The following is a 71,474-nucleotide window of genomic DNA, read 5'->3' on the forward strand; positions in this document are numbered from 1 at the left end:
GATTAGAAAGGCATTCGCCATCCACATAACACAAATGTCACAGCCTCGCTAGCATAACAGTGACAGGGCAGAGCCACCCAGCCGCGCTAATGGAGAGCATTTTTCTAGTAAGTGAAGCTGTCGCCTCTGCGGGCCTGTCAATGTCAGAGCTGCATGGATCGCATCATTTCCTGTGCCAGCAGGGTGAGCTGGCTGGGGACACCACAAGTATCGATCTGTCTGTAATCACAGCAGCAGTTTGGGCCTCAGAAAAACTTCATCCTGAAGTGCTTAGCTCTGAGGGCAGGATCCAATTTCTTTGCAGCGTGCAGGAGGACTGCAAGAAGGAGGGAGGAGATTCTGTGTCAGTGATCTTTACTACAAGCTTGAAACAGAGGAGCAGACAGATATCGATGGCATGATGTCTATCATCAGAGCTGGAGGCCTGACTCTGCCCCTGAATGCCCCACTGGAAACACTTTGTGAGACCTCAACACCACTGAATCCTTTAGCACATCATCCAAAAGCCTGTCCTGCAGTTTTCTGCTCTCAGTTTAGTTTGGTTCGATCAGTAAAGTGCAGGAATAGTACCTGCTGCCAGGATACGTCAGGGCTTTTTCCAAAAGAGCATCAGAAAGCGAGCAGACCAGAGATAGATAAAAACCAAGTGAGGAATGGGACGCCATATTCCTGACATTCTAGGTCTCCTGTTTTCAAAGAATGCTCTCTAAATGTGCACTCGAGCATTTCTATTAGAAATGATCAGCACGGCTGGATGGTTTTGACAAATGTGAAATTCTGTGAAAAGTAAAGCAAGAGGAAAAAAAAAAAAACATCGACAGGCTTTCAGCTGATGTGAATTTGAATAATTGTCTACTTTGGGAGCAGAAGAGGTGGTTTTGACAAACAACCAACGGGTGAATGATCACACCTGCGTCTTCAGATGAAGACGGACAGAAAAAGGACCGAGCTAGCGAGAGCGAGGAAACAGGTGAAGAGGAGGTGTGAACTATAGCATTCTCCCAGTAGGAGTGTGATCATTTCTGCCTCTCATCTCACTCCTCTTTGATGTTTTCACATGAAAGTATCGCCAACGCAAACTCAAGATGGCCAAACTGAGGTTCAGATGCAAGAAATCTGATTGGGCCATATGAGGGACTTAGTTACTTTGTACTTGTACAGCACTAGACCCATTTAGTGTTAAAAGTATGTTGATTTAGGAAAGATATGCAGCAGAAAACCCTTGTGTAAGCATCAAACAAATATTTCAGGAGTACTGTTTGACATAAACTTGGTCATAGCCTTTCTTATTTATTATGATTTGCGTTTTCCTCTGGTGCACGTAGAAAAACTGGGAAACAAAGTGAGACTCAATCTTCAAAAGAAACCCTCGTAATGTGATTTTGATTGAAAATTTAGTCCACTTCCTCGACATATTGGTTCATGGTGGTGTAGCAGACATGAGGAAGGCTATTGGTTAACACACAACCTGACTGAGAGAGAGAGAGAGAGAGAGACAGAGATGTCTGGCTGCTATCAAACAGCACACCATGGCTTCCTCCAGCTTCCAGCCCCCTACCTGCATACATCCCCCCCAGTTACCATGGTAATAGAGGCTGGCGTAAGTAGTGACGGGCCAACCACAGACATCAGAGAGCGACTCTTAAGCAGAAACATCAGACGGCTGCTGGTGGAGGTGATTTATTAAGCGCGTGTTCAAAGTCCATCTGAACCATAACAAGCCTATAAGCATGCAGCGGATGGAATACATTAAACTGGCTGAGAGAGCCCTCTCCCTCTTCATTACAGCGCTCATATTACATTCCAGCATGCATGAAAGGCTGAATGAAAGCAGGAACAATAATCTGAATCAAAACATGTGGAGTGTGCAGAGAATGAAGCGCACCGTCTTATTTGGAGCATATGATATTATGCACAGAGCGAGCCTTGATTTGCTGCTAAATAATTGACTTTCTGAAATGTTAAGATCTCAGGAGAGCCTTTCAGTTTATTCATTGGATGGCCTTTGCAGCATGCGCGGCGTATTAGCCTTTCAGAGACGTCTTGTCAGGCCCGCCACCAGCCTGTACACACCGACTCCTCTCCTCCACGCCTTTCCCTGAATAATAACCTTCAACTAACCTTTAAACCACAGTGAATAATTTCAGCCCCATTTTCATATCAATGGCTAAGTCAAGTCAGGCAATTATCTTTTATCCGTACTCTTTGCTGTCAGCGGAGAGAATAATAAAGTTTTCCCCTGTGAGGAGCTGGAGTAGGGAGGAGTGAGAGGAGAGCCAAAAAAGCCAAGCAAGATGCTGGAGATGCTATCTAAAGACATGAATGCGCTGATGAATTATTCAGTAATGACTACAAGATCTGTCATAAAAAAAGCTCTGCTAACATCTGCAGAGTGTTCTGAGGGGGCTGAGCAGAGCAGGGCACTGACGCCAGAACGCCTCTGAAGATAAACATGACAAATTGGCGGATTATCTGTTCAATTAGGGAAAGCAGAGCAGGTGTGCCGGTATGGCGCCCGTGCCACTGGATGACACAGTTACCACACCGAACCAAAGGCATGATGGGAAATACCTTGTTTGTGTGACAGTGATTTAGAGCAATGCACCAGAAGGATACCCCAAGAAAAAAAAATAGGATATTCCCCTCGGTACTCATTAAAATTCGACTGCAGACGGCACTCCCCCCCCCATCATCGCTTCATCCTTCTGCTTTTGGCTCCTCAGCTGCCTGACTGGACCTTCCAGGATCATTTCTTATTAATCCATAAAACATACCGCGCTGGTGATTGGAATGAAGGGAGCAGTGGAGCAGCAAAACATGAGATATGGAAAAATATCACACATTTCAGCAGGCTAGCAGGCAGGAGGTGAGGTTTAGGGAGTGTGTGAGTGTGTGTGTGTGTATGTGTGGAGTGTGTGTATGTGGGGGTGGGGGGGTGAGGAGAATAAGTGGTGAACAGGGAATGGGCTGTGTGTGAGAGATGATGTAGAGGAGGGGGGAGATGGGGGGAGAGAATTATGGGGCAGGGGCAGGGGGGGGGGGGGGGGGGGGGGGCAAGAAACATGTTTTGAAATATTAATGCCGGGTTCTGGCCGTGGGCTGGAGCACAGAGATGAAAAAAAAAAAAAAGCAGGGGAACCTTTGAAGCAGGGGAATGTTGGCTGCATTCGTGAGGCAGGCGCTGCACAGACAGCCATGTTGGTGGAGAACAACTGGGGCAGGTGCAACGTTTCTCCCTCATATGTGAGAGCCCCTGTCTCCACATCCCCCCCATTACAGCTTGCTGGTGCAGCAGCAGCAGCAGCAGTGTGTATTTAGAGTGCTTCCTTTTCCCAGTCATGACACAAATGAGACGAGGGTGGTACGGTCTCTTAATCCCCTGTGCCTTGTAAAGCCTTTGAAAGGAATACTTACTGCGGCATAAACTATCGTCTTAAAGCAAGCTCTGAGGGAAGGCCAACTTCCTGCACGCAGCCTTCCTCTAGCTGTAGCATCATCAGATTTAGGTGGAGAGGAAAAGTGTCTAACAGGATATCACAGGATCTTATTGAACCTTAATGACCTGCTGAAGCCCTGCTGAGGGACTAATGGATTCAGCACTCTGTTGTGACTGCCCTGTGTGCCAGATATAACCATGGCCTGCTTACTCAAAGCTCTGTGAGGCTGAGCCGGTCAGTCGCTGATCTCTCAGTGCCGTCACACCATCACTCCTTGTTCTAGACACACGCACAAGCACACACAATCAGAGTGACATGAAGATGTCGGCAAAAAGCAGAGAAGGCTCATTAAACAAGAGAGACAAAACTCATTTAGGTGGATAACTTAATATGCACTCCTTGAATTTAGCACAGCAAACACATCCGCTATGAAGACAATGCATTAAAACACTTTGAAAAATCACATTGGGAAAAGTCATCATCATTAAAGCGTACTCAGGCTAAGTATCTTAGATGAATTATGCTCCCTGAATCAAAAGGCGGCAGGCATAACATTGAGAGTGTGTCCTTTCTCTCTTCCATTCTGTGGCAGCACCCTGCTGGGAAACTTGAAATTACCCTCTGTCTGGCTATTCTCCACTAATAATAATGATAAAGTTTTTTCTCCCTAATTATGCAAAGAACTCTCAATTAGCATAACTCGTCCTCTGTGTCAGTACAAACAGTAGAACACCCCGTGGGCCCATGATGCTTTCATTCTCAGTCTGCCCCGTTTCATTTTTTTTTATTTCTTTCTTTTTTTTTTCCTGCCATCCTCTCGTGAGTTAATGAAGATGTATGTTAATGAAGCTAGCTGTGGAGGTTGGTGGAGTGCTGGTGCAGGTGTGGCGACGATGCTGTGTTTAGTATGCCGCCCTCTGCAGGCTCCCCACGGGGACAGCAGTGCCTTGGATGCTTAGGCCTGAAGCCTCCTGAGCAGAAGAGGCAGCGAGCGACACACACTCCCTCTCACACAGCCTGCAGCGAAGATTAAAGATGTATGTTTAGGGCGGATCAAATAGAATGCAAGAATCCACAAGCCCACAGAGGGAAAACAACACATTAAAAAAGATCTTAAATAAAACCATACGTAGAGTGTGCTGGGGGGGCTTTTGTCTGAGCCTGCTGTTGTGGTGGCTGATAACGTCCATCAAGGCTGCTATCATCAAAAGAAACAGGCATCTGGAAAAAAAGCAGAGCTACTGGTTGTGATTTGTGCATTTTAAGGACAATGTCGTCCTGAGGGGAAAGCATTAAAGAAACTGGGAACAAATGACGGCGGCTGTATGGAAGCTGTTTATAAAAATGCGTTGCTGCTAAGAGATGGCAATCAGTGCTTCGACTTAAAATGTCACTTTTTTATTTTTACATCCAGAAGAAAATAAGTCATTTAAAGCAGAAGACTACAGACGGGGAAGTGTGTACTATGTTCTACTTAATGCTGATGAAAGTGCTGAAAGTCCTTAAGGGCCTGGCAGTAAACACTGCAAACAGACAATCCCTAGAGAGGCCTACACCTCCCCCTCCTCCTCCTCTTCTTCTTTCTCTTCCTCCAAGAAGTTCCCTTTTTTGAGACCACACAGAAGCTGAAGACAGCAATTCCTGTTCTTCTTCTTTAAAAAAGCTGAACCCGATGCCAGTAATCTTTGAATAGATCCACAGGTCCTGCTGACTTGTGCTCTCTCAAGTATCCTCAAGTCTGGAAAAAGTCACAGCTGAAGGTGTGAAGTGGACATCCAGCCACCACATGACACAGCGATACCCAATCAGCGAACAACGTTTTGACACCTCAGCAGCCTCCAGAGGGGGGCTGTGTCGACTCAAGTGACCACATTCCTGCTCGGTGGGCGCTTTGCCCGTGGCCTCAGTCACACACACACACACACCTAAAGTGACACAGGCCTGTACACTGTGCAGGGTGGAGCAATGCTTCCTGTGAGAAGTGGAGATGAAAGGTCACATTATGGTGTCAGATTAGACATGGCTTTGAGTCCAGCCTTTGGTCAGACACATTAGAGGGGACATGTTTTCCCATCGCTTCATTTGAGGTGTGCTTGTGCACCTCAAATGAGTCTCGTGAAATCCTCTTCTCTCCTTACATCCCACTTCCACCGCCTCAGGCTGTCACAGGGAACGAGAGGCGAGATTGAGGAAGAAAGAGAGAATGTGTGTGTGTGTGTCTGAGTGTGTGTGTGTGTGTGTGGAGAGAGGATTTCACGAATGCCTTCATCATTTAAACGGCTGTGCTGTCGCTGGAGCGCAGCATGAATAATTCAGTGAGACTGCTCCTTCTTCAAACAGACAAATAGAACAGGATTACGCCTCCACAAAGCAAACGGTAAACACCACAATCAAAACAACAGAATTAATTAGGTAATTAGGGAGACAAAATAAATGTGAAATAATGATAAACTCTTCTGAGACCACAGCTGCAACTCTGTTACAGTATGCAAATATGCAGATTCAAGAGTTCAGAATACATTTGCAGGCTCAGAGGATTGTTGGGAATGAATGGCATCAGCATCCTTTAAAAAAAAAAAAAATGATGGGACTCAATACATAATCCACATCCAAACTCACCACTGAGGAGGAATTTTAAATGTGGATTTGCAAGACACACATCTATAGGAAATCATTCTGCAGAGATGAATATTCAAAGCTTTTTTGTGAAATCATCAGCAGAACATGCATTGCGTACTCTATGTTTGCAAAATGGACTCTTATTAATGCTTTAATCAGTAAGTTTAAAGAGATTATAAATCTTCTCTGGCGGGAATATATTTGTATATACACACTGAAAGTGTTGAGAAGGCAATAAAACAGATGGGGGCTTACATAATTGAGGAATGAACAGCAATCCAGCTCAAGGATTTGTAGTTCATTTGCAGTCTCGAGTAAAGGCATTTATCTCCTTCTCATTCCAGCTGGAGTATTTCACCGCTCTACAGCCGATTAAAAGTGTAAGCAAAGAGAATCCTTCTCATCTCAGAGAAATCCGACCATGAAGAACAAGTGACAAAAAGCGTGCCGAGCGAGTAGCGGGCCTATAGAGAATTTTGTTTGCCTTGTGATCTGGAAAGGTCAGGGCTAAACCTTCTGGTAGCTGCAATTAATGTCTCCCACGCACCGTGCAGGAAGTGCAGTCGTCATCAGCCGACATCCCTCAGTTTTCATCACATGACAGCGCCTGGCGCCGGGGGAGGAGAGCTTAGGTGAATATGAGCGATCCATTTCAAGAAATATTTAAATCACATTTCCAATTTGCAGCCCTTGAACAGCAGTTATGAGCAGAATGAGGAGGTTGAGGCATAATGACAGCTTCTCTGGGGGGAGGGGGTTATTGAAAGTGATGAATGCTTAGAAGAGGGGATTGCTCCATGTGAATTCATGAATTCGAGAGAGATTATTTAAGCAGAGATCAATTTGAAAGTCCTATAGTGTGCAATGTTTCAAGGGCACAAAAACTACTGAGCACAACCAAGTGAGGAAAAAAGGATCCCTTCAACGGCCTGAAAAGCTTTTTGCCGCTGGAACAAATTAGCTCTCTAAATCTGATAATACCTCCATCCAGAGCAGTTTCATCAGCAAAGGCAGGGAGAGGGGGGGCTTACATGATCACAGATACTACGTGTACATGCAGCAGCTGCATGTAATGATGCATGAGTATGAGGATGAAAAACAGGCCCTGATGTCCACCAAAGCAGCAGGGGTCAGAGAAATACGAAACAATCAATGGCCGCCATGCCTCTGAGTGAGCGCAAATTCACAGCCGCACTAGCTCTAAACTGCTGGGACGAACTACATCAACCATCACTGAATACAAACCCCTGAAGACAGCATTAAAAGCTCTACAAGACAGACTGGAATACAGTGCAGCTATCAAAGGATGGTGGAAACAGATCCCCTGTGTGGAAGGAAAGAAAAGAAAATACATCACTAATAAATGAACATGAGGTACAAAGGAAAGAAAGGGGAAATCTGGGACAAAAAGAATAAGGCGCACATGTTCGTGAGAGTCAAATGGAATAGTGAATGAGGAGCTGCTGCTGCTGCTGTCCTGCAGGGGCAGGGCGGCTGTTTTTCTCCAGCAGCACATCCCCGTGTCTTCCAGCACTCATTTACTGATCTCATTAATATCCCGACTCAGAGGGGGAGAGAGACGGCAGCCATGAAACAGCCTCCCCCATCTCCTCCTCCTCCCTCCCTCCCTCCCATCCTCCATGTGCCTGTTCCACTGGGTCCCCCCTCCTTCTCCTCTCATCTCCGCCTCTCTGTAGTTCAGTAATTGGGCTCAGCTCATTGTTATTCAAAACCCTGTAGAACCAATTAGCTGCAGACCTTGTGACCCTGGGTTGCTATGTAATGGTGCAAGCTAAAGACTCTAAGTGAGGAAGCCAAGAGCAAAGGTTTTAAATTCCTTTAGTTCCTGATTAATAATCCTGTCAGGGCGATCAGAGACATTAAAGAGAGACTCTGGTTCGGCTCCTGCTTTTATGGCTTCTCCCTCATTTCTAGGCTGTCCATTAAAGCTTAATGAAGCCGGGGGTCGCTCTCTCTCTTCTGTCTTGTCAGATAAATGTACAGTTAACAGGATGATGAGGAATCCTGATCCCCCAGCAATATGGGACAAAGCAGCCCCGTGACCCTGCAGGGGGGGAAAGTAGGGCAGGAGGGGAGGAGAGGAGGACAACAGAGGCGGCGGTGGTGGCGTGGAGGGTGGTGGACTGAGATGTCCGGCTGCCCTGGAGGATAGAGATGAAAGAGATGGGTGGATAAAACCTGGGGTGGAAGGCAGAGATGAGAGGGATGCAGATAACACCTCATGCAACATTGATGAGAAGACCAAAGTTAAAGAAGGAGTAGCCTGGTGGTGGTGGAGTCTGCACAGACGGCCTGATGCTACAAGTGATCTTTTTTAAGAGTGCAGATGTTCCAGTGTAAAAATAGACTGAGGATAAAATCACCAATCAGCTGTGCAGGATGATTGTTTGTTCACACCTGTTCATGTAAACTGGTATTATAGGAACATATGGTCATTCATTGATTAATTCAGCATAACAAATCAGAAAGTAAAGTGATGACCCCAAGCTCCACACAACTGGAATCAATATCTTCTCATCATAACAAAGGATCACATTTCTACTTGTATGTTAAAGAGGGCACTCATAGTGATTAACCTGGGTATACTCATCACTGCACTGTGCAGACTATTGTCACACCGAGTGAAAACAATAAAAGAGCTTGAGGTCTTGAGGTCATATAATCAAATAATCACAGTTCAAACAACTGTCTAAAAAAAATCCACAAAAACCCACCAGAGGAAAATCACAGAGAAAAACTAAGCAGGGACTGGGGAGACAAAGTAATAATAATAATAAAATACAATAATAATAACAATAATAATTATAATAAATCAGATTTATATCACAATTTTAAAGGTACTTAAAGACGCTTTACAAAACAGATAAGTTCATAACACAGATTAAAAAAAAATAAAATAAAATAATAATAAAAGAATAAAATAAAAAATAAAAATAAAAAATTAAAAAAAACAGACAAAAGAGAGATTATGATAGTAGGAGTGGAGTCTTGATAGCTGGCTTGAAAAGATGGGTTTTGGGTTGATTTGTGGAAGAGAAGAGTGAGTCTGTGTTGAGGATGTCAGGAGGAAGAGAGTTTCAGAGGGTCGGGACCAAGGGTATAATAGTTAACAAAAACGAAACTTAAAACGAAAACTAAAATTTAAAATACATTGCAGTTAACTCAAACTAATAAAAACTAGAAAAGAAAACAAAAACGATAAGTAAACTAAAACTGTATCTTGTGTTCACAAAACTAACTGAAACTAACCAAAATTAAAGACAAAATGTCCTTAGTTATAGTTTTTGACAATATTAATAGCCTTTAGGATTTAAATTAATCCGACACATTTTCCCAACCCATTTTAAGACAGTTTTTCGGCAGTTGTCAGCGCCGTACGGCACCATCACAGCAACGTACTGGGACGTGCTTGTTTACTGCACTGACTGGCTGTGCGCTGTGCTGCGACCAAACGTAGAGGAGCAATGAATCAGAGCATCTGTAATAGTTTAATTTCATGTGAGTCTGACTTTATTGTTACAGAGTCCAAGTTTCTAATTATTAAAGCTCATATTATATTGTTTTATATAATTTATGTTTTGATTTTTTTTATTTAATTCATGTTAACATTATTTTATGTAATTTATGTTTATATTTTTTATATTAAGTTTATATTCTTTTCTTGTGTTTGAGGCAGCAGCCAACATTTCAGTATCAGCATTGACTGAGCAGTGAGCACTATGTTGGACTGGAAAATAAACTGTATTACAAAATATTTACTCTGACCTTTTTGAATCCTGCACCTGGTTAATAAGGTATGAAAAAACTAAAACTAAACTAAACTAAACTAAAACTAAACTAAAACTAAACTAAAACTAAACTAAAACTAAACTAAAACTTAGCCTTGTTGCAAAAATTAAAACTAAATAAAAACTAGAATGCCTGCTCCAAAACTAATTAAAACTAAACTGTAATGGAAAAAAAATGTCAAAACTAACTAAAACTAAACTACAATGACAAATCCAGAACTATTTCAACCTCGATCGGGACAGCAGTTGAGAAAGCTCCATTATCTCCAACGATGCGGTGCATGGTGATGGAGATGGGGGTCAGGAGGTTGGTGTCCAGTGATCTAAGACGGCAGCTTGGGGAGTGATGTTGGAGGAGGTCTATAAGGTACAGGGGAGCACAGTTATCAAGAGCTTTGTAGGTGATGAGCGGGATCTTGAAGATGATTCAGAGCTGGACAGGGAGCCAGTGGAGGTTCTGGAGAATGGGTGTGATGTGTTCACGTAATTGAGCAGCTGAGTTTTGGACATACTGCAGTTTTTGAAGTAAGATACTGAAAAAGAAACCACCAAGGAGAATTCTGGGAGCATTGGGAAATAGACAAACATTAAAACACACAGACTAAACACACACAGGTCTTAGACAGGTGAAGCTTGTGAAGGTAATCCAAAGTGGATGGAAACACACAAGGCCAGGAAGAGGAAAGAAACCAGATATACCGAGAGCAGGAACTACAAAACAAAACAGGAAACCGGATGAGTACGAGAAAACACACACACATACACAACACAACGCAAGATATGGATCACTAACAAAACAACCCATGACAGCTGTATCTTTCCATTGAGCTCTTTGTTTTGGTTTTATAGATCACACATGTCTTTTAGGTTGGGTTATCCAAGAAACTCAATATCAACTAGCTGTTGGACATGTAAACATTTTTAAGCTTCAGACAGATGGTTTCATTAGAAAGTGGTGGAGACCAAAACCAGAGTCAATATTGTATTTGCATCCAGCATATGACCAAAATCTCTAAATGAATCCTGTTTTTTCTTCTTGTGGTTGTAAGTTTAAACTTTAAATGTATTTGTTCCCCGTTCAGTCAAATACTTGATTTTGATTAGACAAAACCCTGAAAACAGCCTGATCACAGACACCATTTAAATCATTCTGTTGAGGGAGTGTGATCTACAGTTTTCACAAAGCTCGCTGACTGTTTTCCCAGCCTCTAAGTTTCAGTTTTATTGAGCAAATAATCCCATCAGATCATCATGAGGCACAGAACACCCGTGTCCAAATCAGCCCATATAAGGCCACTGACTCATCGTGTTTGTGATCTGCTCTACAGGAATTTACAATTTCTGAACCCACACCTGTTTTCTGAAACCTGTTTGGAGAAGTTGTGGTGTTTGCATTCCTGGAGCTGAAGTGCTTATTTGGTTCAGTTCTCCAGGCTCGGCCAAGAGCTGCAAGAGGATTCACATGCGACGCTGTAAACACCACTGCTTCAAGCCCTCTGACACTGATGCATCGCCTCCCAGGCTGCTATAAATCCTTTTACAACAAACTCCATAAAGCTCTTTGGTGCCTAAATATTTATGGTTGCCTGAGTTTCCCTTGAGGGTTGTTTTCTGTCAAAGTACCAACCGCACTAAGTCATGTGGAGCGACTCCAGACATCTTATCTGGGAGTCGGGGTGAAGGGCCTGGTGGTCTGGCGATCTCCCCGAGAAGAAGAACACACAGGGAGGAAAGGCCATTAATGAGTGCTGCACCCCATCACTTCTCCTCCTCTGTTAGTAGACTCAATTGACCCGTCAAACAAACATACAGGCTGCCTGACCTCTGCTGACCAGACAGACAAACAAACAAACTTTTCCCTGTCAAAACTACCCAGCCTGCCTCTGTCAGGGACCACGAGGCAGTCGATACAGGACAAACATACTGCAAATATCAGTGGACAGGAGACAATAATGCACACAACAGGCTGTAACCTGGCTTGGCTGCTGAATGACTCATGGACACAGAGGTCAAACGGTGTTATCACTGCAGTACACAGCAGAGAGTAAATACAGGTGTGCTGACGGTGAATCCCATAGGTGGATGGATTCCTGAAACGTGTCATTTCGCCCGTTGCAGCCGTGCCTTTGGCTGCTAAACAAGGTGCCTCCTTGAAACAAGTGTCTCTAAAAAAGCAGCAGCGGGCTTGATGAGTCCTCAAGCATCCTCCCAGTGCTGTGATTACTGACGTTTACCCTCTTTAATATGTGTAATTCCCATTTTCTCTGATTCACGAGTAAGAGCCCTCAGGGGGACCACACCAAGTGGCAGTCTGCCAAAGCCCTCCTGCAGGAAAGGCTGCAAGTCACTTCTCCCTCTGCAGAGAGCTACAGCGTGACAGCTACAGGTTGTCTCACTTTACCTTTATTACTGTTATTTGCATCGAGAGGTACTGATGACAACTTGATTGTACACCGTCTAATGCTGTGTGCTGCAAACACAGGTGTGACATAATCATGAGAACATACCTATAAAGAGCACGGAAAAATGGGGACATGATGCTACACAAACATTACATGTACACATCCCAAATTGCTACTAATTAGAGCCAAAATAATGATCAGTGTTTAGCACAGACAGCATGACTGACCACAGAGGACATGGAGACAGCTGGTTTACTAATCCGTTATTCCAATACACTCATTCACAGAAACTCTGAGTCATGAACAAATTAAACACTCACTGCTGTCTCCTGACACATTCTGCAACATACTTGCACCAAAATTAAATATGTGATGACTGAAACCCTGATTATTTATTGAGACTTTATCAGGGAAGTGTCAATATGGATAATGGAGTATGACTAAATCTAAGTTTGTTTTCTTCCAGACTGAACAATAAAAACAAAACACTTCCTGCCTGCTCATGCACTCACAAGCTGACTCTGTTTTTCATAGTTTCTCTGGCTGCTGTTAGAGTTTCTACCGTTGACTGTATAAAACATAGATGTAGCCTCTGCAATCTCACCCACCTGTTCCTGAAAAAGTAAATTGAAGCCAATTTGGATGCAGCCACATTTGATATAATGCCGGTGTTCTGCCGAGTTGTCCTACCTCCGCGAATCGTCCTACCCGTAGGATGAAATGACAGACTTATCTGCCGAGCTGTCCTACCTCGTCAGAAAATGCTACCGTGCGATTCCCGTTTCTATTGTCTTAGTTTCTGTTTTTTCCAAAGGCCTTTTCATGTAAATAGACCACTTAACAGCAGGAAGTCAGAATGTGCTTCCACATAGATCTATGAGTACGACGCTTTAGCAGAAGAAAAAAAACAGTCAAATCACACTTCCACATAGATATTAGCAGGTAGGATGATTTGAAAGTTAAAAATAACCCATCAAATCACGCTTCCACATAGATAAATGTTGATGTATATGTCTAAACACTAAAATCTTACAGTTTTCACCGTATTCCTTAATAAACAGCTGATCAGTAGGACGATTCTGTGCTGTTGTCGTTCAGGCGATGCTGTGGACTCGTGCACATGTGCACATTATATGGACGATTGCTGCTCGATTTTGGATCTAAATATCTCCTGAAGCACTGCTTGGATCAGGAAAGCCTTCTGGGTGAGTATTTTGTTCTACTTCATTCTATAAACAATGTAAAAGCTGTATGAACCGAACTTATCCTTTAAGACCTCTTTCATGAGCTTTAAGCACATCATGATTAATATGTTACCACAGAACGTGCAGGCAGATGACAGGTTTGTGGTATTTGAGGTGATCCAATTCATTATTGATAATATTTTTCTGAAGTGTTTCAGAAAGCTTTGGTTGAATAAAGGATAAAAAAAGCTCCTCAAGTTTGTCAACAAGGGGTACAAGGAAGTCATTGCAAGAAGTCTCTTGTTATGGTCTGCTGGCTACACCCCAAGCCCTGAAAAGTCAGCTGTAGCTTTTAGGATTGTGTTTTTATGAGAATGAATCACAAACTTGTTGAGCTGCTGTCAACTTCATCTCCTGTATTTATAATTTTGGGACTTTCACCTTGAATTCACCTGATTGCCAAGCCTCATAAAGTAACTCAGAGGACTGGCAAAGATCTGCGTACGCTCAAAGATGGACACCCTGTTTTCAAAACAACAGAAATCCAGAGACAGAGCAATGAAATATTGAATTTCACCCACTTCCTGGCTTGAGGTACTCTTCAACTCCAGGGGATGTGAGAAGTAGTGTTTTCATTTAATGTCTAGTTAGTGTACTCTTTTCATGTCTGGGTTACAGAGTGTGCTGCAGGCCAAACACAGAGGGCCCACTGTTGGAAAACAGCTCCATGATGACAGACCCACCAAGAATGTTACCCTGACCACCGTATGTAATACAGCACCCCTGTTCCCTTATTAAGGAGCGAAATAATTTCCACCAAAGTGGTTGCTGGTGCTGACAGCTCAGATTAATGCTCTCTGTAAAACAGCCAGAGTAACAACTGCTTCTGCACGCATCGTGAAAACCAGTACGTTTGGCTTCGGGAAGCCTGCCAGCTCTACAAATTCATGCATATTTGGGTCTGTGAACATCTGCCAGCACAAATAATTTATGCTGTTCTCTCAGTTAAGGGGCAATGAATCCCCTCTGAAAACTTTTCTCCAACTTCTACAGTAAGCCTGTGCGGCCCCCTCCCTCCTCTCCCTGGTGTGAAGTGGTGCAGACACACGCTCCAACCACAGAATGGGCTGAATGAGGAGGATCTTGAGGCGTGTGGGAAAGTCCCAGGCACCACTTCAGTCGACCAAGAGCCAACTGTTTCCTGTCCCTCTTCAGGCCTCGGGGTTTACAGCGCGCTGTCAGGGCCATATCCATAACATCCTCCATGCTGCAGCATGAATGGAGCCCTGCCTTGGGTGGGATCTCCACAACAGCCCCAGACACAGAGCAGATATCTGCATGCACCGCCTCACCGTGCAGGCGGGCCCCTGCAGACGTGTTTCTCCACTGGAGCGCTGAATATCTTATGATGGAGGTGGATCAAAACATTGGAGCTCGCTGACACGACAGCACTTCCAAAAGTTCTGTTGTTGTGTTTCAACACAATGGTATCAGGTGATTAAACATCCGAAGGGAGTCGTGTTGATATTCAAAATGCTGCCACCAACAGATGGCATATTAATACATTAATCATTAATTGATTCCCTGCCTTTTCTGTTTGAGCTGCAGCACAAAATTCTGGGCTAATTTTGCTCCTCTATGTGCTCTCGTGTGATAACAGCTTGACTATTTATGAGCACCGAGGAAGCCTATAATTTTCATCTAGGATTATAATAATACACAGCTCTCTGCGCACCTAGTCAACACACCCAGCTGAACATGAAACCAGCTCTCATTGCATTATATCAGCTTGCAAATTAAATAACAAACCGTCAAAATATTTTAGTCATTTTACACCTGACAGCTAATTATGGTGTATAAGAAGTACCTGGGAGTAAAAAGAAAGTAGTAATTTAATAAATGAACACTTAGCCCTTTGACTCACACAAGGAGAATGTGTGAGGAAAAATACTCAGATTAACTCTGGCAAACGCGCGTGTGTGTGTGCGTACGTGTCTATCAGGCAAGGCAAAACCCGTCAAGAAACTCTCCTCCCCTCCTCATTACTCATCTCGTCTTCACCCTCTTTCTCCCAGTGCAAACTCCTCTCCTCTCCTCTCCTCTCCTCCAGCAGAGTGGCAGGAGGTCAGCATAAGGCCGATCCATGGCAGCCCCAGAAGGGAGCTGCTGTCAACAAGCTACATGGATAGTTTGAACAGTGAGGGCGCGGCTGCGGCACGCTGAGGTCAGGAGGAATCACTCAACCAAGAACTGACCAACAGCTCAGACAGAGCAGAGATGTCAGGGTTGAAGCCTCCTAATAAGATATCACTATTACATTTTTACACATCTGAACCATGCAGCAGTCTGTCCTGTTGAGAGATTCAATTCATTTTTGTTGTGTTATTAACAGTGGCTACACTGTTTACTTTATTCTAGTGTTTCATGGTAAATCTTTGATGTGTCAGTGAAAAGGTTTTTAGTATCCTGAGGACAATGCAGAAGAAATTGCTTTTAAAACACTCTAACCAACATGAATGCTGGGTAATATAACAGGCCCACTGTTCACTGTATCTTTAAATTTTAGTGTTTAATTGTAGTTTGACTGTTAAAGAAAAGTGTATAATCAACTCATAGGGAATCTCAGAGGCCATTTAATGTTGTATCAGTACTGGCAAAAGAAGGGAAACTTATCAATTGATTACTAGGGATGGGTACCGGATTAGGTAATTTTATAGGTACCGACCGAATTCTGTCAAAAGTACCGTGTATCGATTCATGTAAAACCAAGAGGTACCATGTTTAGGTACCTAAATACATTCTTGTGACTGTGAGAGACTGGAAGAGAAGGTGATTTTCCATGCTGGACATGAACACAGCATTGCAAGGTTCTATATGGAAGAATAAATTTGATAAATTGGATTTTTTTTATATTTCATTATTAAACAAATTGATATTTTTACCACATAAACACAAAAAAGTAACAAAACTTGGTACAGTTGAGTACCGGTACCGATTGCCAGGTACCGGGCATCAGTACCGTATCGTTTCAAATGTGAAAGGTTCCCATCCCTATTGATAACAGAGCATAGCTTATACAGCTCTGTGTTCTTAGTGTGACTCCTCATTCCTGGGCTAACACTGCCCTCTGCAGGTGAAAACAGGAAATCTTTAAGTCATAGCTTTAAATGTTTCTGGAAACTTTACTGAGCCACAATAACATTACAGTCTGTTACTTAAAACACTAGTTTCCCAAAAAGCACCATGACTCATAAAGACACTTTAGCTCTCTATAGCAGCCAGTAAAAAGTAAACAATACCGGATAGATAGTTATGATCAAGTTGAGAGATTCATCATAGTTAATAAAAAACCCCACTTAAAGTTTGTGTTTTTCTGTTTTCTGTTTTTTTTTTAAGTTATACTTTTGGGCTTTCATGCCACATCCAAAAAGAACAAGTTTCGTGAGCATCTCAGTCGTAAGGGGCTGCAGTGTGTTTTGATATGTGTGGTCTCATTGAGAGGTGTTAAAGGTTAAGTGACACCTCTTCTCTGCATTTATTACGTCAAGGGAGGCTTTTCAAATAACAGCTCATCAGAAATATAAATTAGCATCGAGACAAATCTGCAGCACTGAGGTGTAATTGAACCCAGCCACTCGTGCCCGGATCAAAGCTGAGAGAAGACACAGGGGAACAGCAGATGAAAGAGGAACACATTAAGCTGTTTACTAAGGTGACATGAAAAGGTGTTTTAGCTCAGTATTCAGCCTAATGAGGGTTATCGTATTAGATATTCAGAGCTGCCAGTTCTCAGCCAGATCCGCTTAGCTTCAAAAGAAAACTCCCTTTCTGAGCAGGATGCTGTCTCATAATGGTGAGGCTCTGCAGATTAAATTAACTCTTTCACTGACAGACTCAAGTGCACCTGGGTACTGTGATACTTAACACTTCACAATTGGTGGTGTGAACTGTGAGGCTAGACTTCAAGCCAAACATTCAGTGTTTCAACACGGAGTCACAACAGACAGGTGTGTGGACTATTTTTCACATAACAAAAGAAGACTAAGCAGAAAATAACTACTAATGCCAAGGTACATTTGCCATCTTCACTTTTATTTTGACACTGTTAGCTGTGTAGCTCCATGGATAGCATTAACAGTCTGTCAGTCCACAAGTTTTGGTGACGACTTGAACATCTCTACAACCATTGACCGGGTTACCACAGGCTTTGTACTCAAACCCTTAGTCTCCTGTATGAATCTGACTCACCTCTCCTCAAATACCACCATGTCAAGTTCAGACAGAAACAGCTCAACAAATATGGATTTAGAGATGAGGAGATAAGTTCCAAGAATTCACCTTTCACTTTCACATCCATCCTCCATCTTCCCAGCTTTTCCCTTTCTGGGTTGTGGGGGGGACTGGAGCCTATCTCAGCTGTCACTGGGCACAAGGAGGGGTTCAGGTGTCTAGCCTATCACAGAGCTAACATATGGAGTCAGACAACCCTCATCGAAACTATGGCCTATTTAGAGAGACTAATCAAATTGATGAGCATGTTTTGAGACTATACACAAAGAGAAACCCACTGCACATGGAGAATTCGCCAGCTCCACACAGAAAGGTACCTGCCAGGTCAGGGAATCGAACCACAAACCTTCTTGTTGTGAGGAAACAGCACTCCATGCACCTTTACATTACGCTGAATTAACAAATGTGTTATTCTGTTTCGTTTAAATATCTGAAAAACTATTTTACCCTTTACAACTCTGGGAGAAAATTGCGAACTTTATACTAACTGCTGAAAACAAACACTACTCTGTTTGCTGTGGCATTGTACACAGCCTGGGAATCAAATCTGCTTTCATTATGTACATTTCTTGTACATAATGTTTTGACATAAGAAACTTAACTACTTGTAGTTTTTCATTGAGACTTGATTGATTAATTAATTCAAAAAAAGGCTAGACAACAGAAAGTAAAACTGGATTAAATTCTGAGAAAGGTAACTCAGCTAACAGCCAATGACAGCCATGTAGCAGCAGACAACAAATTCCTTGCTAACAAAAAAGCTAAATGGTTAGCGAGTTGCTGAGACCCCCTGTTTTTTTTTTGTATTTTTTGTATGCTTGTTTCCTTTGTGATTCATAAACAGCTTCTGCATCGTTCAGGTATTTGTTGATTCAGACTGAAAAAAACTTAAACTAGCAAGCTGACATCATTCTAGCTAATAAGTCATGCCCTCCCTTTGATACTTTTGTTTTGATTTTTCGTATTGCTAACATAAAGCTGCTGAATGCTAGAGTCAAGCTAAATCTTATACATAAATTAACTTATAATGTAAAAATGAGGTTATGACCATAGACTGTTTAAAACATGGACGTAGTCTCGCTGACGTCATCCGTCTGTTTCTGAAACTGAAAATGAAGCGCATCGTCTATAGCAGCCATATTGGTAGTGGCAAGGGCTTAGCCTACAGCCATAGGGTGCCTGCCGGTCACGTGACCCTCAGCTGTGCCTCTTATTGGGGGAGCTCGCGATCTTAACATCATCCAAACGGCCGAGTTCGAAAAAAATTCACCCCCCGTACAGTGGGTGCTGATAGTAAAATCAGTGACTCAGACAGGAGACGTTTTTGGATCAGGCTGTAAATAGGTTAATTTCTGCTTTGGAAATGGCTTTTTTTGGCTTGGTGTGTTTGTGACTTCCGGTACTTCCGGAGCCGGCCTCAAGCAAACACTCGAGAAATAGCAGATTTTAGCACTTCCGCATTGTCTCATATTCCCAGATATCCCCATACCGGAGGTTGCCGCTTGGTTATGATTCATAATAAATAGCTACTCAATATCAATAACTTATATATTTCAGACAAAATGTCTAAATCAGCACAAAGTAAAATTTTCTCACTGGAGTTTTAAGCACTAAACACTCCACAAAAGTCACTTGGTTCCTGCATGAGCTAGGCAAGCAGACTCATCATACATGATAAACCCAAAGGGTAAATTGAGTAAGGGCCTCAACATGCTCTGAAGCCTCTATAATTTCAGCAGATCCTGAGCACAAAACCGCTACTACGCCACACTGAAAACAGATGGATCCAACAGTCCTCCTCCTTTTATTTGGACTTGTCCCTGTTATTGGAAAGAATTTCAGTAAGAATTACCAAATCTGGCCGCCTTTCAGGAAAACAAATGGACACAGATGTAGTTTTCCATTTTACAGGCTGTTTACGTCTCGCAAATTCCTTCACCAGAAGAGCGGGGTATGTTCTTTCATGTTTTAATGGCTTGGAGTGACCGCAGCCCTTTGTGGTAAATGCACTTTTCCAATGCTAATGACATACAGTCACACAAGGCTCTGGCAGCAGTGTGCTACTGAGGCTGCGTGCCCGCTGTGTAATTAGTCTACCACTAACTCCTAGTCTGGGGAAACATTCACAACCACATTAAACACTGATGGTTTTTCACCTCAGAGAGCCTCAAGCAGATGGATACACTCTGGATGCAGCACTACGTCTTTCATCAGCCAGTTAAACTGATATCTTTGTTGTCTAATGGTGACAAGCAGATCTCAGTGTCCTCGCTGGAGTTTGTCTGAAGCTCAGAGGCACTGACAGACGGGGAAGGACTGGATGATAATGTTTTTATATGACTGACCGTTCCTTATGGGGTCCTGTTACAGATAATAATCTTTGAAAAAGAGATGGAGCTTACACTGTCTGTAACAAAACTGAAAAATCACTACCCTTCATAAAACACCACAGTTCATTCACAACACAACTGCTCAAATATGTTACTAAAAGACGAGCAGGGCTGCCATCTGGTGGCTACAAAACAACACAACTAATAATGCTGGTAGTGGTCTTTAAAGTATTTATGTGTTCTTTAAGCAGTGATAACTAATGTTTTTCAGTGTGAATGTATCAAATGTGAAAAAATGACAACCCACAAATTTTCCACTCTGAATTTAAGAGAGGTACAGGTACAAAGCATTTTAGAAGTCCTCTCAAATGTTTTCATTTTAGCACATGAAAGGGAAAACGCTAATATTTAAAACAGAACTGGACATAAATGTTACGATATCCTGAGGAATCCAGTCAGTGATCATCCCCACAGGGCAATGAACTCAGCACAAATCCTGATCCCTGATCCAGAGCTTCCTGTCGACCTTTCTGAGGTGTCTTTTTGTTGGCGTACCCACACTGAGGACAACCTGTTGAAACCATCACCAGACAGAAACCAGCCTTATAAGTAAACTATAACTCTATCACACAAACGTGTCCCTCACCTATGGGGTAATGATACTACAAAAGCTGAGAGCTGCCAGGCTCACATGACAGCCTGAATACCAGACAAAGGTCTGATGGTGACGCTGTTAGGCGTTAACCACAGCCGTAAAGAAGCCTAGAAGCGAGCAGATGCTGGGGTGTGCCCCTGATCTGATCCGCAGAGGTCTTTTTTGTGTGTCAGTCTTCATGATAGGCTGTTAAAAGCCATCAGGGTGCTGTGATCTGAGAGCACACTTCAGTGGAAACACATATGGTTCTACTTTAAACTTGGGGAAATTGGATTAAAGAAATTCCTCCCGAAACAGCCTGAACTGTTCTTGCCAGAACAACTGCAAGCCAGTGACACAGATGAAACCACAAATCAGTCTGAAACTAATACTTGGCTTCTCTTTTCCATGTTAAGAAGTCAAAACAGAGGAGAGGGAGCTCTGCTGAATGGTTCAGATGTGAGAAGTGGAAGAGGATCTGTCCTGGTTTTAATAACCTTTTAACTTTCCTTTCTTCTACAAAATACCCTGAATGCAACATGTGCTTTCCATCAATGGGACATTACTCCCCCACTGGCTGTGTGAATCAACACCATCATCTGAGCCAACGTGATAGAAAAAAGCTCACAGGTATCTTGTAACCACAGGGCCTGATCACACTCACCACTTTACTGGAAATCATATTTAACTGAAGCAATAAAACATTTGAGGCAGAACTTCAGCTCAGAAATGTTTCCTCTAAGTGTCTGAATTGGGACCACGTGTCCAGGTCACAGAGAGTGACTCATGTGTCATCATGATTTCAAAAAGGCTGGGATCCTGGCTGCGATATCAGTGAAGACTAAGTTAAATACAGTAGGCGGCAGCTTGTGTGTGGATGCAATTAAAGAAGCAGACAGAGGGAGCATGTGTGGACCGTGTGAGACAATAATCAAAAACTTGCTGAACTCTAAAAGAGGATGAAGAAGCTAAAAGCAAGATAATGATGTGCAAAGTAAGCCAACTATTTACATAAAGGCTTATTTTCATCATTTGACAATAATTCTTTATCATTGTCCCCAATTATTTTTCTAATTAATAATTAATTAATTTAAGAGGAAATATGTGAAAAAAAAACAGCAGAGGGGAAAACTAGTGAACACACTAGCACAGCAGACAGCAACCACCTGTAGCATCGCGTTTCTACGTGGGAGAGCCTCACCTGACTTAGCATGTTAGCACAAGCTAATCATTGCGTTATTTGACACATACCTGGTTAGCAGAAAGCTAACTCGCATCTCTCTTGGTCCCAAGCTGCTCTCCAAGTGCCCAAAACGAGTATAGTTAAGCCAAGCTTCACCTTCGCTCCGAAAAAAAGCTTTATCTGACATTTCATTTCACTTTGGCTATGATTTTCCTGCTCCGCGCTAGGTCCACTATGTAACGGCTCGGGGCAGCTAGCTTCTTCCACTCGCTATCATCAACATTCAAAGTCACTTGCGCATTGGGCGCGCTGTGATTGGCTAAGCTAACCACGCGCACCCTCCACCCAGAAACGTCCCGAAACAACCAAAACATAAACATACAGGTAGAGGAGAGTTGAGGCTGACAGTAACCCACATGTATGGAGGCCTGTAGGGGGCGATTAGCAGGATTATCCCTGTAAAACGTTTAATTCTGTTTTCATTATCATTCTATTTGAGAATATCCTGCAGAATCTACCTCTAAAGGTGATCATTCTGACAGCAGTCACTTTTGCTTTTGCTCCAAAAAATAAAATTAAAGAAAACGACTTGCTTTTAATGGCAGCGCCTGCAGCCAAATAACTTGTAGCACTTTGTCGCGCTAACTAGATCTTTTCCTTCAGTCTAAATTCTTGCTTGTGTTGTACATCATTTTGGACAAAAGTGTCTGCTAAATGAAACCATAGAACTGTATCAAGAGGTATCACTCTACATTTCAGTCTGCTTTACAAACACATTCAAAGTCATCACAGGTGCTTTGAATATTTTTTGTTCTCTTTTTGGTCCTGCTTCAATATTTTTGTTGCCTCTGTGAATCACTGTTTAACCTGATTAAAAAATATGCACATTTATCAAATAAACCAAACTGAATCAGTTCCTCACTGAAAAACTGGACATTTACATCAGAATGTCCTTTTGTTTAAACCCATTCCAAAGATTTTTTTTTCACACATAAAACAAAGTATTTTGTATTCAGTATGAAGGAAAAAGGAAAACTTTTTCCTGTACCACAACAGCAACAAGGTGGATAAATTCTACATTGTTATGAGAATTGCAAATGTGACTTAAAAGAGGGCAGATCAATGATTTGAGAATTGGTGACTTTTATTAGAAAATGATGACAGCCTACAAGACAAATTTAGCCAGCATCTAAACCAAAACAGGAAACAAACATAATCAAGATGAAACTCCTTTTTCAAAAGATCCTTGTAAACAAAGGGACAAAAACAAGTACAATTCAAACTCATAAGTGGTACTCAAAAACATACCAATACAGGAAGAGTGTACTCAGCAGCTTTCCACATGAAAGAAAATGAATTTGTCCGGGGATTAGTGTGACATCTTGCTCTGATTTGTCCACAAAAAATCAACAGATCTCGCACAATCCGTCCTCCGAAGGCTTTTTGTGAAATCGCATCGTTTTGACAGGTAAGAAAAGTTGTTTCCAAACGTCAGCACTAAAAGGCTTCAGATCCCAAATTAAAATAGAAAAACTTTAAACTGCTTTTCTGTGGTACTCTGGAGGGGCGACCTCATAGTCACTGGCATTGAAGAGCGATGCAGAGTTCTTCACAAGGTACCTGGAATGAGAAGAGATTTTTTTTTTATCTCTGCAACTAATTCAGACAGATTTAAATAGAGCTTTGTGATCCTTTGTATGCCTACTTGAGGAAGTCCTGTAGATAACTGAGCAGCAGTGCAAGGCTCTTCTCATCCAGCGGAGTGTACGCCAGCATTGCTCCGATCCTCACTTCAAAAGATCAGACAGAATAAAATAGTTAACACCATGAGTTCCCTTACCTTTTCTTGATTTGTTATAACACTAAAATTCACCCAATTTCCACTTTACCAAAGAGTCTTAGAAGGTGAGGAGCGCCATAGATCTGTGACATAGATGTGTCTGGATGGTTGGCAAGGATGTCTGCATACTGTGGCCTCTCAAATTTATAGAGAAGCTGCGTCCCCAGCATGACGTTGAAATATTCCCGGATACCAGCGACCACCTCATTCACAGCAAACTCTCTGAGCAACAGAGGACAAACTGGTTTTAATTTCATCATATGTATAAAAAATAAAAATAAAAAACTCATACTTGTTTTTACATTGCCTTTGTGGCCTACAGCTGCTCAGCAAGAAAAGCTCAACACCAGAGAAAATGACACAAAGCAATGGGTTCTTACTTGCTGTCAGAGTTGCCTCTTGATTTCTTGTAGTTTGCATAATCTTCAAGGACTGCGTCCACATTCTTTTTGGCAGGAAGGTGGAAAAGCTGAAGACATCAAACAGACACCACACAAAGCACTAATAAATTACAGGGGAAATAGACAGGTGAACATACGTGTGAGTATATTAATGGTTAGAGTTGTGAAAAAGGTTAGAAATAAGTTTTGAGCCACTGGTTTCTGACCTGTTTTTGCCGTGTAATCAGGTCCCAGTCATCCACAAGCCATGGTTTTAACTCCTCTGGGATTTTTACCTTAACCTCGACTCGATTTATAAAAGTTTCCTCCTGAACAGAGAGTAGAAATATAAATAGGAATGAATCTTCAGAGACTTTTTAGGATAATGTTAACAAAGGTAATACACAGAAATCTGAGTGTTTGCAGTTGCAGTTTCAGAGAAGAAAACTTTGTATGTCTAGGATGTAAATAATCTGTATGGTTTTACATAAAGGGAAAATTGAAATAAGTCATCAAGCCAAAAAACTGAACATCACTTAAAGCTCATCTGAGCATTAACAAACTTACACTTTCAACTGTTGGGTCAACTCGTGCCCTCTTTTTCCTTGGAGGATGTGTTGGTTCTCCTCCTGAACTTGTTCCTTCTCCTGCCCCAGGTGCTGTACCAGACAGAAGCACAAATAACTGTGATTTTGTTCACAGCAGCAGCACATTTTGTTGTTATGGTAGTGGAAAATCAGCTTTACAAAAACTCTGCCCAGTTATATGTTGGTGAATTTAGGTACATGAATTTAAATAGTCTTGGTTGTGTAAATATATATAACATGGCATACTTACTCTTTTGTTTGTTCTTTTTGGTTTTCCTACAAAAGAAATTGAACATATTTAAAATGAGTGTAAAGAAATAATAAACAGGTGTCAATGTTGGGGGGCATGAAAGCAGACAGAATGATGACAATGAGCACTCACACATCATTTTTCTGCGGTGGAGCAGGTATCTTCTTATTCGGTGCAGCACCCCTCATTCTTCCTTCCACATAATGGTCTCTGAATTTACAGAGAAAAAAAGTTCAAGCATGTATTGCTTTTTTGAAAAGCCCGAGCTGGCTTTTGTGGGTCTTAGAGATACACCAGTGTTCAATTCAGCCTGATTCATGACCAGTTAACTCCTCATCGTAGGTTTAGGAATCTACCTCAACTTTAGATCAGACCCTCTACATACAAGAGAGTTCAGTGCAGACAGCTGGGGAGTTTATTTAACAACATGTTTTTACAAATCTGATCATTATGTTGCGAAGGGCATGGGCTGAATTTCCTGGTCTTTAAAATATTAAACACCATGGTCATTATGAAAATCAACACACCAAACTAACACAAGACAATCGTCTACATTTCCTCATTTGGTCCAAGCACACTACAAGTAAAAAAAAAATATTAAAAAACAAAAATAAAAATAAAATTACTGTTGAACAAAAGAGAGGATATGGACTTACTGATTGGCCCTTTGAAGCTCTTTCTGTTTCTGCAGATTACTGTCCACATACTTAAGCACCCGGCTCTCAGGAACCCATTCGTCCCAGCTGGAGAATAAAACCATAGTTAGAAACCTCCTGATGAAGCTTTGCTGAGCAATTGTTTCAAACTTGATACAATTTAACTGAAAACTTACTTTTTATTCCACCCGCTGTAATGAATAAAGTATTTGATTTGTTTGTCCTTTATGTTTATCCTAACACACTGCAAAGACAGACATATTAAAGTCATTTGTTATATCGCAGGCAAAAAGAAGCATGACATGATCAGTGACAGCCTTGTTCAAGTAGCTCACCTTAGCTTCGTAGAGCAATGGCCCATGAAAACACAGCACTCTTTCACCTGCATAGTAACAGGGTTAATAAAATACACATTAGAAAATTCAAAAGATAAATCGACATCTCGCTCATCAGCATCTTATATAGACATTTGTCTTATAAAACCTTGAAATCACAGATACACTGACATTTATGACGTTGAACGTTTCCTCACTTAAGTGAGTGAAAGGTACAAAAATACATTTTCATTATTTACTTTTCTCTTATATGTTAAAAATAGTTGTCAGCGCAACCAAACCAATCAAGTAGATTTAATACACACTGCAGTCATTACACACTAACAGAAAGGAGAAGAAAATGTAAGAATACATGCTCCCAGCTAGGACTTTGCGAACAACAGCCTGAGAGAGCACAGAGGTGGGCGGTGAAACCAATGGGAAGCTAACGGTGCATGAATGAAAACACTGCTCTGGCTATCTGCCCATCAGCTCAAATGCCAATTAATTCTGAACAGCAGACTTCACTTGTGTATTACTACCATAGTAACAAATTCATGCTAGAAGAGACTCGGGAGCTTTGGTTAAAGCAGCGAAGAAAATCCATGAAGCGCATTTTATTGCAATAACAATGAAGGCTAACAACGCTAGCTGCTCTGGGGCAGCGGTGCTGTGTCGGCTATGGAGCTAGTTCACATTTTGAGCTTCCCACGGTTTCAGCAACAACCAACAAACAAATCTATCGGAAATCTAAACAGAAAAAATGATTACCTTCTTGAAATTTAGGTTTCGGGTCCTGTTTCGGCGCCATTCACGGATTAAACTATCAAAATATGGGAAAAATCGCTAGCTCCCATTCCAGTCCGAAACGGCGCCGCTAACTAACAACGTCATATTCAACGTGATGACGCATTTACAGCGCGACCAAAGATGCAGAGAAAGGCACGCTACCAATGAGAGGATATCAACGCTAACAATGATAAAATAAAAAGATTAAAATAAAATAAAACCAAGTTTGGGTGGATTTGTCATCATGCGTAGAACATAGCTTTTCAAATTCTCAAAGTTTACGGCTTTTATTAAAAATTATTTGGCTCCTTAACTTTTGACCTTTGCTTAAAAGTATAAGACTTGTAGTTTTCTAAAACTACAAGTGCTACGTTTTTTTACCCGTTTATTCCTGGGCATTAATACATTTTTTTGTAGTTTTTTTTAATTTGTTTTTTTTTGTTGTTTTTTTTTGACAAAAAAATATTTTTTTTACCCAAGCTTAAAGCCATTTTTTTAAAAATATCTTCATATTTTAATCTAACTTGCCTTTTAAAATTAATAATTATTCAGAAATTGGCAACAGTGATAGAGTCATTGCCTCTTACTCAGAAGATTTAGGGTTTGATCCAAGCTCCTGCCGTCTAATGCTAAAGTGTCCCTGAGCATGTCACTGAACCCCAGATGGTTCCTGCTGTTGATCAGGAGTGTGTGGATGGGTATAAATGTACTAGCTGAAACTGATGGTCCTCTACCAGAGCAGTCTCTGCCATCAGCATGTTAATTTGGTGCTGCTGGGTGAAAGAGACAAGAGACCAAGTAATGAGGATTTGCATAAAGCTCTTCAAATCCCTGCCTCTCTAACATTTAGCAGTAAGCTGAAGCCATATTCAAAAGTGGAGGTGGCATAAACTTAAAGTTTAATGTTTAGGACCTCTAAAAGTCAAAAGTTCTCTGTGAATATTTCATGTATACTGAAATGAGTTAAAATATAGACAGCCTAAAGGGTTTCTATATTTCAATAACATTCATATTTTAAAGAGCAAGCAGGACTGTATCATTTTAGTAAGTAATTTTATGTTTATTACTTCATTGAGTTTTAAATCAAATTGCAAAGATTTTTCTTAAGCCTTGCTTGACTACCATCTTTGATTTTTAAGACATTGAACAGCAGACATGCTCATTTGTCATGGTAAAACCATACACTGAGAACTATCTGAATTCTAGATCCTTTTTGGAGCTTTCACAAGGGAATAAATCTTGAGACTGAATTTAACACCTGTAAAGCCACCACATCATCTGGTATCAGCAAGTGCCCAGTGGTGAGTAAGGTGTGGGTTTTTTTTTTAATCCAAGCTTTGTAGAATTTCTTTAATCATTAAAATGGGTCAAAAAGCCCTTAGTTTGGTATTCTAAACTTCCTATCCTGTGATTCTGACACTGTTGCTTCAAATCTGAGAATCTGAAAGTGTCATCTCCCATGTGCTCATATATATTAAACGTGCTATATAAATAAACGTGATTGATTGATTGATAAACCAGATTATTAACATCTGCCTGGACTATAAGTTTTAGATGTATCAAAGTTTAAAATTTAGGACTCTCCGTAGAGCAAAGATGCACTTTCTTATATCTGTTTAATTCTTACAATTATCAAACAACACAGTAGACCTTGAAGCTGTTCAAAATGATCAAAGCCTCTATTGAGTTATTGACATCATCTGATAGTAAAACAGAGAAACAGAAAATGTTACAATGCATGTCAAGCAACATTGACATCTTTAAATAGCATTAATTATATCATTACAAAAGAAATATCACATACAATGACAGCAATGCATATCCACAAATCAAACAAATGCTGAAAATATATATGATAATAAATAATCCTAAGTGTAAGCACAAAAAAAATAAAAAGGGGAGGGAAGGCGTCCTTGATAACTTCAATAGTTTTTAACTTTCGGGCCAAAATGCATTTTGTAAAACACTCAACGATGAAGCTATCACAGTTATCTTAAAGGCTGCTGCACATACACCTTACAAAAGAAAAGCTACTTGTCCTGCAGCCTCGCAAAGAAACGGCATAGCACTTAAATAATGAGCTTTCAGGTAATTCGCAGTCATGCAGAGCTGAAAACTACTCAAAGGGTTTACTGCAACTGTAAATGCTTTACTGCTTCACACAGCCTTTATGCAAAACAGCAAGTGCTAAATCAACAAGACGACACAATGAAATGTTATTTCTTCACTTTCACTCAACAGTTTTTTTAAGCCTTTCAGTTAATGATTTTCCTAATGTGGATCAGAGACTAGCCTTTAACATTAGCCACTTTACTTTGAACTTCTGTGTATATTTTTAAGTTATATCAAAAAATGACACTAATTGCAAATGTTGTATGAGCGTGAAAGGTCCAATTGTATCATGGCAACAGAAGGTTGCTTTATGGATTAGTGAGTGCCGTTCATTCACACTTAAAGAGCCTGGTTTAAAAATACTGATACCATCGTCTTCTTCTTATGCATTTTCAGGTACTGTCTGAACTGTACAATATTGTTGGGCTGAAAGCGTGCAGTTATGACAACAGAAGGATCTAGTTTGCTTTTTTGCATTTCTAGTGGCAACAGTTCCTAGAGGCAGAGGGAATGCTTCTTTAAAAAAACAGCATACAACCAACATAACTTATCATAAATAATTCCTTAAAATAACATGACCACAGCATGAATGTTGTACAGAAAAATCTACAGTGATGGCAAAAATCACCAGATCTCTCTGCTGTCAAAACGTGACAGAAATGGTGCTCTTTAAGAGGAAAAAGAAAGAGATACCCATGTTCCTGTTTTGCTGCGACATGCCTGCTGTATAAGTTACTATTACAATGCCCATTTTCTTTATGCTCTAAAGTTAATGTTCCATAAGGTGTCACCTTATTGGGTTCTGTGCACATAACATTATACTGAAATAATGCCGTTGACATGGAATATCAAACAAAACTGTAAAAACCAGGTACAAAAGGTACAATATAATCAAAGGACCACATGAAGAGGTGTGGAAAAAGTCTTCAGTATTCACAGAAAAATATCAACTGAAGTAACTCACCGGACAAGAAGCGTCCTAAGTTTATATACATATGATAAGTAAAATTGAAAATAGATTTTCCTCTCTGTACATAGCACTGTATTCTCTCTTCTTCCTCTTCCTTATTTACAAAAAGCTCCCGTTCTCGAGATCTCCTGCGTCTTTCAGTTCTGTGTGGATCAGTCAAGAGAGATAACGTCAGACATGGAGCCATAAATGGCTGCCGCTGCAGCTTCCACCGAGGACCTCGACAATCCTGATATGGAGTGGCTGTCCCTGTCTCTGTCTTTGTCTCGATCCCGTAGACTGCTTGAAGACACCAAACTACTGGTACTGCCACTGTTGCTACCTCCATTGGTGGCCACCAGTGTGCTGCTCCCAGGGGTGCCCGGCTGCTCCCGCATCATCTGAGAGGAGCTGTAGGGTAGGAAGCGGTTGAGAAGCAGGTCGTGATCCTCTGATGCCGATGCAGCTGCTGCAGCAGCCATAACCATGTTGTAATGCTGAAAGGACATGAAGGATTGACCATTAACTAGATATAAACATAATACAGTATGATATTGCTTTAAAGCCAGGGACTTGAGTTAATATACCTGATTGTCTCCTTGGAGGAAGGAGAAGAAATTTAGATCTGAAAGAGAGAAAAAAGGTTCAGTCCAGTTCATTTGTTCAGGATGTTGGAAACAACTTATTTTTAGAACAAACATCTGCTCTCAAAATAGTTTGATCTGACTCGGTCTACTCAGCCTCACTGCAAAGCATGCATGCCCGATGCATAGTGTAAGAAAGATGAGCTGCTCTAATGCTGCCTGCCTGCCATCCAAACCGAATGAATGATCCCTTCCTACACAAATACACTGTAAGATAGAGATTACAAGAGAGATGATTCATTGCAACTCAACCAGGGCCTCTTATGTCCATATTAATCAAAGACCCATTAAATCAGAAAGAAATTGTGCTTTTTAAGGCTCCAGAACTTATTTTTCACTCACGTTTTCATCAGTATTATAGTAACGCCTTTGTCTTAATGCAACAGAATAAAACTATGAAAGTCAATTCTTTTATTCAGCTATATAAGGGGGCCCATGAGCCATCACCAATAACACAGCCCTTATGAGAAAGGTTTGAGCTGTATCCCACTTCAAGTTTACTGAATGGCAAGATTATATCTGACATACCGATTTGTCTAAATTTAAGTCGCAGTGACTTTGTAAACTCTTGTTGTGTAAAGATCAAGGAATTATCTGTCAGAAACTTAGCTTAAACAAATATGAGGACTTGGTTGGTTGAATTAGACAAACTAAGACATTTTCATCCTGATAGTCACAAAAAAATTGACACAGATCTATCAGGTCATGTATCTTTGCCACATCTCAGCAGTCAAAATGTTTTTGGGGAATCAAACTTCAGCTTTAAAAATTCCCAAATGATTCTGCTTCCTAGCACTGCAGAGGATAATCATTACCTGAAGCTTGACGTTAATATGTAACTGATAACAAATGAACACTGGCATTTTTGTCCCTTATTTCTTCTAGCCCATTCGCAGGGAAGACACATAAACATGAACCTATTTGAAGCTGGCAACAGTCATACCTGGCAGGTCACTGGTTGAGTGATAATAGTGGCGGTAGTCCTGGATGAGAGGTGGAGGAGGAGGAATGTAACTAGTCTCCACAGGGGGCATGCTGGGAGCCCTGCTTACAGGTGAGGCCTGGTTGTGTAGGTTTAGTACTCTGGGAGAAAGAATGTTTATAGGTAAGTGGTAGAAACACAACAAATTGATGTGTTTATAATATTTTCTTTCCTCCTGGCGGCTGGGGGACTCACCCTTTATTTGGGGGTGGAGAAACGGGTGACAGTGATGGACAGGCTCTTTTAGGCGGCGGCTCATCATCAAGCTCATCCTCTGACGAGCTATCCAGAGTCAGGTCGATTACGTCAACTTTTTTGCCGTTGTCATTGGATCCCCTTTTTGGCTCATGCGATTCTGTCCGAGACAAATCTGCACAAAAACAGCCAGCTCACAGTGAGCTCACAGATCACAAAGATGATACGCTCAAAGAATCTCAGCTATGAAAACTACTTACTGTTATCTACACCATTGTAGGAAGCAGACACCTCCTGCACTTCTTTCTTTGACCTCATAGGAGACCAGTTCCCATCCTCTTTGAACTGGATTTCATCACAATCAGAACAGCTATTCAAGATTTCCATAAACAACCTGTGAAAAAAGGGGCACGTGAGCATGGTTAGGCCACTCCTGGTGACAAAAATAAAAACCTGTTAAAACTTTATTTTTCTTTACACTTAACTATGTTTTAGAAATAATTTTATAAATAGACTACAAAGTCTAAAGGGTTATCAGATTACAGACCACCACAGAATGTCACAAAGTGATCTACTTTATCCAGTATCCTTAAGGCAGTCAAACTGACTCAGCAGATATTGTGGCTTCAAAAAAAAACTCACCAAAATCTGCAGATTTGTTTCTTAGCTCTAATGCTTGAACACAATCCTACAACATACAGAATATGTTCCTTCACACCAAATGAAGCTGTATTGTGCTCACCCGTCAATAATGAGGTGCTCGTATGGTGCCTTCTTGTCGCAGACTGGGCACACCCATGTGGGCTTCTTCTCATTCATTTGGATATAAAGTGTAGCATCAAAGCACTGAAGGTGAGAGCACGTCATCGATCTGCAGGGGATTGTCAGCCTCATCTTCCCCAGCTTCAACACAAAACACAACACACAAAATAGATGACAGCACCCAGTGATGAATACTGCAGCAGAGCATTTCATGATGACAAAATAAGTTTCAGCCTTCTCTCATTTTGCAAAAAAAAATTGTGTAGTGAAATATTTACAGGACACAGGAGGGAGACCCGTAGACTGGTGGTTGCAATCTCGCTCTCTGGATCAGCTGTCAATTTCTCTTTGACTGTGAGAAAGAAAAAGCAAGACCATCCATCAAAACAGGGATAATGCAACTTAAATCCAACTCTACAAATTATGTTGATTCTTCAAAAGACTCTGAACTCTTCCAACAAACATGCCTCATATAATCATCATAGAACACATAAAGTCTTCGATAAACTATCCACAGGGATCTCTCCGTAAGAAGAAGGGGTCGCTTTAAGAAGAAAACAGATACTTTTTCAAAAATAGGATTAGTTTTGGTGGTTTCCAAGCTGCTACAATCAAGCCAGGGGCAATCAACAAAAGTAACTCTATGATAGATGTTCGTAGTAAAGTGATCGTCTTTTCTCACGTCCTTCTCTCTTACAGAGGCAGCAGTGACAGTCTACGTTTATACGGCTAAATCCAGTGTCGACTTACTCAGAGCTCTCGAGTGGTCTGGGTTTCTTATTCCTTTGGCTCGTAGCCTTTGCAACAACACTGCAGACGACTGCTGTCTTACCAAATAAACAGCCATGGAGAAACTCTGAGAAAAAAAAAGAGAAATATAGAGATCAAAAGTCTCACTTGTCACACACACACAAAGTGACAAGAATCAGTAACTTTGACGCTTTATTCAAAAATTGTCATCTAGATTTTCTTACCCTCCCAATTTCTGAAGTCCACGAAACCACAATTGTGTTAGGAACTGTGGTGGACAGTCGAACAAGAGAGGTTATATTGATGGGGCGACTGGGCCTTTTTGGTTCAACTCCGTTTTTGGTTGGAGGAAGATATCCCTGAAGACAAACAAAAATGAACATCAGTGAAGCTCGGGAACCAGTGGTGTGTTGCCAAGAAAACATGGCAGAAAGACTACGACAAACTGTCTGGACTCACCGGGAGATTACAGGGTTTGCTGTTCACCTTCACACACAGATTAGGAGGGAAGTGATCTTCCTGGGGACAGCTTGTCTCTGATAAACAAAATCTAAAGAAGAAATGCTGTGATTACTTTCACCATTGTGTCAGAGTCATCTATGACAGAGAAAAGCTCTTTTTATACGATAACATTTATCCATACAAATTTAATCCTGCAACTGAGATATTCAATATTTTGAGGTTATTCACACTTTTTGGAAAATGTCACCAAGTCTTCTGATGTGGTGTGAATACTTCATGTGAGGGAGGACAACAGATTTACATGTTTCAGCTGCAGAAAGATTAAAATAAAACAAGCTGTCCAAACGACACAGCAGTCTCCAGAGCGGATGAAAGTTAATCACAGGCCCCCTCCTCACTCACTGCAACATTAAAGCTGATAAAACAGACGGGTTTTTTTTGTCGTTGAAGAACTGTGTTTTAAACCCACCTTAACTGTACTTGAACAGCAAAGTCACATTTGGTCCCAGATATGTCCCTAAAAAAAGAACAGAAAAATCCACTCCGTTAAGAGCATGAAAGAGGTGAATTAAAAATCTATGTAGTAACAGTAATGTTTTTTGTCCTTACAGCTAAAAACAGATTTTACAGTGCAATTTTCTGACTTACATGGAGCTGCTGATTTGTTGAACTTGTTGGGGTGTTAATGCAAAGGCATAACATGCTTCCTGGAACCGCTGACTGTTGTCTGAGACTACGACAAAGAAACCAGGAACAGAAAATTACAGTCAGTGATAACACTAGAGTGAACTTACACTGAACTTTAATCGAGCATGACTTTAATCAGTCATGGTACAGAACTCTGTGGCCACAAACAGCCTGTAAGGACACACATAAGAGAGAAGTGTAACCACTGTATACACAGCTGGGCAGAAAGAGCTGGACTCACCCAGACTGGTTGGCTTAATGAGCTCATCCAGCACATCGTAGAATGGCAATCTCTGAAGCTTGACATCTGGGTGTACCGGGTGCAGGGCGGAGGGGAGGTGAGGCAGACTCAGCTCATGCTTAGGCCCAAGTAAAGACACAGGCAGCAGAGGTGAAGGGGAACCGTGGCTGTCAAATCCCAGTTGGAGATTTGACAAGCTGGAGGCAGAGTGTACACCAGGCAGAGCCACTGGTGAAACCATTTTGGTTGGGAAGCGTCGTCTATAGAGCTCTTTAATCTTCATCTGCACAGCTGGACTGCATCCAGCTTTGAGTAGGTGGAGGGCTTTGGTCAAAAGTTCATGTTTGCGTCCGTGCTTATTACGCCCTGCGTATCCCAACAACACTTGGAGCTCCGAAACTCGAAGGCTCATTACCATTTGCTGGTGAAAAATCAAAAAGTGGGGGAAAAAAAGTTTGTTACAACAAGGAAAAGACTTTTCCCCCCAATACAGTAAACAAGTTTCTGATTTCCTGAGACTGTTCTAAAACATTATTGTTAAAACATGCCAGAGTCATTTCTTCACATTATTCAAATATTTCACTGCCTTGCAAATTGTCCACGCCCATGACATTTTCATTTCTGAGATAAGCTTGAAACAGGAAGATACATAGTTTATTTGGCCTTTTCCCAGACATTATTTTAGTAAGACCAACATTTATAGTTGCGTCATACCGTTTGTTTAACAAAGACTGCCACTCTGAGAGTCTCCCACAGAGTGCACATTTCTGTCCTTTAACTAAGTTTTAATCAATAAAGTATCATTATAGCCTTAATTAGATTACAGTGGGTGCTACCCACTATAATTTAACATTTGAATAATAATGTCTGTAAATGTTAAATAGAACAAAATAACACAATCCAAAACAACAACTGCTGTGAGAGTCATTACCCCAGAGGGACGACGACTAGAAACTTCTGTAAGGAAAGAGTCTGACGTTTTGATTTCAATTACTGGGTTAATACGTCGATGTTTATTTTGGATTGGATATGTGTTTCATTTTGGATTACACAGAGGTTACATTTACTGCAAGATTTCTGATTTACATTACATTTCTCACATGAGTAAAAATTCAAATCAAGAGCTCCTGAATAGCTTTCGATGAGCAAAATTTGCACTAAACGGGCAAGAGAAAACAAACCAACATCAACGCATTGTCATGATGATATCAGTCCAGTGCTGGCACAAATCAGCAGGTGGTTTGATTTGATATCTGCCTCTAATAAGGAACATAAAAACCCTTTTTTAAAACAAATAAAACAAGTCGTGTAGAGAAAAGGAGGGGAGCATTAGCATACACTAGCTAACTGTTCATTGCGCTTTCATTGAGCTGTTTTGTTCTGCTTTTTAAAAAACTGTCTTACAAATTATCTTGAAGGACTGATAAATGAACGACACTGCGAGTTTCAGTTGAGATAATCAAACAGAATATAGTTCCTGACGTTCGTGAACTACCAACAACCCGATCAGATGTATCGCTTATGGAATCTAAAATGCGCCTATCTTCCAGAGAATAGACAGAGCCCATTTTTATACCAACATAGCAGTCCGACCGGCATACCACTGATTATGTCAGATTGGTAACGCTCCAATGCCTCTTTGTTCCAAAAAATGGCATAAATGTGCTTTTCATTTTCATTAAAATCGATATTAGGCCTTTTCTTCAGGTGAGCCGCTCAGCAGAATCAGCCTAACGGAACGTCGGCAACAATAACAAAGCTAATGCTAACGAACTAGCCTGTCAGCTAACTGTCTGTCTTGTCTCAACAGCTCTGCTATTTTTTGTATTGTATGTTTTAATAACAATGCTTCTCATGTCTTTACTGTCAAATAACAATGGGGCAATGCTTTGAAATTCAAATATCACAGTGTGAAACGTCTATTTGTCAAGCTAATGCAGGGGCTCGCTTTACCTTCAGTTCCGCACTCTCCGCCATCTTGTTACATTAGGAGCGCAGGCGCAAAAGCCTTCCTCTAGGGACTGAGAATTCAAAACTGTCCTTCACCTCTTCGCAGGAGACTGCAGAGGACGCTGCTGTAACGCGATAGGAATCACGGGGCAACCTTAAGACAGGTCAGGCCTAGATGGACTTCACTGACAACCCAAATAACGACTTCTTTGTGGCCGTGGTGATGATAGAGGCTATCTGAGGGCAGGCAGATCAGTTTGCATAATGGTTATGACCATTTTCTGTGACGACCAATATTTTCATAAATGATACAGTCTACCCCGTTGAGATTGCTGCTCTGGCTAAATTTGTCTTACAGTGTGCGAAAAGGGCGGTTAAACCTGTGTTTAGACTTATTGTAATGCATATTAACAAAAATAAGTAAATGAATAAATAGAACAATTGCTTTAGTATGTAACATCAAAACTTTTCATTATTGGGCTTGTTTTGTATGGTGTAATACTCTTTTATGAAAATTGTTCTGATTAAAATTAGGATATAATATTGACTATATGCACGCATATGTGATAGGTGATAATCTTTTGGGGATGATGGTGTAAAATTAGATTTATCTTGACGTCAGTTATTTTAAATGGCACCAAATAGTCATAATGTAGTTTTTTTTCCCCCTGTAAATTCTTCAATACAGGTTGGAAGACCGTTATTTCATATATTGCACTTCCCCTTTAAGGTTACACAGGGTGATATTGTTGTGACAGTGACGTAAAGTATTCACGTTAGTTCAATGTGCTTTTGTCGTAGGGGTCGTGTGGTCGTACATGATGAACGGGGGTTAGATTAAGTTTCCTGTCAACGCTGTCGATGTTCAACTGTTCAAAAGAGATACTGAACACGTCGTTACAGGGGCTTGAATGAAGAACTTGTAACAAGAATAACGATTGTTTTGATAAAATGTTTTATTTGCCAGTGATGAAAACAAATATTACATGAACAAATAGGTTATTCTTAATAGAACATGTCTCTATATTACAAAGTCTTGGGTGTACTTTTAGCCTACTAACTTCCGTGTTGTTAAAGTCTCCAGAAGCACACAGAAATGTGTGTTATTATTGGTCTAATTCAATGCACAAGCCTTTTATGTAAATCCAATCACCTGTTTAAAGAGCACATCCAAAGTGAGCTATAATGGCCTGCAAAGACACAAAACACAGCAAAAGTAGTAGGCTAAAACATGTTACTGAAAGGATTATGAGCAACGAATTGGCTAGTCAGAGAAGCTATTATTGACCAAAAGAAGAAAAAAAAACATCAAAAAGAAAAATAAGACCTATTACAGAATAATTACATTGTCATTGCACTTTGCCATTAATAATAAATATCATCAATAGTAGGTTATTATTTCGGTAAAACCAATTTCACAGTTTGCAATAGTTAAATAAATGCTGAGTGTGGAGATACACATTTTAAAAATGTACAAGTAATTATAATTTAGTCTGCTTTCATCCGTTCTTTTTTTGTAGGCTGACAGAAGCTGCAGATGTACAGATGAGTCTGTAATGGTACTAACAAACAGGATGTGATCAGGGTGGGAGCAGAGGAGATTTGAAGGAACAGGATCCGCTGCAGTGGCGAGGAGTCAACATCTTACACGAGAAGTGGTGTAAAGCGTCGTGAGCTTCTGAGGGGAAGGAGATACGACATCAATAGTGTACCAACATTGAATTATCTGATCTGGTTAATTAAAAAAAAAAAATTCTGCTACAATAATTCTGGGTCATCCTTTTAAAAAATGTCTAGTTTTTAGTAACACTTGGAGTTTCCAAAAAACGTTTATTGCCAACACCCATATTTGACGAACAAGTAGCCCACATTTTTAGCATTAGAAAATTACGTATCAGTACGGTGCGTAAAGTAGGCTACCTGGATAAACAAGACATTGGGAGGCGATACACACTTAACATTGGAAAACAATTTAATCCTCCACGAAAAGTTAACTTTTTTTATTTGTAACCAAAACTTGGTTGTTGAAGGCATACATTTATTAAAATACGGAAATCGATACCTGTATTGATCTAAAGAAAACTAAGCCTATAAGTTCACTCCCAAGTGCTAAGTCCTAAGTTTTATAGGTCATATTTTTACACTGCGTATTTACAGACGATTTTGAACTCAGATGGTCATCAATAGGCCACTTCAGTGAATGTATAAATCCACAGTGAAAGCGCCTGTTTCCCTCTGCTTTATTGCTCTCACCTCTGACGATGTGGAGCTGCTGAACCATCTCCTCCCTGTAGGACAGCTCCCTCTTCATCTGATCCTGGAAATTATCTGAGGAACAAAGGTCAAAAAGGGAATTTAAATTGTCATAGTTAAAATAAATAAATAAATAAATAAATAGATAAATAAAAATCACACTACCGCTGCATAAACACGCAGCAGTCAACAAAAACCAGGGATTAGCTAAGAGGACAGCTGGCTCTATCAGAGGGCGCCTATTCACTAAAAAAAATAATAATTAAGAATATAAACCGTTGGAGTCTTCCCCAAAAGTATTTTAAAGGGTTTAAAACATCGTTCACTAAAGAAATGAAATAAAATTGGCTTGAGGCGCAATCATCCTCTAGGGGTCGCCGCTGTCAAGATAAAGCTAAAGAACCCGAGGACCACGATGCTCAAATTCTACATTTAACAAACACTCTGTTATTCAGTACTGTGGAAATACTTTGATCTAACTTGTACAACTTAGATAAAGATTTTATATATTTAAGAACATTCCAGGCGAAAATCTCCAAACGTATCCAAATAAATAAATAAAAACCCACAGAGAATAAGATCCCATAGGTTGGTTTGACATATAACACAAAAAATGAGTAAAAATGATCAAAACTCAGTTTTCTGTAAACGTGATGAATATTTTCATTTTTAAAACTGTTGTCAATGTTCCAATCACATTGTTCATTCAAATACTTTTTATTTCTTCAGATAAAGATGTGACTTTAGCCCTTTATACATTCTTGGCTGGATAAATCAGCAAGGAGAAAAAACTGGAATAAATTTAGTTGAGTCATTTTCAGCTTAATTGGATAAGAAAAATCAGAACTTCCGAAATTGAATCAACATATGTTTTAACATTTATGTTGTCTAAATCATTGGCTCCAAACAGTGATAATGAAGACACACACACAAGGGAACATACAGCTAAGATAATGTTATTCAGTTTCCAGGTTAAAACTGTATTTTTTAAATGACAGCCAAAGACCTGCATTACAACACCCACCATTCCTATTAAAAAACATTACATATTTTTTCATCTGTTTCATTTTCATATGTCTATACACTCTGCTGCTTGGATGATAATACATGAAAAATAAACAATGTTTCGAAGTTAATACCCTTCCCTTGAATAATTAACTTATGTTTACCTTGCATCCTTTGCAATCTAAGCGCTACAGACCCTTACAAGTCTGTATATGTCTGTTTTTTTTTAATTCTAATGTTGGCATACATATATCTACGTAATACATAGTTTTAATGTTTGCACATTAGTAGCAAGGACACCCAGAGTAAAATAGCTTGAATGTGAAACAAGGACAACAAACCTAATCCAGAGGATGGTAATAATGTAATGATAACAACAACAACAACAACAACAACAACAACAACAACAACAACAACAATAATAATAATAATAATAATAATAATAATAATAATTATTATTATTATTATTATTATTATTATTATTATTATTATTATTATTATTATTATTATTATTATTATCATCATTAGTATTATTATTATAACAAAATGAAAAGACTATGTTGTGTTAGTGCACACTTAACTTTGACTGTATGGTTCTTAATAAATGGCCCGGAACTACTTTGTGCTATATGGTTTATAGAAGCGTCATTAAAATGAAATAAAATTGAATTGAATTAAAAAATAAATAAATAAATCAAATAAATAAACGCTGTTATTACAATTTTACAAATCCTGATCAAGATTTTTCTTTTGGAGGTTGAAATATCAATAATCAGAACCTGGTAACTATCACTTATTCAGGATACATCTTAGTTTATTACACAAATTAATGAGGAATAACCAGGATTATGTGTAACCATAATCCAATGACTGTATCTATTTTTTTTAGCTAAATAATTTTAAAACCTTTTTATTCACTTTTTACAACATGAAACCATCTATTGTGTCCCCACTCTTGATTTCTGAGTTTTGCAGAGATGAATGTGGTCACAGCTTGATATATTGTTTTTATTTAATTTATTAATTTATTAATTAATTAATTAATTAATTAATTAATTTATTTATTTATTTATTTATTTATTTATTCATTTAGTGTACTAAGTGTTGCTTCTCTGCAGTGGTTCAGCTCATCCATTGTACGGACGCATGAGACACCTTTTAAAGAAATCAGGCTGGCTGTCAACAAAAAAGGAGGGGGTTAGTCACTTCTGTCATTGAAAAGAGAGGTGAAGGGTGTTGAAGATTCAGTCTTAGTGTTTTTTCTTTGTCCTGATAACCATCTTAAATGTACACATTTACATGAAATACAACAGCAACTGAGCAGGTCAAGAAGAGTGTTTATCTGTGCATGGGTACAGCTTCAGATAAAAGTGTCTGTTTTTTGCGGGGGTACATCTGAAAACTTTCCAAAATACTTTTCTTGTGCCGCTGTTTGAAAATGACAACTCTCTGCCTGATGGATATAAATGAGGAAAAATACATTTTGCTCAGCTCTAATGTAAGTTTTGTGTATACACTTTTGGCGTGAGCATTTAAGAAATGTTTGTTAAGCTGTAGTGTTTAAAAAATCATTTGTTTGAAAACAATAACTCTTAAATCAGCAGTTGAAAAATCACGTGTTCCATGAGCCTCAACTACGACTGTTTGTGGTGGATTTGGTAATGGGCCCTGAATCACAAACAGAAGCACTGGACTTGACAGAGGTTTAGAAAGGAAAGCACTGTTGCAGTTTTGAGTTTACCTTTCAGGTGCTGAAATTCACGTTCCAGCTTTTTCCTCAGCTCAACCTGCTCTAACAGCTGCTTCTGTAGGTCCTCTGAAAGCAGGCAGAGACAGAAGAGGAGGTTTGAGGAGGACAGGGAAGGGCTTTTTTTAAGAACTGCCACCTGGGACAACTTTCTATTTTTAATGACAGTGAGGAGGACATCATCCTCATCATAATTTACCCTGACAACTCAGAGCAGGTCTATGTGGGCCTAAAGAAAGAAAAAATGCCCCCAGTCAAGAAAAAAAGTAGAATAAAATAAAAAGGTAGCCTATATAATTGAAAAATGTAGCTAAGAACAAAACTCCCACAACGTTAAGGTCAGCAGACAATGCAATTTCATTAAGAAAAAAAAGTATCAACCCTTATGCTTTAATTGAATTGAAAATAATAACATGAATCATGGTAATGTTTTGTCAACCCAAAAACTTATTTGAACAGTAAAACAACATTTACCTTTTGCCAGACTTTCCATGGCTCTTTGTGCTGGCTGAGCTCTGGCCTGGGCGTCCTTACCTAAATACAAGCAATAAAGTGTTTTACAATCTTTGTGCTTAAAAAATAGGCGAGAGTCTCTCGGAACAGAGCTCAAAACAAACAATAAGATGAAGAGCTCGGTGTTACTCACCCTCCTCTGCGTCGCGCTGGCTCTCCTCGCTGCTTTGTTCATGAAATGATTTGGTTTCGATCTCTTCAACAGTGGAAGACGGCTCCTCTTTACTCGAACTCTCATCTTAAGACAAGATTGATCAATGTTATTTTTTTCACTCATATTTAAAAAGAAGCTAAATATTTCGCAAAGTGGGGGGGAAGTCTAACCATGTGTTGTAAGCACTCCGGCGTGATAATGTGCAGGTCTGAACTGATACGGGCTGCTCCTTTGTTGCAGCTCAACTCTCTCCGGTGTGAACACCTGCAGAACAAAACAATCATCCCTTCAGTCAGACCCGACAAAATAGTGGATTTTAAAATAAAATAATAAAAAACGAATAAAATCAAACACAATCAACAACTTCAAATGAACTTGAAATGTAAGAGAATGTATTTTTATTCAAGGTAAGCTTTTTGGACATGCTGTTTCCTGTTGACGTGGAACAGAGATAAAGGACAGATTCCCCCACAACAGGCCTTTTTAGCTGTCAGAACTTACATGAGTCATTTTATGTAAATAGCCCCTTTTGAGTCCCTTTCACCCCCTCAGGTGTATTTCATCTATTGGGTCTCCAAAATTTATATTTAAACAGCCTTACATATTGTACGTATTTTATTATGTATTATTGTCTATACGAACAAAGCGAAAAAAAAAAAAAAAAAAAAACTACATGCACAGAGCATGAAGAAAATATCAATATTACAGCAGTCCCGTGTCTTCGTCAGAAGTCACTCACTTCAGAGAAAGTCGCAGCAATGTGGCTCTCTGTCAGCTGCTTGTGTGGCTCCCTGTCAGACGACTGGCCCACGTGCACGCTTATTTGTTGGGACTCCACCACGCTGCCCTCGTGCTGCCCCGTCGACTCTGACCCGTTTGGAGAAACACTATGAGCCAGGCTGAGGGGACTTCGTGGACACACCGAGGACAGAGGCCGGGAGTCCTCCTCCTCCTCCTCTTCCTCTGCTGTTTTATTCGTCTCCACGTCCACGTCCGGTTCCCCCTCGCTGTCCACGCATGGGGACATGGACCGGTAGCTCGAGCTCTCACTTAGAAAGTCAGGTGACAAGTAGCCGGTGCGAGAGCCGATATAAGCGCCTCTGTTTCCGTACAGCTTGGCGATACAGTCCGCGTCTTTGATCACAGGCCTGAACGCGGACACGTAGCTGATCTTCCGGGGCGCGTGGGCCATCATCCCCTCCAGCGGCCTCGCTTCATCCCCGGACTTATCGTCTTCATTCCGCGTGGATTGTGTACTGGAGCAGCGCTCGTTCTCCACCAGACTGTCCTTTGAGGTGTTAGTGCTGCGGTCGCTGTGCTCGGATATGTCTATGTCAGCCTGTCTGGGGGGGCACAGTAGCTCGGTTGGGGGTTTGTGCTGGTTTTGGGGGTACGGGGGAATGGGCAGGGCGCCTGCCGCGGGCCAGAACATCGGGAAGGAGTGATAGGCGCTGTCCTTGGTACCAGGCCACAGCACACCCGGCAGGCCCGCTTCGCTCTGCTCCCCCATCATACTTCCGTCTTTCTTCTGGCACAGGCTGAAAGCTGGGAAGCCGTAAGGATGGGGGAAAAGTGGTGGAGGGATTTTCTGCAGCATCCCGAAACCTTTACTGGGCACGGGTATGACCGGGTAGCTGCGCGCGCTCGGCATGCTGCCCCGGGTTTCTTCGCAGCTGAGGACTTTAGTGGGTATCTCCGGTGGTTCTCGGGGACGGTTTGGTCCTTGTGGTTTTAACGAAGAGCTGGAGCACGACCCACTCCCTGGCAGGGTCCTCTTCCGACTCCCTCCATTGAACATGGCTTTTACATCTTCCCACGCGTGTAAAATATCAGTTGAACTGCCTTTATCTGATAATTTCAGATGCCTTCTCCAAGAATTAAAATTAGCTGCATCTGGTTGCGTGTACTTGGACTCTGGCGTGCGGTGCGAGTGAAAAATGAATTTATTTGGAGAAAAGTACATGTTGCAGTAGGAGCACTTGATGCACTTGGCCCTGGAGCTGTTGTACCTGGCCGGGATGAAGTTGCCCCTGCTTCCCCACGCGCATTCGTGGGACACATCAAAGGCAAAATTTTCTGGAAGTTTTGGAGGTGAATGGGATCCAAGGAAGGACTTACAGAGTCTCTCGGCCTCGCGTTTAGTGATCATCCCGCAGCGCCGGGAAGAGATGGGCATCGCCCCGGCTCTTCGCAGAATCTCCAGCTGGACAGGTGTGCACTGCACGCACGTGATCCCCAGGGCCACGCGCCGGTTGTGGATCTCGTTATAGCTGTAATTCTTTAACAGTGTGTTGGATATCTGTGCAAGGCAAAGTCTCTCTTGGCCGTCTATCACCAAAGACACGATGGGTATTCCGTACAGCACCGTCTCTCCCACCTGGTTGGGCTTCAGGTTCTTGGTGCTGGGGTAAGAAAGTTCCTGTTTGGAGCCTGGCGAAGAACTGGAGTCGCGTCCTGCAGGTATGGAGTCCATCCTTGGAGGCCTGGAAGCTGCAAAAAGGAGGGTTGCCATTAAAAAAAAAAATGTTTATTTTCTTGTGAAAAACAATTGAAGAAACTGGAGATTTAGAATACTCCCCAAGTCCACTTTCAAAGTCAATTTAATCTGAGAAATATAGAAAACATCCATTAATTCATTTTTTTTATAACTCCTTGGGGCTAGCTCTGCATGATAACACAGAGACCTACAAAGCTGTGGAATAAATGATAGACAAAATTGGAGGTTTTATAGCATTGACAACTCAATATTAAATTAGCTGTATTGTGCTGTAACTTGGGTCATTTTTGTTGAAAACGTTTCTGTTTGCAGGCTCTCAATCTAAATGTAACAATTCCGCTTAGAAAACCTTTTTAAAGACCACCTGAAGTAGCAAACCGCGAAGACTCAGTCTGTCAAAACCAGTTTCCAAACTCACCTTTAATGTCCGCGCAGCTCCCCTCCGTGAGAACGAGAAAGCTGTGATAAAGTAGAGTGTGAGCAAGCAGAAGTCAGCTCTGTGCCAAAGGATGTAAAGATGTTTGCGTCAGGAGCGGGACGCAGCAGTCCGTGCAGCCTCCTCTCTCGGTGTGCGCGGATTGTGTAGCGCGTGCAGCGGCAGCACACTCCACATGGCAGCAGACTGTAGTACAGCCCTCTCCCTCTACGACACCGGCAGCAATCAAGTGACGGCAAAACTTATGTCGAGGCACTCCCACTCACACTGGCAGTGTGCATTGAGCATAGATTCATGACCAATGAACATGGTATGTATGTGTGGTCCTGTAGTCTGAAGGTGCACGCACATTCATAAAGTTTTTCCACGGAAGAGGTCAGACCAAACACATTAAAATCTTAATTTCATGTTAAATACAACATACATAGGTTGAAAAACAAAGTCCACATAAACATCTTAAATTCATGTTAAATTTCTCTGCAGCGTTTATGTCTGCCATTTAATTAATCTTTTTCCGCCTGCTGGAAAAAAACGCAGTGTTATTGACATTTTGCGTGGAGGAGGCTGCAGTGGGATTTGGCTCGAAACAGCAGGGACCCATGCAGAGATGCATTGTTGTACGCAAGGAATCAGGGCCCGCTGATGAATAGCGCGCGCAGGCCTTCAACACGTGCGCGGTTCCCACGGATTCATCGTTTACAAGCTCGAGCTCGCCTACACGCGTATTGACAGTAACCAGCTGCTCGAAAGGTCACTCTGTGATCCACGCATGGTGTGTTTTTCTCACCACATAATGTAAAAAAAAAAAAGACAGACCAGACAGGGCAACAATACGGACAGCCTCGCGCTGCAAACGACGGCCCTTTGAGTTTTTAAAGTCAGTAAAGCTTCACAGCACGCGCGGCGCAAGCAGCTGATGTAGTATTGATGACGGTAACAGGAAACAGTCCTGGTCCTGTTGACTCTAGTGGCGATAATGACGGTTTTTTACTCGCTTCATAGATGAGGCGTAGATCATTTAGACATAGTTGGCCACATTTACTCGGTGACTGCTTTCAGAATAATAAAAAACACACTTCTTGTTTACTGGAACAATGATCAATCTACAGTCATCAAACGCAACTTATAATGCTTAAAAAAAGGTTTTTCCTCATTTGTCTTCTTTTTAAAAAAAAATATAAATTGGAAACCTCTCAATAAGTTGGACTTAAATCGCAATTTTCATTTTTAATTTTACACAGTTCTTTACAACCAGTTATCCAGTGTCAGTTTGGTTTTAAAGTTTTTCACGTCTAAAGCATGCAGTAAAAAAACAAGATCTGACCATGGACACATCATTTGTTTGATAGCTGACTTCAGTGAATAGACGGTGCTCCCTCCTTCTCCTTACAAAGACTATCTTGACTGAATTCGTATAGACTATCCTGCCTCCATTGTCATCTTAATCAAAAGTAAGTACTTTATTATGCCTTATTGACATCTAAACAACACACAAAAAATGGCAAACAATGGTTGCTTACAGCCAGCAAATAAAAAGCTGAAAAACAGCCAAGGTTCGTGTGAATCTTATCTTTCTTTACATTCACAGATGACTTACAGTGCTGTTGTGAGCACAAACCTCGAGGCAAAGAGGGAGGCAAAGAGGGGGGAAAAAAAGAAAATAAGTAGCCAAAAAGTCAGTGAGGTCATAATCAAACTAATGCTGCTTCTACCTTTTTGTGCAAGAGAGAGGAGCTCATTTAAAAGTGTGTCTGCATTAATCACAGTGCTGCATCATAGTATGATAATCACCTGAACACTCTATTAAAATAAAAGTGCCAGCCCGGGGGAAATCTTACCTTACTCTTTAATTGTTTTGAGGCTTTGATAGGCTTTTTAATCTAAGATTAATTTATGCATTCTTAAATAACTCTACATATGATTAATAAGCTTGAAAATTAAAAGGAGACTGAAGCAATTATAACAAGTGGTTGGTCATCACCTCATTAGATGGTATTAGAAGATGCAGCTTACGTGTGTATGTGTGTGTGCTTGATTGGGTATCACAAAAAAATTAACAGTGGAAGTGTAGCATAACAGGATGCAGAGAGACACTGATAAGGATCGCAGAAAAAAAATACCGCAAGCTAATTATTCTGGATCTTTTCAAAATTCTCTTTGCAAATATATAAATTACAATCATTTCCTCAAACCCTCATAGGATAAACAACATATTTTAGCAGCTTTAGTGTCAGTTAAGATGACACTGACCCTGACAAGGATTAATTTAGATGGTTTGAATCACTGAGTGTTGGTACTGAAGGGGCTTGGAGCTGGAAAGACAACAAAAGAGTAAGATCAGCTGTTTGAGAGACAGTGAGACTTGCTAAATGGTCGCTAATGTGTAAACAAGACATCACTCCTCTCGTGCTCTGATGTTTACTTGTCTCCTAAAAGCCCACCCAAGGGTCCTGACCCCCACATCCTGCTAAACGCAACATTTCTTCTCACAGGAGGTGGTGCACAATATGTGTGTGTGTGTGTGTGTGTGTGTGTGTGTGTGTGTGTGTGTGTGGGGAGGGGGGTTCATCACTGCATCAAATGAGGCTGAGCGCAGGGACCCTTTTGTCACAGACAGGGACTCATCTGCCAATGGTGAGCTGTGAGGTCCTAGGGGAAGGCAGGGACAAAGGTGCTAAAAGGCTGTGTGACAATGAGGGTGCTCTGAGGAGAGCCTTCAAGTGTGGGACACAGCCTGCATGGGACAAGCTGTGCCAATCACTCCGCAATTACTTTTTGTGCGATCCAGAGGCCTTGTATGGGCACTCATGGAGAGATGCAAGGACACGGGCAGCCAACGCGAGGTCCGTGTCTCTCTGCACTCTGCTTCTTCTTATAGACCACTGACCCTAAACTCATGATGGCATAGATGCACAACATCCCTACCGAGGTCAAATCCTTGGTAGGGATGTTCTCTAACCATTAGAGCAGGATGATTTTATTTTATTCAGCTAATAAAAAATGAATTATTTATCAAACATACAAGTTTTGTTTGCAACTTGGTTTTGTAACTGATACTTTAAGACAAGAAAAATATTAACATAGGTGAAAGACACTACGGATAAAAACCAAACAAAACAAAACATGTAGTTCAAGTTCCTGAAAACTTAATATGTAAAAACTGCAGTTATATGCATTAAAATATCAATAAGCTAAGTACTCACCATAATTCAAAATAAACTTGGTTTTGGTCTCTGATTTTGAAAAAATAAATAGAATAGATTAAAATTCTTACAAACCAATATTCCTGTGCAATATGGTCAAATTCTTCACAAATAAGAGTGATAACATTATTTGCAAAACAAAAACCTTACTTAAAAGTTCTTTCAAGATTTCAACTTAAAATTTTATATTTTAATAAAGGAAGCTTCAAAAAAACAACCATAATGTATATTGAAACTCAATCTTTTAGTTTTTAATTGTAGTTTGCCTATAATTTTTAACAGAACAATCTAATTTTGAAAGTTATAATAGAATCATACTGTCCTGAAAAATTGAGGTGGAGTCAGACATGACATAATTTACCTCAGACAGATAAGCACAAGCACACAGATCACTATACTGACAACTGCGTATGCTTAATTCTCATTACAGCGCCTGCCTCACTATGTTTACAGGGTATTTAGGGAGTTTAAGTTTAGTGCACTAATACTGTATGCTACAGTGAAATAAAGAAAGATGCAGGAATTTGTCTTTATCCAACCCCGAGCACTTTCACTGGTGTAATGAGGAGTCAAGTGAGAATGGGAATTATCGTAATGATAACAAAGGTCTATGCACCATAGCTTGGGGCTGTATTGCAGGGCATTACCATAAAGATGTGAAGTGTTTGTATTGCAGGGTTTTTTTGTGAGGGAGCAGGCCAAAGAGATAATAACTATTAGTAGATGACAGTGCTTTGTGGGATTCCAGCTGTGGAGCCTAAATTTCCATACAGATAGAATGGCTCTGGGTGGATGATATGCGTGTGTGAGGGGGGAAGGGCTGGGTGACTCAGTGGACTCATCTGTGTGTGTGTGTGTGTGTGTGTGTGTGTGTGTGCGCGCAGGCACACAAAGTCTGAAGTGTCAAATCTCAGTGCTGGACTTGGTCTTGGTGTCCCCCGTCAGACTGAGGGGTGAGGTGAGAATCACTACAGGTCTCTGTGGAGGAACTGTCCAGAGTCCTGAAACAGCTCGCTGCTTCTGCTGCTCTTCTGACAGCTCTCAAAGTCAGGAAGTGCGAATAGCTGTGTGTGTGTGTGTGTGTGTGTGTGTGTGTGTGTGTGTGTGTGTGTGTGTGTGTGTGTGTGAGAGTGAGAGAGAAAAGAGGACTAGATATTTCCATCAAGATCACATGTGTAAAATACTTGTCAACACAAGGGATTGGGAGGGGAATCGTGCTGACCAAACAAATAAAAGCTCCATCCTGATAAAGGAGAGAAAAAAACACTTTCAAGGTTACAAACTCAGAAACCTTAGGAGTAACAAGTGCATATGTTTCCTTTTCCACCCTGTATTTCTGTACCATAGCTCAATTTTTTTTTGCAAATGCATTTATGTACACTCATCAGAAATCTGCAGATTGCTCTAAAGACTCCAGGTTCAATATGAAGCTTCAGCCAGCAATTGTACATTTGAGCTCAACATAACAATATAAAACAACAGAGTCTTGACAGTCTAACCTGCCAGGTGAGGGTCACATGCGCCGCAGAGGTACCACATCCAGTGCTGTCACTTTAGAGCTAATCTACCAGCATCTGTACTACTGGATTTAATTAAAGAAACAAAAAATAATTGTTTAAGAAGAAGATTATATTATCAGCAGTTTTTTTTTGTTGGTCTGGAGTTATTATATGCCATATGCAACATCCTGTGAGAAAACAATTAGCATTTTTGCTTGAATTATATTTAAGTCACAGTGAGGGGAGATTGCTTGTATCAAAAAAGATATGGTTAAAAAAAATTCCCTTTGCAAAGTATTGGTGATGATTTTCTGTGTGTGTTTGTTGTGCCTCCTTTCTGATTTGTCTAAATTTGCCACAGAAGGACAAGCTAAAAAGGACAGAGAAAAATTAACCTCCATTTATGGCTCCTGATGAAGAAAGGAGAAACAGTTTGGCTGATACAAAACTGACAAACTACATGTCCATTAACATGCTTTGATTTTGTTTTGTTTTGTTTTTCTTAGGATGTAGACTGACAACTGTATATGCCTGTCGTTAATCACCTTTTTATCTTCGTCTTCTCTTCTGGTATCTGTCTGCCACCATTTTCAAAATCCTTGTCGCTATGTTGAACAGAAACCTCTAAGAGAGCCGCCAATTTGCTCTAAATAGGCAGATTTGATGAGTAGTTGAATCCAGTGCGTTACATCTTCAGTCTGTCAGTGGTATTCATCTTTCAGCGGTTAATGTGGCATTTTCTTTTGCAGGAATGATTGTAATGATGGGATGGCACTCACATGCTTATCTTTGATCAAAAGAGTCCTCTCTCATGGCACTACTTTGCTGCTGTTAATCGTGCAAAAAAAAAAAAAAAAAAAAGAGAAAAGGGAAAAAGCAACAGAAACAAAATTAAAATGTTTTTCTCTTTCCTGCAGAATTACAAGAACTTCATCTGGACCTTTCATCTCAAGTTTGGCCTGAACATGTGCAGCTTGTTACTAGTTCTAACTGAGTCCAAATTCCTTTGCACAGGGCTAGCTGTCTTCAACATCAAGCTGAGTTAAATTAAGATAACTTAAGTTAGTTCTTTGGTATAAGATTGATATCTAACGTCTCAGACAGGCAGCAAAAAATAAAAGCATGTCTCAAAATGTTAGCCTATTCCTCAAAGGTTTTAAACTGGAGCTGGTTTGTTTTTCCCATGTGAACTTGAACTGCAGATAACGAGTTTGTCATCATGACCCAGAAAAAGGAGAAGGATTCAGTGTGCAACAGGAGAATTTAAGATCAGAAGGTAATTACTTTGAATTATCTTTGGGAGGAAGTGAAGTTAATAATAGCAGAAGACGTGGTAGCTGAAAAACAAAGTCAGCTGTCTCTTGAGTTCCACACAACCCACTGGTGTAAGTAAGTCCACAAACATCTGTAAACAATAGTGCACATGTTTTCTATCAAACAAACACAGCTGTTCAAAATGGTGCCCTGGAGAGTGAACAGGTAAGAGGGCCACAGGATCCTGGGACTGAGCAGCCTGTTTGGTCGACTTCCAGTGCCTGGCATGCTGTGTGCATTTATGTAAGTGTGAGTCTAACAGAGAGGAGACACAGATAGTGAGAGAAGAGAGCATGAGGACACCAATCAACCTGTAATTATCCCCCTGATGTGTGAACTACCCAGCTCTGCGTCCTTGATAGATTCACCTGACCCAATAACACAACACACATGGCCACAATGGACTGCAGGCAAGATGAAGACAACACCATAGATCAGCCGGGGATCGGCAATGAGACAAAGACCTAACATCTGGGAGCTGCAGTGAAATTAAAGAACTGAGAAACTGAACCAATCCTGTTACGGCTTTCCATTAATAGCCCAGGAGCTGCTTGAGAAACGGCACAAGTGGGGTGACGCAGGATTCAATTTCATTTGATATTAAAGAAACACCCCTTGGCATCTCTCTCCTACCTTTTCTCATACCCTCTCCCTCTGCTGCTCACATCACTCTGTTACCTTAGAGTGATGTATTAAGCCATTTAAATTAACAATGGAATGACTTATTCTAATACGGCCGACCTGAGGAGAACCTTGGACGCTTGGATGGAGTGGGACATCAACACCACACAAACCTCAGGCTGAGCAGCGATGCATGTCGCTCTTTCCAGATAGCCCAAACAATCTGTCCAGCACTCTATCTAAAGGGACACACATTTGTTTTCTACAGCCGTAATGATAGAGAGAGTGTGAATAACACCCATGAGCCTGTCTTTAAGAGAAACAAAAATTACATCTCCCAAAGACAAGTAACTACATGTCATTTCTGTGATGTTCTTGGGGTTTGAGGTAGCGAAACGGACACTGAAAAAAAAAAGGTATAAAATTCTTGGATTTCTGCCTCTCATGTAGTCTATGCATAACACAGGCTTCTGAATCATTCATACTAAGGCCTTGGTCAGCTGAATATAAATGAGGATACAGTGGGTGCCCCGTCTGTCCCTGAGGGGGTGTACAGAAATAGATCTGAGAAAAGCACAGTTTGATTGATGCTGCTACACTCTGAATAATGATCGGTTCAGAGGTCAAACTACTTCAGCGGCATGCATTATATCATTAATTACAGACATCAATAAACAATAGGACACTGTCCATATGTTTTAAGAGTGCTTATGCGCCTCTTTTCCCTGCTGGATAATTTTACAATTAGTAACCGTTACACACTGACCTCAAAAATACAGAGAAAAGACATGAATCCACTATTGATCGCATTCTTGTATCATAGCAGAAAAATGTGGCGTAGTAATTACACGTGATGAGAGAAGCACATTTCGAACTCACAGTTACATATGCAATTAAAATATTATTCATTACCTCTTAAATAAAAGCTTGGTTCTGGAATCCCATTAAATTTGGGATAATTGTGTGTGTTTAATTATAAGCCGTGGCAGGAAGGGAGGAAGGAGAGGAGGAAGTTTCAGAGAAAGTGGCAGAATGTGCTGTGACCTAGATAGCTAAGGAGACATTTTGTTTTAAAAGTGACCTTGCTGTGAAACCTCGGCTCAGAATAGCTCAGATAGTCTTTCTGTAGACTTCAAGTGCACAGATTCATCAGGGCAGGTTAAGCAGGTTCTGCTCAAACAGAGCTTTGGAAACAAAAGGGGCAATTAATCCTGATAGTTTCTGGAGATCAGAGTTAAACCGTTTTTGTAAGAAAATGGCAGTGTGTGAAACTGTGACGTATTAATACAATCACAGCAGCTCCACACATTTTGGCTCTTTGATGCACAGTAAAAACAAATACTGCTTCTACTGGAGGCCTGCAGTTGATGCTTTTACTGAAAACCTGTGCTTCAGAAGAAATTCGAGCTGGAATTCATTTTACTTCTCTCCTCACTTGGCACCTTTGGTCTTGTGGTACTTTCAGAATCAGAATCAGAATCAGAATCACCTTTATTGGCCAAGTATTTTCAAGAATACAAGGAACTTGACTCCGGTTTAAACTGCACTTTAAACTTTCACTCATAGTCCTCAAGATACTTTTAGAGGTGATGGATTCAAAGCTTGAGTTTAACTGTATCCCTAAAACATGAACCACAGACTGTATAAAACATGGACATAGTCTCTATGACATCTCCTGCCAGTTCCTGAAACAGTGAAACAAAGCCAATTTGCGGACGCAGCCATGTTGGATATGACGCAAGCTTTGAGCTTCCTTTCTAACAGCTATAGGGTACCTGTCAGTCACGTGAGGTGAGCTGTGTCTCTGATTGGACAATCCCAATATCTTCTAAACTGCAGAGTTACAGCCTTTGTACACCAAAGGTGACACAAATATTTATGTTTTTAGTCATAAAGAATCGGGTGCTGGGACTCAAACACAATCAATGTTGAATGTTTTGGTACGTGACTTGTCAACAACAAGCATTTTGATTGGTTGAATGTGTACTCGTCACAAGCGAAACTTTGGAAAAATCAACCTCTGTCCAAAAAATTAAAAGCCACAATTTTTCTCAGTGAAAGAACACTGCTGGTGAGAAAGGTGTGAAAAACAGTATGTTGAGAAAAAAAAAAAAAAAATTGTGCGAAATAGTCCTGCGAAAAACACTTGTCTGGCGTTTACAAAAAAAATTCACCCCTGTGCAGTGTGTGTCGATAGTGGAACCAGCATTTTAGACTCGAGCTGTTTTTTTAAACCAGGCTGTAAATATGCTTTTTAATACCATAAAAGCCCCTGTTTTGGCATGCAGGTCATTTCTCAGACATGCATAGCTTGTCATTTTCTTTTCCCGTTTGTAGTTAGACTAAGGATAGCTAGCTGCAGTTTTGTTTACTGAGACAGACACAAAGGAAGTTCCCATTTTAATCTAGCTCTAAATAAAAATAAAAATAAAAAGTATATATATATATATATATATATATATATATATATATATATATATATATATATATATACATATATATATCTATATATATATATACGTATTGTTACAGGTTAAAAAAACAAAAAACAAAAGTAACGTATCTAAAGCCTGCCTTCTGCATGATGGGAGCTTTAAGGATTCAATAACACTGTCTTCAGCTGAGGTTACATTTTAAGCGTATGTCTTTTTCTTAAATATTCTCTGTTTTGCGACTGTAACTGAACAGATCTGTATAATTTCACCATCACGTCTTTTTAGAGTTTGTACACAGATTTGCTTCTGCCTGTGCACTTGTCCATGTGTGTGCTGTCTGCTGCTCCGGCCCAGCATCCCCTGCTGGCTCCCTCAGAGCAGCTCGGCTCAGGCCGGTGGCTTCAACCTGCAGGCAGCCACAGGACAGCCCAAGCGGAGCTGTCTGCCACTCCTGTGCTTCATTAGGAAACAAAATATAAGGTTTCCACTCCATTAGGAATGACTTTAGGAGTGAAAGCACATAAGACGCCGACTCACCTCATCAACAATGCATTGCAATAACGGCTGAGGATGAATGAGAGCGAGCAGAGGAGGGGAGAGAGAAAACAGCATTAGCCTGTATACAATGTCTTTACAGCAGAGTGGGAAGGAAAAAAAATCATTAATGCAATAAAATGTGGTCAGATTAATCAAATGCCTCAAACTCTTATGAAAATATTACAGGGGGAGAATTTTCTATTACATCTAATGGTATCTAATCTAATTCTGGCAGTTAAAGGCTTGGGCATCTATTTATTGTGAAACACAATTTGGGAAGTTTAAAGGGGAGCAGTGAAGCATGCATGCAGCATAGCCGTCAGGAACAGAGGCAGAGATCTTTTCCAGCTATTTTCTTTCCTCAAACTCATAAAAGCTTACCATTAAACATTGGAGGTCTGAGGTTTTTGGGGAGGGTATACACAAGGGGACTGACAATATGTAATTAGCATGTCATAATCAAAATGACCCACTCGGACACTTTATGATCAGCGAGACAAAATTACTGCACCACTGGTGGCAATCTGTGGGCATGTGTTAACACCATTAACATAATGAAAATACACAAATGTTAATAGCCCGCCTCCTCTCACACACACAGACAAGGAGCTGAAGCAAAATGTTAATTTCGCAGAGCATTTTCACTAACCTGCAGGTTATGGAGAAATGCTGTGATAAAAAAAACACAATCTTTTTGTAAATGGCTTGGAAGAAAAAAAAAAAAAAGTCTCTTGTCTCTTAAAACAATCGCTGGAAAGTATCATTCCCAGGCCGCACATCTCCAGTGAGAGACTCTATGGAAGATCTCATTTTCAATTAAAATCTCATTTGCTTGGAAGTTGAAATGAAATCATGTTGTGAATTAGCACATGAATTTACATACTGGGATAGCTGCCAGTGTGCAGGGAGACTAATTTACCTTAAAGATTGATTCATGGAAGAAGAAAAAAAAAAGGTTTTTGCAATGGCATGGGAGCAATGATGCATAAGTGAGATCTGGGGAACATTTACCAACATCCAGCAGCAACTGTAACTAGTGAGGAAAAAGCCAATTCTGCTTTGACTGGTGCACAGAGAGAAAAGGAGTTTCAACAAAAAGATTAGAGGAAAAAAAAAGATACATGAAATAAATCTCCTCACAAACTTTTGCAACTTTTGTTTACTGGCTAGATCACATAGCCTCTGAGAGACAAGCTGCAGCGCTTAGTTCTAACCGTGGGTTTAAAGGCATTAATGCACTTCAAGACTCAAAGAGTGACAAAAAAACACCCAAAGTCTCTGTCACTGAAGCTAACATCCTTGGAGGTGCTTGTCCTTGGATTATGTTCGTTTTTTTTCAGATATCCCACCTGTATTTTACACCCAGAGAACACTCCTTCAATCAGCTTTCCTCTGCCTCAGATTGTCCAGTAAATTACTGGCTCATTTTGCAAGGCCTTCACTGACAAAGGGCTACAGCTGTTATTGATTCATTCTCTCAATTAAATAAAGCTTTGCTCTCTCCACTCCTTGTAAATACCAAGAGACCCCCTATCCAGCACAATATCCATTCTTCTTACGCCGCTAACATTATCAGTCTGCACGCAAAATTAATTCCCCCACTATTGCTGAAATAACTATAATTGCAAACTACACAGAGAGAGAAATTGGAAAGGGGTTTTAATATACATTTCCAGGTGTATTCTCCATTTGTTCAAGTCAATAACATTTTTCATTAACAATTGTAATAAAAAAGAAAGTCTCGTCCCCCTGCTCATTTCCTTTTTAATTCAGAGATGAATTCACAGCACACTTTCCAAACTGCCACACTTTCTCATTTAATTTGGTTTAAGACATCCAAATGAGATTAATGTTGGCTATCAAGTATAAAACATTTTAATCTACATATTTATCAGTTGAATGAGCCGTGACTCACAATAGGTTAGATGTGTTAACATGATTGCATGTTGATGCAACACTTTAATATAACAGAGAATCAATGTGTGGATGAAAATAGATGGTGACTGTAAGAGTGCAGTTCATGCCGTTTTGGATATTTATTGAGTTATTTCTTTGACGTACTTAGTATTTGAAGGGATGCCTTGAAAATTCCATTTCCTCCTTCAAAAGCAGCACACTGTTATGTGAACAGCTATATTCTTTTGAGAGGGAATGAAGAAAGCAGGGAGGCAGTCAGTGCGCAAGGACATTTGTGTGTCTCCACAGACAAACGAGAGAGAAAAAGAAAAAGAGGAGAAAGGTGCCCCATCCGTCCCCTGTCTTTATTGTTATCCCTCTGACGGTCCTGCAGGTGGGCAGAAATCGGAGTGGCTCGGCCTCTGCTGAACTGAGGTCAGCTCTCAGCTCGTCTGTGCTGGAATTATGGGCTAGCCTTTTGCCCGCGGCGCACAGATTTAGCCGTGACCCTGAACACGGCCTCCCCCAGAGGTTGACAAATTTTATCACCACATTTTACCCAACTTTGCTATGAAAACTCACTCATGACAGCCAATCCAGCCCCACCAGCAGCTTCCCTTAACCTCATATCTCATCTCAGACATAATGGGAAAATCAGACCTCAGTGAACAGGAATCTGTGAGGATTCATGGGAAAGAAGGACACGTGCTGGGATGACGAGGGAGGGCAAGTCACAACCTTTGCTGGAAGAAATTAGTTTAAGCACTGCAAAATTTATCTGGTTGTGTTTATGAAATAGGATAAGTTACAGAATAGAAGAACACAGCCAGAACCAATAAGTATGTAAAATGAGTTTACCGTGTGATTTCCCTTCACCAGAGACGTGAAGCTTTATTTGGCAGATTTTAATCCAGGAGTAAAACGTTTTCTTCTTTGCACAAAAATAAAAAAAAACAGAATCTGATGTAATAAATGTTCACATGTGTCACTAATAATTGCATTGCAAATCAAAAGAATACGTCATTTTGAACTCAGAAGGTTACAGAAGAATAAACAGAAACCCTTCTTTTATAATTGTTTCAGTTTTAGATGTAAATTTAGTCTGTAATGTAAAAATCACGACAAATATTCTGGGGGTATTTGCAGTGTTTGTGCCTCTCCTCACACCAAACCACTGAAAGCCACAAGTCTTACCCAAAGACAGGGAAGAAGGGTGAAAAATGATCTCACATGAGAGACATAATAAATCAGAAAGCTCTTTGCTAGCGGCTGCATGCACATTAGACCACATCTTCAAGATTTTCAGAGCAAACCGTTGAGCAAAACTCCATTACCTCCTGACACAGAATGCAAATGAATCACAACATGGGGTGGGATGGAATTAAAGACCCTTCTCTAATCAATGACAAGCCAGGATGAAACCCTCTCTTCCATGGCTCTGCCATAGGCAAACTTCAAGCTCCCTGAAAACACACACATGCACACTGATGTGTATGCATGCATGCACACACTCAGAGACAGACAGACAGAGAGAGGGATGTGCACGTGTGGAGATTTGGCACCATCTCCCTGGCTTGTCTCCAGTTTGATTTATCTGAATGAGGACATAAGCATGAACCTTTCACTGCCTTTGCATGTCCCAATATTTTCACAATACAGTGGGATTGTGTGTCAGGTGTTTCGTGCCGGACTCAGGCTGTGAGGTGAAGAGAAGAGCTGTTTCCGTTCTGTATCGTTCTGCTCTGCTCAGACAGATGCACAGGCCTGTGTAAATGACAGCCTGAGCCTGAGGATGTCTGCTGGCTGCTACGCGGCCTGCTACAGCCTGCAGGTGAAGTGTCTGTGGCGCCATATGGAGCGGGGAAAATTAACAACGAGAGGAAATTCTCCAGAACAGCGGGAGGCCTTGCTAGTCTCTCCTCCAAACAAAATTTAAAGACGTAGAGAAACAAGAGAGGGGGAGTGATAAAATTAATGGGGTTCAACATTTTAACACAACACCGACGGCAATGTTTGCACAGAAAAACAAGAATTCCCTTTACAGTTTAGTCACATTGCACTCCCACATTATAAATCAGTGCCTGGCTTAAGTAGTTTGACCTGTTCTATAAATGTACATTAACCCTGTGGTGCTCCCTCGCAGGTTTGAGGCTGCTCCACAAGCTCCACACAGTGGCTGTTAGTGCAGGTGAGCTGCCTCCATCCCTGGTGGCTCCTTACGCTCGCTGCCATCATAGAGGAGGAGCCCCCCATGGAGCCTCTCTTGGTTTGGGTCATTGATTACAAAGAGCCTCCTGGTTTTGTCTGACAGATGTGAATCCATGCTACTTAATTTGGAGAGTTACCCTCAAAGGGACCACCATTAGCTATCCAATCTGACCACAAATAGTGTTCCATTAAGCAAAGAGTTTGAGAAGCTCTGCTGGTGCGTCTCCTGACAGCATGGAGGAAGCCTTGGCATATTACACTGAATGTTAAATGCTTGGTTGTTTAAACAAAAGGGAGATCTTACTTTAAAGAACGTCTTTGTCTTAGAGATGCATAAAGAGTCCCCCTCAGCGGGATTCTTCAGGCATATTAGAGCTGAAACTGTCCTTGTTTAGTGTCTAAAGAGGGTGGGGTTGGTAGTTAAAATGTTAATAAGTGCAATTCAGTTTTAATTTAACAGCCCTCTGCATTCCTAATTACTCCACTAGCTGTGAATAAATGAGGAAGAGAGCTCATCTCTTGCCCTCCGCTTTCAACACAAAACACATTCTTACATTTCTGATAGTGAGCTAAAGAGGACTGTGAGGAAAGTGATCTCAACTCGCCGTCTCTCCATGAACAAAGCAGCATGGCTCAGCCGGTGATTTCCGCTATTATTTTCTCAGTAGGCAGAGGCCTTCGACTCTTTGTGAGCGCTTCACCAGACTTTGTTGACAAAGTAAAAAGACAAGTGTGAAAAGTGCAGGAAAGCGAAAAAGACTCAGCGCAGAAGAGGCCACGAAAAGAATCAGATGATCATGAAATCTCCTTTTTAAAACATTCAACAATAGACGCATGCATCCCTGTACAGCCGTGGAATCGATGTGTGCATAAATTACTTTATGTAATCATACAATGTAGATTAGCATGATAATGGTGGGTGTTAATAGATGCCAGGAAGCAGGGAGTGACAGCACTTTGAAATGAGACATGCTTGGGGCAGTGGGCTCACACACACTCAGGCACACACACAGCATCGGGGAATAGCCAGTGAGGCTCTCGTGCCATTACGACAAATGTGAGTGACGGGGAAGAAAGTCACATCTAGCCAGCTGCCTGAAGGCTGCTACAGTATTTCCACAAGTCTATAGGCTCCTGGTCTCTGGGGGAGCTCTATTAATTGTGAGCAAAATGGTCCTCCATTAGATCTAATGCTGTGAGAGACTAGAGGACATCTTACCAAGACACTAGGGCCAGATTCAAACACTTGCTGAAAAATGCTCCCCCAGATTAGCCAAATTTACATACAATCTTTTTTTTTTTTTTTTTTTTAATAAAATGACTCCACAACACATACATTACAACAGGTATATATTTTGCATTTTGTGTCAGCCTGAGCTAAGTGACAAAAGAGGAAAGTGATGAAGATATGATCAAACAATCTTGAAGAGCCATTGTTGAGGTGTAAGTGAGCAGATCAGATGGACGGATCTAATCTCGTCAGAAAAGCCAAAATGAAGAGCATCCACCAAGATTAGGAGGCTTTGAAGTCCGCTCTGGAGTCACCCAAAACCCCTCATTTCTAACAGCAGTGTAACCATTTGTTAATCAGACTGAATTTAGCCCCCCTGCAGAGACAAAAGACAAGTGAAAAGAAGACTAAGAAAAGGTCACGGGCACTTATTTAAAAAGCCTCCTTGAACACAGTTGGCACATGCAACAAAAAATAACAAGTCCCTCTTTTCTTTCATCCTCAAAAGCCTCAAGAGATCACAAAACCCCGGGAGGGAGCAAGGTGGAGACATAAGGACCCATAGATTTACAGAAGAAGCTCATGCGACCACTCTGCTGGATTAATCCAAATCAGAACAGCTCTAAGAGTAGTGCAATTTGATCAAGTCTTATCCGGCTTATCCACTGGCCACACTGATTTGTGCTCATGCATAAACTCTAAACTTTAGAGTCTTAATGCAGCTTGTAGATGTGACGATACACTATAACCTCCTGATGCTTAGAGGGTTGTTTTTTCTCTGTGATTTTGTCGATAACTGATTCAAGCCTGGAAGCTGCCAAAAAGGGGTCACATACTACCCAACACAACAAAGAATCAATACTGTTTTTCATGTTTAGCATGCTATTACAAATCCAGCTGAACTGCCACTTTCCTTCCTGACCCCTATCACACCGCTGTTCTCACACACATGCTCTCTCCTGGTGGGGACAATGGTCGCAGCATCCTGAGTGCAGCAGCATAAAAAAGGGCTTGAGCTCGGGGAGTCAGCACCGCTGACCTCCCGACAGCCTGGGCGGAGGAGAAAGCTAGATTCATGAGCAGATCTGGGGGTCAAATCACCGCACACACACTCCAAGGAGAGCTGAGTGAAAATTAATTAAAAACGCTAGTGTGCGGTGAATGACAGGCTGCTTTTGTTGCTCGTCTGCATTGACAGAAGAGGCAGGACGGTCCTGTGTCCCCAGTGCTGGCAAGCCCCTGGTGGCCTCAGCCTTTGTCTGGCTGCCAAGCTCGGGCCTTATCAGCGGCAGCATATCAATGAAGCTGCTGTCTTGTTTGTGCAAATGGTAATTAATACATCCACATTTTTGTGCATTAAAACAATCACGTCTCAGTAAAGTGAGAGGAGGGTAGGCAAGAGAATAGAGGATGTTTAAAAAGACCTTGGGGAGATTTGCAGGGTAAACAAAGAGATATCTTCTTGTTTCCCTTCATGCATTCAGTAAAATAAACAGACACACAATTCTTAACCCACATATCACCCAAACGTACAGTTTATATGACAGCCTGACAATCTCATGGATAAATCTTCTCCAGACTGAGAGTCTGTGGTCTTCCTGCAGTGATATGGCAGAAAAGATTTAGAGTGCAGAGGCATTCAAGCAGGATGGAGCTCAGAGTTTAATGTGCTCCATCAATCCCGTTCACGCAGGGTCACAGCCTCTACATCTACCCTACAAGACCATCACAGGAGTTTAGCAGCATGCCGCAGTTTAAAGGCGCAACAGAGGAGTCAGGTAACAAGGGACAAAATAGTCTCGCCAACTCTCAGTTTTAACTACCCACGTTCCCTTTGGTCCACACTCATTAAATGCAGAATGCATTTGTCCTTGTGGCTTTTTGCACACACTCATAGAAAAAGACACACACTCACACTTACACATACACTATTGTTCACAACTCACCACATTCAAAGGCAACAGCCATTAGGTGTAAATGGATGGTGTTCTGTCCAAGTCTCAGATGAGTGCAGGTTTTAGGAGCAAAGCAAATGCAAAGGCTAACGGATCCATTAAAGTCCACCTAACAACACAAACTCCTGTTGTCACAACAATGGATGCTGCTTTGTTCACCCAAGACATCCCAGCATATGAAAAAACAAAAACACAAGAAAACTCATATTTCACTTTCTCAAAATTAAACAATGATATGAATCAAGCTCTCATCTGACAGAAAACTATTCATCAAGAAAAATAATTCACAAGATAATTGATGTGACTGACAGATTCAGTCTCTTTAGGTTTTGGTATAGGAACACGTGTATTAGGGTACTCCAATAAGAGATAAGCTATTTTGACTATGGCAGCCTTCAAAAGAGTCATCCATATCAAAGTTATGTAACCTTTCTCTTTACAATGCATCTATAACTAAGGTGAAATTTTGAAAGAAAAATGCTCTTTAATGAATGAAAGTTACAACATTCGCAGTGATCACCTCGCCTTCTGTGAAATGAAAATATATCCATTTGTTTCTCCCAATGTTGAAGAAAAGAAGAACAGATTCTGTAAAGTGTGAGGAATGATTAAGGGCCTGTGTCCACTGACATGTCTTTACATTTCTTTCTTTCTTTTTTTTTGGGGGGGGGGGGGGGGGGGGGGGTTGCTCTGGCAGCAGTTCCAGTGCAGTCACATGACAACAGTTTCAGGATGAAACGCAAGAGTATTCTTGTGTTTCGGCCTCTCATTATAATGGAAATGGTATTTTCAGCCACCTATAACAGAAACTTTGAAAATGGCCTCCAGAGTGGAGATTCTCTAAAATGCCCCAGCCACTGTGTAAACAGCAAGCTGAAGTTTTCAGGGGAAACCCTGATGTCATGCTCCTCTTTGTGCATCCACATACACATATGACTGATTTTCAACAACATGTGCATCTGTTGTACCACTTCTGCACTTAGCATTCACCAAAATGCCAGAAGACTACTTTAACTCGACTTCAGAGATCTACAAGCCACTTCTGGACATGGCAGTCATAGCGCCAACTAAAGGCCTGGCATGCTTACTACAATGTTTTCAGTCCCTCAGTGTTACCATGTAAACACAGATTTTTTTTTCTCACTGTGTTCTGCATTTTGAGGTGAAACGCTGTCGTGGAATCAGCGCCTTACATGCCTCTGGTATCAGTGCCCTCAGGGGCTGTTTACATGACAACGGTTTTAGGGTGAAACACAAAAGTTTTGTTGCGTTTCAGCCTCACGTTTACACGGAAACGGCGTTTCAGCCGACCTAAAACGCAAAGTTTTGAAAACGGCCTCCAGGGTGGGATTTTTCTGAAACCCTCCCGGCACCGTTGCTATGTAAACAGTAAGCCGGCGTTTTCAGTCGAAACGCTGATGTCACACTCTGCCTCGCGCGCGCATACAACAGGATGACAGTACCATTGTTACGATCCTCACGAACTACCGTGCTGTGCTTGTGTTGCACAATCTGCCGTATTTGCTGACTGTCTTTCAACAAAATGTGCATCTTTTGCTCCACTTTTTAGCTTAGTATTCCCCAATACACCAGATGACCAGCTCAACTCTACTTTGGTGGAGATCTCCCAAAAGCGGCTTCTGGACAAGACAGTCATAGCACCACCTACAGGCCTGGCATGCTTACTACATTGTTTCCAGTCCATCAGCATTTCCGAGTGAATGCATTTTTTTTACTGCGTTTTAGCGTTTTCAGATGAAACGTCGTAGTGTAAACGGGGCCTCAGTTAAATCTGTTGAAACTCTCTGGACACTGCTGTGCAGGTTATTATCAGTTCTCCTTTGCCACGCACCCAAACAGAGAAGGTAGAGGACTACCAATATCCACTTTGTAAAATTTCCTTGAACAAAAGCAAAGATCAAGAATTCAGAAATCTTAAGAACTGACTAAATGGTCAGGGAAGCATGAGAGACAAACTTCTGAACTTAGCAATGGTAAGGAAAGGCAAGAAGCCCTTAGAAACCGTTGTGGGCACCACCAGCTAAAAATAGCTGCCAGTAGACGTGGGCTTTGAGTGAGAGCAAAATAAAAGAACAGGATTAGTTATTTTATATATATAAAAAAACTGTAGACATGCTGCTGCACTTTTAACAATTTTCAAAGATGTGTTGACTCACCCACATCCATGGGATACTGAGTATACAGACTCTCTGCTAAGAATGGGTTTTCTAACTGAAGCAACATTTCATTAATTTCAAGGAAAATGAACATCATTCTCAAACTGATGTGAAGAGCTACTCCCATGAAAACACTCCAGGATCCACATATAAACTGAAGCTAACTCACAAAGCAGAAATGAATATGGAAAGACTTCACAAATAACAGCAGAAACAGGAAATGTCTCGGTCGTCGATACCGGGGCAGACTACAGGGTCAAGAGAGCTGCGCTGAGAGCTGAGCTCTATAGCTACAGTCAAGTGACTCAATTACCAGGTTTGCTCTTCGTGTTCACCCCTCAATTAGTGTGGGACTGTAACAATCTGCCCACCAAATACAGTCATTCATCACCAACTGCCCAAACCAGTGGCTGGCTTCTCACAGCCACCTGCCGGAGAGGAGGGCAGGCAGAGGTCAAATTAAAGCCTGGCCTTTGTAACTACCCCCCTTAATATCCTCTGTTCAACAGGATAAGCTCTGATGGCTCCACAGTCATTACACATGCAGTGCAACAAGCCACTAGGCATTAGAGGAACACAGAGGAGACATAACTCCAGGAGCTGCACTGTTTTTTTTAGGTTGGGGATTGAAGATCACTCATGATTTGATGACAACATGAAGTATTAGGAATGTGAAGGTAATCTGCAGGTTAATAACTATATCTGCTCCCTTGCTCTCAAAGGTAATGAAAAATGTTTAAAAGGAATGCGGTAAGTAAAGGTAATGTAGGAGTAACTAAGAGCATGAAAGCACAGATATCCAGATAAGAGCTAAGAGGGTGTAAGGTGGGTGTCTGTTGCCCCACCAGCTCCTGCAGGTAGAAAATTCAGGTTACACTGTCATCAGCAGCCCACAGATCCATGCTCCTCTTACCCCTCTCCTGCTGTGGTTAGGGTTGCAGGCTCAGTAAAAGCGAAGCACTGATGATTTAATTATGATTCTGGTTCATTCAGTCACCAAGGTTGGGTTTCCAGTCAAGGGTGAACTGATACGAGCCACGTTTAGTTTACAGAAGCACATGTTGGAGCCCAGGTAGATAACATTTAATCGCCCCAGAAGGCCAGCCAGAGGGTGCGGGGTCTCCGGGGGAAATGTCCCAACCCGGCGTCCCTCTCAGCTCTAGGTACGCCTGTCACCTTGTAGGTAAGCCTGTCTCGGAGGCCTAGTTTATTCATGATATATAACTATCCTCTGTCCTGCTACCTGCACCGCTTCATCTCCTGCCTGGCAAAGTGAGTGAAGCACCTCACTCTGGGGGATTCAGATACTCAGAAAAATGCTTCATGTGTTTCTAAAAGACTGATTTGATTAATGGCTGGTGCCCACACCAGGGCAGTAACTATATTAGTTTGTCACTTCACTTCTAATCTCTTCTTATGAAGCGATGTAAACAGCCAGCTGGTGTTTCCATTTTGTTTCTCCTTTGTTTCACCCTCCTCACACATCAGTTCAGTCAGTCATGACTCCAGGGTCTTCTCTTCACTTTTTACTTTGATGGTTTGCCCTGCCTTTAAACTGCAATCAATACCTTTTAAGCAAAAACTGCATTTCTTAATTAAAGAAAGAGGGAGTTATCAATCTGGGGCCATTATGCACCAGGCCTTATGGTGTCTGACATTTAGTTGTGATTACAGCGCTCCCTGTATACTGTCATGGAAGTCATTAGACTGCTGTCATCTCAACATGTTTTCTCTGGCCTCATTAGCAGTGCTTTCATAAAGCAACCTGACTGCTACCTATAGGCTAAAACTTGTAGGAGTTGTTACATTTTGTGTTTGCATTTTTACTCAGTCCTGGTATCAGTGTGGCAGCAAAGACACTCAGTGGTTCAGAAAAGAAAGAATCCCAACACATTTTGTGCAAAATATAAAGACTTTTTTTTAAGTTCAAATTCCTTTTCCCCAGAGGATGAATCTTACTGACTCTGGTTATGTCTTTCAAATTTCTCAAGCAGTTTTACTTCCTTCCTCTCCTTTTTGAAAATGTAAAAGAATTTAGATTAGAGGTTTAACAATTTGTTTTTGGTTACATCTTGCATTGTTTGCAAAATTGTAAAGTTTCTATGTTCCAACTTCTGTTTGACAGGTTTTTTTCTTGCTTAACATTAACATTTTTCAAAATAAACATTTTCAATCAGTCAATCAATGAACAGAATATGTTTCTTATATTACAGCTGCTGTTGGTCTAAACTTGTTTTTCTTCTGTGATCCAGAAGACTGGCAAACACTAACGCCATGTGAAACAGAGCCATGGTGAGTCTGACCCGTGAAACAGAGTCCCAGTCACCTGCATCTTATTTACATTCAAGTCTGGGCCACAGTGAATGCTCTGACATCAACTATTCATGCTGCTTTCTCAAGCACCCATCAGATGACAGTCGTGACCCTGCTGAAAACACCGAGCTCTGTTACCAACGCTACTTTCCAGCCCGACAACACAAAGAACAGAATCTACCTTCTTTTTAGACTTTTGTCTATGAGTAGACATTTTAAATCCTAAATTTCTTGTTGTCCTCTGAGGCATGAATTGCAACAGGGCTTCAAATTAAATGAAATCTGAAGGGCAATGTTTATTAAGTATTTTATGAAACAGTTGCAAACCAGCTGCCCAAAGACATATGCTTAACATAGAGCTGTGAAAGACTCACACTTGAACTCATTTTTGAGTGCTTCTGATGTTCCATGATGTTGCAATATTTAATTTGAAATGAATCACATTTCACCTGAAACTAGCATACAGAATAGAATAACGTGTTTCTTTCTTCATCTAGGGAGCAGCCTGCAACAGCACCTATTTGTTTGCAATCACTAATGCTCCCTGAGCAGTTTTTGCTGTTGTTTTAATTAAAAGACGGATGTGTGAGTGAAAAAAAAAATCTGGTTGTATTTCTGCGTATTTCTGTTTCTCTGCATGCAATCCTGCCTGACAGATACACAGTGGAAAAGCCCTATAGACTACATTGCAGAATTATTTTCGAGGAAAGCAATCTAACGTTGTATCCCCCATGACCCACTCCACACAAATAACCCAGGCGTGGCGGTCAGCCTGCTTGGGTTTTTACAGGAATCGCTGCATGTACATGAGGTGAGGCACAAAACAAATTATATAGCAGGTAAATGGCCACATGGTTCACACCAACGCACTGTTGTGAACACAGTGTCCCACTCTGACTACATCCCACTCAACAGATATTGTGTGGAGGCTGCTGGAAGCTAAATGATATCACCAGAGTTAATAATCAATTCTGTGGGATTAGTTAAAAGTGGAAGACAAAACAGTAACAAATCAGACGTTGTCTTCTAAAACAGCGCCATAAAGACACAGAGCAGCAGAGTATATAGATTTTCCACAGGGCTCAATTGTGTGAGAAGTTGTTGGGCTTGCATTATTGACTTTCTCAGTATGGTGGAACCGCTGGTTGTTAGGTGCCTTTCCTCAACTCTAATTATGGTGTCATAAACAGGAGAGACCATTAATGAAGCCCACTCATGGCTTTAAAACCACAGATAGGATTTGGAGAGGAAAGAGGAGGGGGTCTTAGAGTAGTCATGGTATCAATCACAGCAAACTACTCCTCTGTTGACTAACGAGCATGAGAGCTGGTCAATAAGTCAGCTGGAGAGCCAACAGTGTGTAATAGAGACACAGCAGAGGATGGGAGACAGAGGTATTTGACCTGAGACTGCCTGTCATCTTCACGAGGCCGCGGTCGTGCATCATGAAGGGGAAAAAGTCAGTGTGCCATGTGCCTGTCAGCAAAAATCAATATCATACAACAACCTTGCATGGTTCACATCCCCTCCAACATGAGCAGGAAACAAATGTCAGAATTTAAGGCTCATCTGTTTCTTTTTGTGCAAATACTACAACACTTTCTGATAAATGAACTTAAGTAAGGTTGAGAGAAACAGCAACAGAAAATTTGAGCTGCATGATTGAAATGCTGAAGACACATATCCACATATCAAAACATCACAGAGGCAAAGCAGGTCATCTCAAGTTCAGCTGCTTTGAGAAGACAAAGATCAATAGAACAATTGTTGTACGATGGAGCCATAACACCACAGAGAATGAGCTGATGGACAATCTGATGACAGATATGTCCGGTCAGAGTGGTTTCTCATTTTGATAAGAGAAGCCAGAGCAGAATTAAGAGCAGAAGATGCTTGTGTCCCCTTTATTCGCCTTAACAACACACTGTTAGAGGTTTACCACAAAAAGGTGTCAATGAGTGGTGGTCAAACACTTCTGGTTAAAAGCTATTTTACAAGACAAGGTGGGTGATTCTCTTGGCTTTTGCTTTAAAGAAGCAACAAGTAATGGTAGTTATAAATATGGGTTTTCTTCTGTCACACAAAAAGTAAGACAATAGAAAGTCAACACCAAGCAGTGGTACACTGGTACCATAAACTCAACCTAAAAAACAAGGATATTTAAAAAGGATGACAAGAAAAATAGGGCCATGAAAAAAACAAACCAAACCAAAACAAAACAAACAAACAAACCTGATTTTGAAGATTATCATAATGCGCAAGCTATGGGTTGATATTAAGTTGAGATGTTAAGAGAAACAAGAATTTTTTTTTCCACCCTTGACTTTAATCTCGTAACATTACAACTCTATTCTCATGATCAATTTTACTTGTATTTTAACCCTACCCCTGATCACCCATTGCAAATACAGAAGTCATATACAAAAAAAAAAAATATCAATACAAAAAAATATTTTCTCAACAAGCTGTGCGCTGATTAAAGGACCATAAGCTGTTTGTTGTGATTTGCAGCTTTATTAATAAATATTGACTGATAAAACTGGTAAGAGTTGTCTACTTGGTCATATAATGTCAGATCTTTGCACATAGAGTAAAAGTTAAAGCTATATTAATGGGATGTTGAAATTAGCTTGTTAGCTAAGTAGCACATTGTCGAGTGTAACTTGTTGTTTCGGCTCAAAAATATGATGTAAAGGCCTGCCTCAAAATTTTATGTGAGAACAAAAAAAAACCATTTTGTTGTTCTAACACCAACAGAAGTCATTGATTAAACAAGATGTCTCGTGTCAACCCTTGTCTTAGTTTTATTGTTTTAGACTTGTTTGTTAAATCAAATTCTTCAGGTAGTTGTTTTAAATAATTAATTCATTTCAACTCAACTCACGTTTTCAGTTCTGTTGACCTTTTATTTTGCTTTATATAGATTATGTTGAATAGGTTGCTAGGCGCCGCCCTGCTTGCTATGGCTGCCTTTTGAAGCAGCTCTCTATTCTTTGACAATATCTTGTAAATTTTTCATCTCTTTTTCGTAATCTTTGTATTTGGAGTGGGTCGTTACTTTGAATGGTTTATTTGTTGGTCATGGACACCAAACTTTTTGTGGCTTCAGTGATATTTTTTCTACTTTTTCTCCTGTGTTTGTCTGGAGCTCCTACATGTAACCATGGCTGCATTGTTTACACCTGAACTCAGCTGTTTGCAGTCTGTAGCATGTCAATGCTAACTGGTGTAAGGCCTGATGTCTTCCCACACGGTGAGGAGAAGGATGTGAGGACGACGTGCTGGTTCTCAGGTGTGAGCTAAGAAGTGACGACATGGACCTGTCCTTCCATCCGTCATTATTGGGATGGTAAGATCTATCTCCAATAAGATGGACGAGCTAGCTGTGCTAACCCAGTAACGGAGGAAATACCAGAGGGTAGAGTAGAATCATGCTATTCACAGACATGGCTAATGAAGCTAACATCAGACACCAACGCCATGTTGGAAGAGCTTCACCTGCTGTGAGCAGACAGGATCTAGGAGACAGAGATGGAGCATGACTGAAGAAGCTCAGTCCTGGACCCTGTGGAGGTGGAGGCTGGCTGAACTGGACAATGATGGACAAGCTGTCATCATCTATTTTCTTATGGACTTTTTTGCACTTTCTATACACTTTCTTACTTTTGTTTTCTTGATTGCTGCTGTGACTTCAAATTTGTTGTACTTGCTACAATGACAATAAAGTTGTATTCTATTCTATTCTATTCTATTCTATTCTATTCTATTCTATTCTATTCTATTCTATTCTTATATCAAGCCGACCAGCATTACTGATTTATTTGGACATAGATTTTCAAGTTGAAATACATTTTGTAGTCGAGACGATGTCAACTTATTATCAGCAGTTATCACAAAATTTCAGTTATCTTTTGTCATAGTGACATAGAATAATATACTAGAATAACAAATATGCAAAATCACATTTTACAGTGCAGACAGACAGTAGCACCCATTGGCTTCCTCTGGCCACACGCGCTGATAACTGTATGGAAATTCAAGTGAACAAGGTGTTTCCCATCCAGCTTTAGGTGATGCAAGACAGCTACTGCTTGGTGGCAGGGAAGATTCACGATTACAAAATCAACATGTTTGTTTTTTAACTTGGGTACCCCTGTCAAAAACTGATCCCATAAGACTTTAAGGGTAACTACTCTTACTGTGGGAACAGTTCATCGAGGTATATCTAGAAGTATTTCTGCAAAAGGGTGTGAGTTCCTCCTATCGACACTGTGACACGTAGCCCGTCTACATGCATTTACAATATGATGGCCACCGTGAAGCCATTTTGATTTTCCAGAGTGAGAGGCAATAAAATGTAATTACAACATGTTTTACTATTGACCTCAAGATGGAGTCGCAACAGCCAGAGCAATTTCATGCTGCCTGTAAAAACTGAATCCAACAAGAAGGAAAGGCAGAGTCATGGTTGAGTGGCGGAGGAGAGAAAGCGAGCTTTGATAGCCCTCCACAGACCAGACCAGACCAGAAGACAGACACACACATAGACAGTGTACACCTAAACGAGACAAATCTATTTCAGACACATATTAGATAAATATTTATACACCATAAACTGTATCAATAAATCCCTTGGGGAGGGGAAGCTATTCCCCAGCATGTCAATATCTGATTTCACCAGCAGATAATCATTTTTCTCTCAATGGCGGGGCTTGATATGACGTCGATACTTTCTGTCAGGGTTCATTTTGGCTGGGGCAGTTAGGAAGGGCGTCACTGAGAGGATATGGCACCCTTTTTATTCAGGTCTATTGATTGGGGGTGTGTTAGTGGGGGGGGTGAGGACCTAGCTGTCATGTCTTATGTCTTATGTTGTGTGCTGGAGGGAGTCTATATGTAGTGTGAGAGGTTTGCAGCTCTGTTTGACCGTAGTGTTTCAGGGGGACACGAGGGAGTCAGGCCTCTTAATTGTCTCATTGAGACCTGGCTACATACAGGATTCAGAGAAAGAGGAGGAGGAGGAGGAGGAGGGCAGACGAGGG

General features: G+C 41.0%; 3 protein-coding genes across 5 annotated transcripts; all 3 read right to left on the reverse strand.

Annotated features, from left to right (window-relative positions):
- Window positions 1–23,029: 23,029 nt before the first annotated feature.
- On the reverse strand, window positions 23,030–26,845 carry morf4l1 (mortality factor 4 like 1). Its single transcript, XM_074677811.1, has 12 exons — window positions 26,687–26,845; window positions 25,937–25,983; window positions 25,778–25,845; window positions 25,602–25,688; window positions 25,078–25,155; window positions 24,946–24,971; window positions 24,676–24,767; window positions 24,336–24,437; window positions 24,109–24,197; window positions 23,778–23,950; window positions 23,594–23,678; window positions 23,030–23,508 (listed from the first exon to the last, which is right to left on the reverse strand). The coding sequence occupies exons 1-12, from the start codon at window positions 26,724–26,726 to the stop codon at window positions 23,424–23,426; spliced, it is 972 nt and encodes a 323-aa protein (XP_074533912.1). The 5' UTR covers window positions 26,727–26,845; the 3' UTR covers window positions 23,030–23,423.
- A 2,494-nt stretch (window positions 26,846–29,339) lies between these two features.
- Window positions 29,340–36,532, reverse strand: pias1b (protein inhibitor of activated STAT, 1b). The gene is made up of 14 exons (XM_074678086.1): window positions 36,442–36,532; window positions 34,489–34,909; window positions 34,209–34,293; window positions 34,030–34,077; window positions 33,558–33,648; window positions 33,323–33,457; window positions 33,099–33,204; window positions 32,627–32,700; window positions 32,329–32,489; window positions 31,847–31,980; window positions 31,587–31,761; window positions 31,353–31,492; window positions 30,353–30,390; window positions 29,340–30,262 (listed from the first exon to the last, which is right to left on the reverse strand). Exons 1-14 carry the CDS (start codon window positions 36,463–36,465, stop codon window positions 29,939–29,941), a joined length of 1,956 nt encoding a protein of 651 aa, XP_074534187.1. The 5' UTR covers window positions 36,466–36,532; the 3' UTR covers window positions 29,340–29,938.
- Window positions 36,533–37,406: 874 nt separating this feature from the next.
- On the reverse strand, window positions 37,407–46,152 carry skor1b (SKI family transcriptional corepressor 1b). 3 transcript variants are annotated; one of them, XM_074678496.1, is made up of 8 exons: window positions 45,026–46,152; window positions 42,850–44,600; window positions 42,281–42,374; window positions 42,090–42,194; window positions 41,918–41,977; window positions 41,438–41,512; window positions 38,692–38,766; window positions 37,407–38,116 (listed from the first exon to the last, which is right to left on the reverse strand). In XM_074678496.1, the coding sequence occupies exons 2-8, from the start codon at window positions 44,581–44,583 to the stop codon at window positions 38,019–38,021; spliced, it is 2,241 nt and encodes a 746-aa protein (XP_074534597.1). In that variant the 5' UTR covers window positions 44,584–44,600; window positions 45,026–46,152; the 3' UTR covers window positions 37,407–38,018. The 3 variants fall into 3 exon arrangements, with proteins under 3 accessions (XP_074534597.1, XP_074534596.1, XP_074534595.1); XM_074678495.1 differs by lacking the exon at window positions 45,026–46,152 and having other exon boundaries at window positions 37,407–38,113; window positions 42,850–44,998; XM_074678494.1 differs by lacking the exon at window positions 45,026–46,152 and having other exon boundaries at window positions 42,850–44,998.
- Between the last annotated feature and the right edge of the window lie 25,322 nt (window positions 46,153–71,474).

Source organism: Halichoeres trimaculatus, unplaced genomic scaffold, assembly GCF_033239565.1.
Source record: "Halichoeres trimaculatus isolate MK-OKI-2021-1 unplaced genomic scaffold, fHalTri1.1 fHalTri1_scaffold_10, whole genome shotgun sequence".
In the NCBI taxonomy this organism is placed as follows: Eukaryota; Metazoa; Chordata; class Actinopteri; order Labriformes; family Labridae; genus Halichoeres; species Halichoeres trimaculatus.

What these genes read in the sequence shown, in the direction of transcription:
- pias1b (XM_074678086.1), bottom strand. Translation starts at nt 36,465, where the DNA reads ATGGCGGAGAGTGCGGAACTGAAG. An exon ending in CAACAAATCAGCAGCTCCAT is followed by an intron (nt 34,078 to 34,208) that starts GTAAGTCAGAAA and finishes TTCTTTTTTTAG; the next exon opens with GGACATATCTGGGACCAAAT. An exon ending in TCTCCACCCCCAAATAAAGG is followed by an intron (nt 31,493 to 31,586) that starts GTGAGTCCCCCA and finishes TCTTTCTCCCAG; the next exon opens with AGTACTAAACCTACACAACC.
- morf4l1 (XM_074677811.1), bottom strand. Translation starts at nt 26,726, where the DNA reads ATGGCGCCGAAACAGGACCCGAAACCTAAATTTCAAGAAG. An exon ending in CATTGCTCTACGAAGCTAAG is followed by an intron (nt 25,846 to 25,936) that starts GTGAGCTACTTG and finishes CTGTCTTTGCAG; the next exon opens with TGTGTTAGGATAAACATAAA. An exon ending in TACAGCGGGTGGAATAAAAA is followed by an intron (nt 25,689 to 25,777) that starts GTAAGTTTTCAG and finishes TTTATTCTCCAG; the next exon opens with CTGGGACGAATGGGTTCCTG.
- skor1b (XM_074678494.1), bottom strand. Translation starts at nt 44,622, where the DNA reads ATGGCAACCCTCCTTTTTGCAGCTTCCAGGCCTCCAAGGATGGACTCC. An exon ending in TTGCTGCGACTTTCTCTGAA is followed by an intron (nt 42,375 to 42,849) that starts GTGAGTGACTTC and finishes TTTGTTCTGCAG; the next exon opens with GTGTTCACACCGGAGAGAGT. An exon ending in TGAATTTCAGCACCTGAAAG is followed by an intron (nt 38,767 to 41,437) that starts GTAAACTCAAAA and finishes TTTGTTCCTCAG; the next exon opens with ATAATTTCCAGGATCAGATG.